We start from the raw sequence: 71,346 nt of genomic DNA, 5'->3' as shown, positions 1-71,346 counted from the left end.
ACCGCAAAACCCCCCATATCCCCAAAATCACCTGAAAAAATTCCCTGTGTACCCCATATCTCCATATCCAAAACCCCCCATAACCCCCAAATCACCCCCAAAACCCCCCATATCCCCTCAAACCCCCCGTATCACCCCCAAACTTACTATTACCCACCAAACCTCCTTTATATCCCCCAAACCACCCCAAAACCTCCCCATATCCCCTAAATCACCCACAAAACTTCACCATATGCCCCCCAACCCCCCCAAAACCCTCCGTATCTCCCCATACTCCACAAATCATCTCAAAACCTGCCCATTACACCCCAAAACGCCCCGTATCCTTCCAAAATCCCCCTATATCTCCCATATTTCACCAAACCCCCACATATTCCCCCAAATCTCCCTCCCATATCCCCCCTAAACTGCCCCTATATCCCACCAAAAGACTGCAAAACCCCCCCACATCCCCCCAAATCACCCCCCATATCCTCCCAACCCCCCATGTCCACCCAATTCACCCCTCATATCCCCCCACCCCCCATATCCTGCCAAATCACCCAAAACACTCAATATCCCCCCAAATCACCCCCAAATATCCCCGTACACCCCCCATTAACCCCATATCACCCCAAACCCCCCCATAACCCCCATATCCCTTTAACCCCCCATATCACTCCCAAACTTACTATACCCCCAAACCTCCTCTATATCCCCCAAACTACCCCAAAATGCCCCCATATAACCTAAATCACCCCCAAAACCTCTCCATATCCCCCCAACCCCCCATATTCCCCCAAACCTCTCCAAACCCCTCCATATCTTCCCAAATCATCACAAATCGCTTCAAAACCTCCCCATATCACCCCAAACCCCCCATATCCTTACAAAATACCTCTTATATCCCCCATATCCCCCCAAAGGCCCCCATATCCCCCCAAATCACTCCCCCATATCCCCCAACCCCCCCATATCCAACCAAATCACCTCCCAAACCCCCCATATCCCCCCAAGTCACCCCCATATCCCCTCAAACCCCCCATGTCCCCCAAAATCACCCCAAAACTTCCTCATATACCCCCATATCACCCTAAAACCCCCATAACCTCCCAAATCACGCCAAAACACCCCCATATCCCCTGTATCCTCCATATTACCCCAAAACCTCCCATATGTCACCAAATCACCCCAAAGCCCCCATATCTCCTAAATCACCCGCAAATCACCTCCCATATCCCCCAACCCCCCCATATCCCCCCAAATCCTCCCCAAACCCTCCATATCTCCCCAAATCCTCCCAAATCACCTCACAACCTCCCCGTATCACCCCAAAACCCCCCATAACCTTCCAAAATACTCCTTATATACCCCATATCCCCCCAACCCCCCCATATCCCTCCTTATCACCCCCCCATATCCCCACCAAACCCCCCCATATACCACCAAATCACCCCCCAAAAAACCCAATATCCCCCCAAATCACCCAAGTTTCAGCAGCTCCAAGCTCATGTACGCTGAATTCCTGTGACAGGAAATTTTAGCTTTAGTCTGTCTGAGGTTTTGAAGAGCAGGCAGGTCCATAGCCTGGGTGTGTCTAGTGGAAATAAAAATGAACGTTTGCATCTCTGCACTTTTGTAAGCAAAAGTCTCCTTCCTGATTAAATAAGGCCCATCCCATTTTCTTTCACTACTGTGATCTGTTTTCAGATTAGCTTCTGGCAGGCAAGAAGAACACATTGGATGTTGGGAAGCTCTTCTGAGAAAATGACAGCTGTGCCCTTCTGCTGGTATTATGCGTTTTGGGAGGCTGTGCCACCACTGCAGGCAGTGTGCTGAGCTGAGGGACCTTGGGGCTGACTTACTGCAGTGGTTCTTGTGTCGTGCCCCTTGTCAGGGCTCAGGGGAATCTCTCTTTTGGCTGCTGGGAGGGGGAAGACGACGAGACTGGCTGCCCTCAGAGCATGCACCAGCGCTGTCGCCCGTACCTGCGTGGGACTTCCCCGTTGGGAGTGAGTGTTAGGAAGTTACTAAGACTGAAGGTGTGGGCACCAGAAAAAGTGTGTGCTGCCTGGCCCTGAGTAAATTTAAGCTGCAAACTGGAAGAAAACTCTTTAATGCTTAGAAGATTTGGGTTCTGCAACAGCCTTCCAAGGGAAAGAAAGAAAGGAGGAAGCAACCAGCCAATCCCTGACTGCTTACTATGGAGCTCAGTAACGTTTTGATGGGCCTGGAGACCCCTCCAGTCTCTCCTTCCTCCAAATTAACTGCCTCTGCAACCATTGTCTTTCAAGGCATGCGTTCCCTCTTCACTTTTTAATTGATCTGATGTCTTCTTGTTTGAAACACTGAACTGTTGCTGTGGTGGTTTGACCTTGGTTAAATGCCAGGTACCCACCAAGTCGCTCTATCACTTCCCCCCAACCCTTCCCCCTTTTTTCTCAACACGGCAAAGAGGGGAAAGAAAATAAGATAGGGAAAAAAACAATCCTTGTGGGTAAAACAAAAGCAGTTTTAATGTAAGCAAAGTGAAGCAAAGGTCCGTGCGCGGAAGCAAAAAAAAAGAAAACAGATTTTTTCTCTACTTTCCCTGAAGAGGTGATGTTGGGCCTTCTCAGGAAGCAGAGCTCCAATACGCGTAATGGTTGCCTCGGAGGACCAAGGGTGACCCCACCCCCTTCCTCCTTTCTCCCAGCTTTATACTGAGCAGACGTCATATGGTCTGGAATATCCCTTTGGTCAGTTCGGGTCAGCTGTCCTGGTTGTGTCCCCTCCCAAGATCTTGCCCACCCCGTCCCACTGTGGGGGGGGAAATGTCAGAAAGAGCCTTGGTGCTGTGTAAGCACCACTCAGCAGTAGCCACACCACCAGTGTGCTATCAACACCCTGCCAGCTCCCAACATAAAACACAGCACCATGAGGGCTGCTACAGGGGAAAACCAATTCTGGCTCAGCCAGACCCGGTACAGTCTCCACCCCTTATTCCATACCATTTACGTCATGCCCAGGTCTCACATAACACTCATTTATTCATTCCGTAAGCTTTCTTCACTCCTCCAGATGTTCAGTGACTTGGCTCCTATCTGTCAAGATGGATGTTCAGGGTAGGAGCAGTATGTTTGACTGTTGGACTCCAGCACCGGCTAGGTTTGGGTCATCATCGCACGTATCTGGTTCACTCTTCGTCGTTCCTACTTCCTCCATCACTTCCTGCAACATACAACTCAACCCACAGATTATTTCCCCCCCAAGGTTAAATCTCCTTGAGGCACACACTGAGTAGCCCCATTCTCCCGCATTACCCACCAAGTACATCCAGGTCCCTGAGCAAAAACAATCCCACGAGTGGGCTTGCCTTTTCCCAAGGGAGGAGCAATCCATACTGCCTTCCCCAGCCATTTCCCTGTGTGTACTACAGGGACCTTATCTCCTCCCACAGTATGAAGGGGTTTTGTTTGGGCAGGACCAGGACGGTTAACAGATCCTCTGGTGTTAATTAGCCAAGTGACTTCTGCTAAATTTATATCCCAGTGTTTCCATCCCCCATTGTCCAATGCTCTCAACATAGTCTTCAACAGTCCATTGTATCTTTCAATCTTTCCAGATGCTTGTGGGTAATAAGGGATGTGATACACCCACTCAATGCCGTGTTTCTTTGCCCAGGAGTTTATGAGATTATTTCGAAAATGGGTTCCATTGTCTGATTCGATTCTTTCAGGAGTACCATGTCACCATAAAATTTGCCTTTCAAGACCTAAGATGGTATTTCGGGCAGTGGCATGATTTACAGGGTACGTCTCAAGCCAACCAGTAGTTGCTTCCACCATGGTGAGTATGTAGCGCTTGCCTTGGCGTGTTCGTGGCAATGGTCCAATATAGTCAATTTGCCAGGCCTCACCATATCGAAAACTCAGCCATCGCCCTCTGTTCCAGGGAGACTTTACTCGTGTGGCTCGCTTGATTGCAGCACATGTTTCGCATTCATGAGTGACCTGTGAGATGGCCTCCATGGTCAGGTCCACCCCTCGATCACGAGCCCATCTGTATGTTGCATCTTTCCCAAGATACCCGGATGTTTCATGGGCCCATCGAGCTACAAATAGCTCACCCTTGCACTCCCAGTCCAGGTCCAGCTGAGCTACTTCAATTTTAGCAGCCTTGACTACTTGCTCATTGTTTTGATGTTCTTCGGTGGCACGGCTTTTGGGCACGTGGGCATCTACATGACGTACCTTTAGAGCCACGTTTTCCACTCGGGCAGCGATGTCCTGCCACAGTGCAGCAGCCCAGATGGGTTTACCTCTGCGCTGCCAATTGGTCTTCTTCCACTCCTGTAGCCACCCCCACAGGGCATTAGCCACCATCCAGGAGTCAGTGTAGAGGTACAGTACTGGCCACTTTTCTCATTCAGCAATCTTTAGGGCTAGTTGGATCGCTTTTACTTCTGCAAACTGACTTGACTCGCCCTCTCCTTCAGTGGCCTCAATGACTTGTCTTGTGGGGCTCCACACAGCAGCTTTCCACTTTCGATGGTTTCCTACCACACGACAGGATCCATCAGTAAGCAGAGCATACCACCTTTCATCTTCTGGTAACTCGTTATATGGTGGTGCTTCTTGGGCACGAGCCACCTCCTCAGGCAATGCTCCAAAATCTCTACCTTCTGGCCAGTCCATGATCTCTTCCAGGATTCCTGGACGGTTGGGTTTTCCCAGTCGAGCTCGTTGCGTGATTAACACTATCCATTTACTCCAGGTAGCACTGGTTGCATGGTGTGTAGAAGGGATGTTTCCTTTGAACATCCAATGTAGTACAGGCAATCGCGGTCCCAAGAGGAGCCGTGCTTCTGTACCAACAACTTCGGAAGCGGCTCGAATCCCCTCATATGCTGCCAGTATCTCCTTTTCAGTTGGAGTGTAGTGGGCTTCTGATCCTCGATATCCCCGGCTCCAAAATCCTAATGGTCGACCTCAAGTTTCACCTGGTATCTTCTGCCAGAGGCTCCATGCGAGGCCATGCTCCCCAGTTGATGTGTAAAGTACATTTTGCACAGTTGGTCCTGTCCGAACAGGCCCAAGAGCTACTGCCCGAGCTATCTCCTGTTTGATGTGCTCAAAGGCTTGTTGTTGCTCAAGACCCCACTCAAAATTGTTCTTCTTTCGGGTTACTTGATAGAGAGGGATCACCAGCTGACTGTAACCTGGAATGTGCATCCTCCAAAATCCCACAAGTCCTAAGAAAGCTTGTGTTTCCTTCTTGTTGGTCGGTGGAGACATAGCTGCTATCTTGTTGACAACATCCATAGGCACATGGCGGCGTCCATCTTGCCATTTTATTCCCAAGAACTGAATCTCCTGTGCTGGTCCCTTGACCATGCTTTTCTTTATGGCAAACCCAGGTCTCAGAAGAATCTCAATTACTTTTTGTCCTTTCTTGAACACTTCTTCTGCCTTGTTGCCCCACACAATGATGTCATCGATGTACTGTAGCTATTCAGGGGCATCACCCTTTTCCAGTGCAGTTTGAATTAGTCCATGACAGATAGTGGGGCTGTGCTTCCACCCCTGGGGTAGTCGATGCCAGGTATATTGGACACCCCTCCACGTGAAAGCAAACTGTGGCCTGCACTCTTCTGCCAAAGGAATTGAAAAGAATGCACTGGCAATGTCGATTGTGGCGTACCACTTGGCTGCCTTTGACTCCAGTTCATATTGGTGCTCTAACATATCTGGTACAGCAGCACTCAGTGGTGGCGTCACTTCGTTCAGGCCACGATAGTCTACTGTCAACCTCCACCCTCCATCAGACTTTCAAACCGGCCATATTGGGCTATTAAAAGGCGAATGTGTATTACTGATGACACCTTGGGTCTCCAGTTGATGGATCAGTTCTTCGATGGGAGCCAGAGAGTCTCGGTTCGTGCGATACTGCCGTAGGTGCATGTTCCTCATAGCAATTGGCACCTGTTGTTCTTCAACTCGCAACAGTCCTACAACAAAAGGATCTTCTGAGAGGCCAGGCAGATTAGACAACTGTTTGACCTTCTCTGTGTTCACACTGGCCACACCAAAAGCCCATCGGTATCCTTTTGGGTCTTTGAAATACCCCCTCTTGAGGCAGTCAATGCCCAAGATACAAGGGGCTTCTGGGCCATTTACAATGGGATGTTTTTCCCACTTGTCCCCGGTCAAGCTAACCTCGGCCTCCAGTACTGACAGTTCTTGACATCCGCCTGTCACGCCTGAGATCCAGATAGGTTCTGCCCCTCTATAACTTGATGGCATTAATGTACACTGTGCCCCGGTGTCGATTAAAGCCTGGTACTTCTGTGGATTTGATGTGCCAGGCCATCGAATCCACACTGTCCAATACACCCGCTCATCCCTTTCCTCCTCCTGGCTGGAGGCAGGGGCCCTCTATTCCTGTCCTTGGTCGGAGTATTCACTGTCTGACCCTTGCTGTGCCAGGCCGGAAACTCCTTCATCAGGGCCAAGGGAGGTGATCTCAGTCTTCCTGTATCTGGGAGATCGCTGGTTACTTTCTTGCAGGGGTCTTTCCTCGCAATTCATGTACACGAGCTTCCACCTTGAAGGTGGGTTGACCATCCCACTTCCTCATGTCCTCCCCCTGGTCACGCAGGAAGAACCAAAGTTCGCCATGTGTCATGCGCCTAGGTTTCCCTTTCCCTCTGACTGGGGTGGAAGAGAACCGATTTCTTGGGGTGTTCCTGACATATAAGGCACTCGCCCGTAGAGATGAGGAGGTACCAAGACTCTCTTCAAAGTTCTGAAGCCAGGAAGAGACTGCCTCCACAGTTGGTGTATATCTTAGTCCTTCTCCCATATCCATTTCTGGATAGTACATCGCAGCCAAGCTGGCAGAATATGAGGATGGTGCACCTTTAATCACCTTCCTCCACATGGCCCGTGTGCACAGGACATCCTCTGGATTTTTAGGGGCTTCATCATTATCTGGATCACTATAGATGACTTCCAGCACTGCTAATTCTCTCAGGTACTGGACACCTTCATCCGCAGTAGCCCACTTCCCTGGGGAGTTGTCCGTAAGATCTTCCTTGAAAGGATATCTTGCTTTAACACTTGAAAGGAGCCGTCTCCACAGACTGCAAATTCCTGTCTCTTTTCCAATTCCCCTTTCAATTCCTCGATCTCTAGCAAGGGAACCCAGCTGTTGGGCTTCCTTACCTTCCAGCTGCTGAGCATCAGCCCCATTATCCCAGCATCGAAGCAGCCAGGCAGCAATCCGCTCACCCGGCTGGCGGCGATAGTCTTTCCGCAGATCTCGCAGTTCTGATGATGTCAGGGACCGGGTAGTTTCTGCCTCCTGTTTGAGTTCTGTAATTCCCTTTTCTGACCCCTTTGCTGAAGGACCCGCTTCTTCCTCCTCTTTCTCGTCCCTTATTAATCGAGGGTATGGACCTGTTGTTCTCCTTGTCCACTGTTTCTTTTTTACTACTGGGGCAATCTCTGCTGTTATTGTTTTTGTTTGAGTCCCCATCTCCACCACAGTCCTTTGAGAGCACTGAACTGCAGCTCGATAAGCACAGGCCAGGCCCCAGTACAGCGCTAGGAGTTGCTGATTTTCATCGGGATAGACAAGGCACCCTTCTATCAGGTGTTGTGTCAATTTTGCAGGGTTGCTTGCCCGTTCAGGGGTAAGATCTCAGGCTACAGGAGGTGATAACCGCCCTAGGAATCTGCCCAAATCCTTCCACGCCCCCTGCCACCCACGGACAGGCCGCCTCAGGGCACATTTTGGTATTCTCTCACCCAAAATTTGCTTTCTCTTACACCAAAAACCTAACAAGCTCCACACAGCCCACACTAGGTAAATAGCATTAATGAACACTATCAAAGAGCTAACATAAGGATTAATAAGTACTTCAGGAGCTTGCAGAATAAAACCACTCATGATGTTCCCAATTTCTTCCAGCATGTTCCCGAGCTTAACAAAATAAAGATAAGCAGAGCAATAAACAAACCCGTGACCAGCACAAGAGCTTGTCGCTTACTAACTGCTATAGCTATAGCACAATTAATATAAAACTGCCGTTGTCCTGCCTCACGTTGGGTGCCAAAAAAGACTGTGGTGGTTTGACCTTGGCTAAATGCCAGGTACCCACCAAGTCGCTCTATCACTTCCCCCCCCTTTCCCCTTTTTTTTCTCAATAGGGCAAAGAAGGGAAAGAAAATAAGATAGGAAAACAAAACAACCCTTGTGGGTAAAACAACAGCAGTTTTAATATAAGCAAAGCGAAGCAAAGGTCCGCGCGCGGAAGCAAAAAAAAGAAAACAGATTTATTCTCTACTTCCCATTAACAGGTGATGTCGGGCCTTCTCAGGAAGCAGGGCTCCAATACGCGTAGTGGTTGCCTCGGAGGACCAAGGGTGACCACCCCCTTCCTCCTTTCTCCCAGCTTTATACTGAGCAGATGTCATATGGTCTGGAATATCCCTTTGGTCAGTTCGGGTCAGCTGTCCTGGTTGTGTCCCCTCCCAAGATCTTGCCCACCCCGTCCCACTGCGGGAGGGAAATGTCGGAAAGAGCCTTGGTGCTGTGTAAGCACTACTCAGCAGTAGCCACACCACCAGTGTGCTATCAACACCCTGCCAGCTCCCAACATAAAACACAGCACCATGAGGGCTGCTACAGGGGAAAACCAATTCTGGCTCAGCCAGACCCAGTACACCCGATCATGGGGCTCATGGTCCCATGGTCCTCCATGTGCGGATGCCCAGGCGTTCGCGCTGGTCATGCCGGCCCACACGTCTTCCTCACCCGATTTAGCTTCGGGCGGATGTCGTGGTTTCATCGGGGACCCTTCATCTCCTTCAGAATGTACTCCTCCATGGCAACAGGGTGCCAAGGCCAGGAAGTAGTGGTGGTGCAACAGCAGTGTTGAGACAGATGCAGTCCAACACAGTCCCTTACACATGTGAGAAAACATATTTCACTGTGGGAGACATCGGTCTGTCAGCCTTGCACAGCCTCTGAATCAACAGCTAGGCTTTGATGAGAAACAGGCCTTGGGAGAAAGATAAGAAACTGCTGAGTTGTGCCAAGGTGGCAGGGAAAAACAACGGACAGCTGCAACACTGAGCTGTGGGAAAGTGCTGAGCTGTGAGAAGTTACCGCTGCGTGAACAGCACGTGAATGAGAGGGTGATTGGTCTGCACAGCGCGTGTTAGAGTGGCCTTATGCTGATAGGAGAAAAGGTTGATAGCTGTCTAATTGCTGATTTGCTAATTATGAAGTAAGAGCTTTGGTGAGAGCATAAGTATGTACTATTAGAAAAATAAACGGCTTTGCCTGATATAACTCTCATAGAGTTGTGCAAGTCCGATATCCTCCCACAACACTTCACTGCCATTTTTTGGTAAAATATCCCTGATAATTAAAAAAACCCAAGAACATTACAATACACAAAAAATTAAAGGCCACATCTACCCCTGAGAAACATCAATCAGAATTATTTGTTTTTTAAAAAAAGCCTATCTACAGTGCTTCCCCATTCCCTCTTTATGGAAGTTACATATATACTATCCAAGTCCTTACAGGTTTTCAATAGTAAAATACATGTGTACTTCACAGTTCAAAAAGAACAATTTCATTAATACAGGATATAAATTCTAGATAAGGCAAGAGAAATTCTGATGCAGTTACACACTTTCAGATCTTCATTAACCAAAACCAAACATTGGGTTGAACTTGATGGAATTTTGAGAGCAATATAACAATCTTGGTTTTCATTTTTCAGAAAAGAGGTATTTTGCCTTCTATACAACACTTTTTTTTTTTTTTTTTTTTTTTTTAATATAGCTCTTCTGGTGTACAGGGTTTACACAGTGCCACTCTTCCCAAACTATTTTGAAAAGCATGAGGAAATACTCATTTCTGTCTTCCTCACAAATAAACTAATTCAAAACCAACTCACCTCTCCACCCTTACAAAGCCGAATTACTTCTTTGTAAGGCTCTTCGTGTTAAAAACAAGAACCATGTCACTACCCCCAATTCATACCATGGATGCGCATTACTGTTCCTCATTTCTGAACACACACAAACATCCAGGCTCTTCTGCAGGCAAAGCACACTCACTCCTCCCTTCTTCCACTGAGAGAATGATAAAAAATGGTGCCACCCCCCCATCCCCCAGTGACTGAGAAGAGCCGGGCGGGGGCAGGAACCCAGCCCCACCCCGCTCCCCCGCGCAGATGTGAGCCCCCGCAGCATGGTGGGCTGGGTGGAGTGCTCTTCTCAGCGGGGCAGCGCAGGGCTGCTTCCCTCTCTCCGCTCTTCAGCAGCCCTGCTAGGCTAGGGGGAGAAGGGGAAACACACTTATCAGGTCAGCAGCTGCCCATTGGCTGCCATCTTGGCGGACCCCTCCGGGAAGCGTATTCGCCAGTTCCTTGTCTCTCTGCCATGTGAGGCGGCCTCATAGCATTGGCCAATCGGCGTAGCAGGGTGTCTGGCATGCAGATCCGGTGTTCTCAGCCAGACAATGGAAACGTGGGCTCGCGCAGCTGCTGGCGGCTCTGCAGTGGCCATCTTGTGGCAGGTGGCACTGCTGCAGGGCGGGGGTGAGGGAGTGGAGGGCGTGCTGCCGCCAACGCCCCGGTTGGTGCCGACCCTGTCCCACCTCACCGGGAGATGAAATGTGCCCAAGGCCTCTCCACACTGCGGGCTCTGCTCTGACTCCATGTTCTTCACTAAGGTGTGGCCCTGGCCAGGTGTTGGGTGCCTCGAGCAGTAATTCCCACCCTGGGTGTGCAGAGGTGTCTGGGCAGGGCTCTGCCTGGTGGCTTGTCCCTGAGGGGGGTTGGGGCTGTGTGTGAGAGGGCTGAGGTGCCCTGCAGAGGTTGCTGCATTTATCAGCTTCCCTCTTCTCCCTGGGCTTCCACTTTCCCTGGATCACACTTCCCATTTGTTAACATGTGAGCAGAGGTGCAAAACCTTTTTTCTGATCTGGCTTCCCAGTGTGGTAAAATGTGGAATTCAAATATTCTCAGTACTTGTAAGTCTAGGCGATGGAAGCCCATTTGCTTGTGGTGTTACAAGAAAAGGCGATCCCCTTCACAGCTCTACAGGTGGAGAAATTAAGAGGGAAGTGGCACGAAGCAAAGTGTTCACAGCACCTAATCCTGTAAATAAAACCCTGGGTATTATACACAAATAGTAAGAATACTGAGATGATTCAGAACGATGTCCAAACCCACCAACAAAGGAGTCACTTTAGCTTGCTTGCAGAACAGTTTTAAGGACACTGTTTGATTTTAATTCTGCCTTTTTTTGGTTTGTGTATCTCAGAGAAGTGGAAAGGTTTCTATCTCCCTGCTGGATCCACTCAGAGCCCGGTCCTGGAGGTAGCCTTGTAAGGAGTAACCTTACTTCAAAAGCCAGGTATGGTAACAGTTACATAGCCGAACAATTAGAAGACTTATCTCGTATTGTGAAAATGGCAGGTTAAGTCCCACTTCAATCTGCATCTCTAAAACCTGCAGTGTCTGGTTGGGGTTTTTTTGCTTTCTTTTTAAATGGTGCTGCTTCCTACATGTGACCTTCCTACTTCCACGACATAAACATGAACATCAGGAAACACTTTGTCACTGTGACAAAGTCACCTAATGTGACCAGCACTGGCACAGGTTGCCCAGAGAGGTTGTGCAGTCACCATTCTTGGAGATAGTCAGAAGCCAGCTGGACATGGTCCTGGGCAACTGGCTCTAGGTGGTCCTGCTTGTGACCTCTGGAGGTTCCTGCCAACCTCAACCATTCTGTGATTCTGTGAAAAAAAACATGACACCACCTCATAACCTACAGTTTAGCTTTCCTTATGGGTGGACATGGGAGTCCTTGGTTTGTCTCACTTCAGAAGAATTCCTGTGTTTTATATTGAACATAAATAGTTGTTGCCTAACCTGTATCTTGGTGGTTAGGAACTTTCCTGTGAGTGGAAAGATTGGGCAGGAATCATGTCCTGAGGATAAGAAAATTAAATCTGGGTTTTCAATGTCCCAAAGACAGCTTTAGTCATGGAACTGCTGTAGAACAAATGGCACTACTTAGTGCTACAGTTCTAAGAAAGCGATCACTTTCACTACTTTTTTTGGTAGATTTGATCTGTAGGTGAAGGCTGCTTCCAGATACAGTGCTTCAAAGATGAATGCTGATATCTGTTTCTGGATCGTGGTCAGGCACATAAATGCTGAGCTGTAAAAGCTCTGTCAAGGCTGAAGCAGTTCTAGGTAGGTGCAGAAGTTTAATTTTACATGCCTGAAGTCTTAAGACCAAAGTGTACTGCTGACATTCAGGTGCTCCCAAAGTTAGCACAGGAGAGGGGAGTTGCAACTCTGAATTTTGATGCCTAAATTGTATTAAAATGTCAATTCTGATACCTAAGTTCTCATTTAGATTTCTTGTATCTTGCACTTGATGCAGTGAACTGTGATTTCAAACAAGATGATACCTTCAAGGAGGGGGGAGGTAGATTAATCCACATTCGTCTGAGGAGGCTTAAAGCTCTTGTTGGCCAAAGAGGATCTTAAGGAGTCTTCTTGTTTCTCTACTGCCTAACATTACGTGATGTATATGCTAAACAGCTCTGATATACATGCTTGGAAGCACAGCCTACTTTTGTAACGGCGCATTCTTTAAGGAATAAACCTAATAAACCACAATTTAGAAAAACAAGATGCTATTGACAAAAAATTAAGACAGATCTTTCCATTAGAAGCTGAAGTTTTATTACAGGATAACAGTACGTAAAGCACATCTAAAATCGATGTGTTCAATGCACTTAATAAAGGTAATGTAATATTAAAGGTACAGTTTCTAAGTACAATATAACAACATGCATATTAGAATGAAAATTGGGGTATTTAAAAGACAGCATTAAATCTCTTATTTTTACAGTCATATTTACAAAATGAATCAAAATACTTTTTTCGAGACTGAGTAAAATAACCAACTGGAATATAAGCAGGCTATCGTAAGAGTGAGTTGGAAAGGTCCATGAAAGTGAAAAGTTAAGTGATTGGGTAAAGATCATTAGCAAAGGTTTAGTACAACACCACTTCAGTATTCCTCTTGATGGCTTACATTTTATTGTAGCTAGAAAGGGAATTTATACATACTGTACACATAACAGACAGCATATATTTACATGTACAGTATAATTGCTTTTAAACTTGTGTGTATTTACAGAAATTTGAGCATATCACTCAAGGAAGTTTTTGAAGTCTATGTGCTTAATCTTCAAACTGATGTGTATTTGCAATCAGCATTGATTCTGGTCTCGTTACATTGAAAATTTAGTAAACAGGGAGAATATATGTTAACCAAATGGTTTTGCATAAATATATCAAAGTATTAAAACAACAGGGAGAACATGTTCCTGGCATTATGTATAGGTTAGTATGTACAAATTTAAGAGCGAGTCCTTTTCTCTTTGAAAATATCAAAAGGTGACTTAAATCAAGAAGGGAAAATAAAATTGTCATGGCTTATATTTAAATAAGATTGTAGCTTCAAGAGGTTTTTATAATTGTCCTGATAGTGTTTGCAATTAAACATTCCACTTATGAAAATATACCCACATTGCAGTAAAGTTTGCATTTATTTTTAGGACAACAGTATGTTTGCTGTTTAAAAAAAAAATGTTTTTATATATATATTCCTTGGATTGAGGGTATAAAAGCAGTGCATGGAAGCCAAGAACCATGGCTTTAAAATTCACTACCTTCTATTATCAAAAAGTGCAGTACACAGAAACATCATATTTAATAAATTGTTCAAAAATCTTTGCTAAAGATCTTAAAAATTCAGTAATGCTACAGACAAATTCTAATAAATATTTAAAAGGTTAATTACCTCCTTAGTTAGATATTTGATATCCATCAGTTTCTAAGAATTAATGTGAAAACAATATCTAGAATGAAAGAAACAGGGGATAGGAATACTTTTAAGGGTACACGACTATGTAAATTAAGGTATACATGAAAAACAAAAACAAAACCCCCGAAAAAATGTTGAAAATTCCACTTCTTAATTAACTTTAGTTGCTAATGGCTGTCGTTGGATATGTATGAATGATTTATAAAGCATATCCAAGGACGGAATTTAGCCATCCATCTATCACGGAAGATTTACAGAAAATTCCTATTTCGAGTAAGTGGAGTTAAGCGTGTAGGCGTGGCCTAGTAACATCCGCAGTTTGAGTGTGTACAGATCCTATTTGAAGTGAAGAGGGAGGAAGGCACCCAGCAGAATAACATCTATAAATATCAGATGCAATGACAGGATAGAACTCTCCCAACAAGCCAAAAAACTACCTCCCTTTCAGACAGACAGCATATTGTAATTACTTTATACTGGCAGATTAGATGGTTTTCTTCTTTCTGATACAATACAGGCAGACTGTTTTCATAACCAAAAGGATAACAAGCTGGACAGAACAGTTTTATTAACGTTAATAATGTTAAAAATGTAGAAAAAGATTTCTACATTTGATATCAAGATCTGTACGGTGAAGTAATTTTATCCTTATTAAATACACTATAGAATAAATTATATAAGTTATAATTTATATAATGACACTATGCTTTTAAAGAGAAAACCATGACCCAAATCTTGTACTCTGATACAGGTACTTGTTGGGCATATGTTGGTGTATATATATATACACACAAATCTATAGATATTTATATATAGTTATACTCAGTGAAATTAACAAGACTCAAAGGTGGTATTGTCTAGAAATAAAAGGGGTTTGTTTGCTTTTGTTCACTGTGAGAGATGAGAAACCAGGCCTGTGAGAAACTAAGAAAAACAGCCTGAGAAAGCAAAAGTTGAGGCTGATCTAAGGAATGCCTTAAACACTCACAATAGTGTGGAGGATAGTGTGGAGGTTGAAGCTGATAAGGCTGCCCGAATAACACAGGATGCAGCCGGAGGAGGGAGCCCTGTGGAGACAGGACAGCTCTGCTCTGGGACACCTGGACAAATTTCAAGGGCCAACTGTCCGGTGAATGAACTTTGCTTCATTATCCATGAAATGCATATTAAAGTTTACATCCCTTAATATGCTAACGAAGGCTAACATGATCATGCTAATTACATCATCCCATGAAACACCTTACCCCTCCCCGTACAGGGGATACGTAGGTATGTGGGTTGACCTAGGGGATGGACCCAAGGAAAGTGTGTATAAATCAAGGGGGGGAAAGAAAGGGGGGCGGCCTGGAGAATGCAGTGAAGCAAAGAAGACAGATGCCTCCTGGCGGGATCAGTGCAGAAACCCAGACCGGTGATCTGTATTTCCCCATTCCCTCTATCTCCCTCTTTTCCCTTTCCCATTAAGAAATGCAAGGCATATTCTATTGCTTGCCACAACTTGCTATATACTTAGCCAATTATCGTCTGTTCCATTAGTACCTTGTGGGTAGTTAATAAATGTTTGGACATGGAGACTTGTTGTCCGCTCCATTGGGGATTTGCAAATCTGAGTCACTTGTCTCCCTTGTCTGAGCGGGACATGACATCACTCCACTGACTGTGACAGGTGGGTCTGGACACCATGGTGGTGGCAGCTCATGCACACAGAGGGACTGTACATGATGAGAAGATGAGTGAGGTGTTGTGGGTAGGTAGTAAATGCTGGCAAGGGGCTGTCTTCATAGAGACATGAGGTGTGGATTTGATCGTGAGCAGGATGGGGCTGAGGCACCTTTTGGGGGGCAAGTTGTGAAACTGGAAGTGGAAGGCACAAGGCTGGAGGCTGTCTTGAGGGATTTTGTGAAATCACAAGTGCCTGAAGTGGGGGGAAGGGCTGTGCTGAAAGACAGCATGAAGTGGCAGGTAAGACTGTGGGGCGTGAAGTTACATCAGAAGAGCTCCTGCCATCAGAACGGGCATTATGTATTGAAGGCAGCACAAGCAGAGGTTGTGGGGGTCCCAGCGTTGTCACTCCCCCACACACAGACCCCCAGTTGCCACACACACCGTGTGCTTGCTGTCCCCACCATCCCCTGCAGGGGTTTGGGGGGGGGTCCCACCGATGCCGACCCCACATCCCTGCACCCCCAACCCCTCGAGGACACCTCCCAATGCCCCCCACAAGCCTTCCCCTCAGATTTGGGGAGCCTATTGTCACCCATGTGCCCCCCACCCTCATGGAAGGAGACCACACTGGGCTGACAAAAAAAGCCACCAGCCGCCTCCACTTGTGCCTCAACAGCATCGACCGGGATGGGGGACACAGGGACACCCCAGGGGGGACACAGGGACATGGAGACACTTCCCCCATACTCCCATGGGTCTTCTGGAGGGCTCCAAATTGATACCCTGGGGACGGGAGGGAACATGGGGACCCCAAGTTGGCTCTTGGGGACAGCCCCATCTATGACACATCCCCCACGTTGATACCCCATGACCTTGAGGGGACACAGGAGACCCCAAACTGGCTCTTGGGGACATCTCCATCTGTTGCGGATGAAAGTATTAACACGGTTATGATTTAACAGGAAATCTAGATTTATTAATAACTAACAGCACTTGATCATTACAAAAGAATTCAGAAAATGTTATAAAAACAGCCACTTATCTACAGATTCTAAGATGACAAGATTCACAATAACTTACTTTATGATATCTTAATTTATACATATGTACATGCGCATAGACAAACACAAAATGTATAAACACACACAGAGACAAAAGTATCCGGATCCAGTAGAATGAAGTATGTACCCACACACCAGTAAGCAGAGAAAGAGTGGGTGAAAGAGAAGCTAGCTCAAAGGAAAATTTCCCTCCTCTCGAGTTTAGAGTAAATACCCACAATGCCTCGGCATTCCTCAACCAGCGATAATTGAGACTCGAGCAGGTTGACTTCGCCCTGGCCTTCCGTCAGCTGTGGCAGCACACAACACCGTAAGGGTTTGGTACCTGAGAGGCGTCCCAGCTTAGGGGAGATGCTGGTCACAGGCCCGCTGCGATCCAGGAGAGCTCAGAGGGTCTCCCTTGGGGTCGCCATTTATAGGGTCCAAGATAATTGACTTTTATCAGATACTTTTTGCTCACGCCCAGCTCAAACAACAAAGTATTCTGGTGCCTTCCAGCAGTCGCACAAGAAGTTGACGAATGTGCAACTCTGTTATTGTTCCCATTTGACCCCATCCCAGGCACAGGTGTGCCAGGCCTTTGGGAGATGATGGGCTGTTATAACCGTTTGTGAGCAATTGGGAGGGCAGGAGCCAGGCTCGTTAAGGGGGCGCCTTAACTTTAGCAGTCTAAGGAAAGAGAACTGTATTCATTCCTAGATCCAGCAGTGCCACGTTGGATGACATTGAAGTTCTTTCATCCCTCAGTTTCCATCCTTTACCAGTGTTTTTTAAAAGTTATAATCACCTTCCTCTGCAAAAGAATGGTGAGTAATTTTTTTGTAAGCTCGGGATTAAGCTTTACCAAAAGATAATACAGACTTTACCGGGAGATCCTTCTATTCCTGACATGGTGGCTGCGTGTTCTAAGGTTGGGACAGTGGAACATAAGGTGGCTGCTCAGGTGGCAGCGCAAGTGGCCACCCTAGCTACTGCTATGAATATAAAAAATTCAGGGAAATGCTTTGGGTGCGGCAAAGAAGGGCACATGAAGGTAGCCTGTCCAAACAGAGCATCACCAGGTAAACAACCGGTGAACATCCTACCGGGAACTAATTGTAACAAATGTGGAAAACTGGGACATTTTGCAAGACAATATCGTTCCAAATTTCATGTTAACGGGCAGCCACTAGAGGGAAACCACAAAAAGAGTGCGAAAGGGCACGCGAAGACAACAAATCCCCTCCCGACAGCCGGCCAACTCCCCTCTGCGAACAGCTATCAGCCGCAACAACTGGCTCACCAGGGTTGGATGTATCCACTGCCGACACAGTAACTATAGTCACCAAAGACATTGTTAAGGTCCCTCTTGATGCGAGGGGTCCTATAGGACGAGGACTGAGTGCATTGCTACTAGGAAGATCAAGTAGCACGTTAAATGGACTGATTGTGCATGTAGGAGTTATTGATGCTGATTTTACAGGTCAAATCTGCGCACTGGTTTCAACCCCCTACCCACCAGTAACAATCCCAAAAGGTACTCGCCTGCTCAACTTATTCTTTTTCCGAGTTGTGTTTCAAAAGCAGAACAGTGACTGTGATGCGATGGAGGCTTCAGCTCTACGGGACCCCCTCAAGTTTGCTGGTCTCAGACTGTTTCATCATCCCGACAACATATGACGTGTGCGCTGTCAAATCACGGACAATCGCCTACCACAGTAAGGCTTGCGGGGCTCCTGGACACTGGAGCCGATGTGACTATTATTGCTGATTATCTGTGGCCACCCACCTGGCCAACAGAGAATGCGGGTTGCAGGGGTAGTGGGGCTGGGAGGATCCGTGTGAGCAAGGACGGCAGCCACGGCAGTTCTGATTACCAATCCTGAGGGCCAACAAGCATATGTCAAACCATATGTGACGGCAGCTCCCCTCAATTTATGGGGGAGGGATTGCTTGTCACAATGGGGGGTGAGAATTACCACGGATTTTTAATGGGGGTCACTGTGCTGCACGGTGTTAGACAGCCCACGCTTGTTTTAACTTGGTTAACGAATAACCCTGTCTGGGTGGATCAGTGGCCCCTACCAATTGAGAAGTTAAAAGCCCTGCAAGAATTGGTGGCAGAACAGCTAGCTGCTGGACACATTGAACCCTCTCAGAGCCCATGGAACACCCCAGTGTTTGTAATAAAAAAGAAATCAGGAAAATGGCGATTTTTGCATGACCTGCGGCAAGTCAATGCTGTCATGGCTACGATGGGGGCTCTACAACCAGGCATGCCTTCACCTGCCATGATCCCTCAAGATTGGGAAATCATTATCATGACCCTTAAGGACTGTTTTTTTACAATACCATTAACCTCTCAAGACAGAGAAAAATTTGCATTCTCTGTGCCTTCTGTCAATCATGCAGAACCCGCAAAAAGATATCGATGGAGAGTTCTGCCGCAGGGCATGAAAAATTCACCAGCAATTCGTCAATAGTTTGTGGCACAAGCTTTGTCACCTGTAAGGGAAAAATTCCCTACCAGTTATTGTTACCATTACATGGATGACATCCTGTTAGCATCAAACAACAAGGAGCAGTTGAATGACATGGAGAATTTAGCCAGGGATTCATTACAACAATATGGATTAGTTATTGCCCCTGAAAAAGTACAGAAAGTAGAACCCTGGAAATATCTAGGAATGACAGTTACAGGTAAGCAGGTAATGCCTCAACCTGTGAAACTTAACCTTGAAGTTAAAACCCTTAATGATGTACAGAAATTAATGGGATCCCTGAATTGGATCAGGCCCTATCTCGGACTGACCAATTCGCAACTGCAACCTTTATTGGAATTATTAAAAAATTCCAATGATCCAACAGAACCCAGAATATTAACTGAGGAAGCATCAAATGTAATTCACATGGTGGAATGATCTATACACGAGAAATTTGTTTCTCGAATAGACCTGTCTCAATTGGTACAACTCTTTGTACTAATTGACAGAACTGTGCCATTTGGTGCTTTAGTGCAGTGGAATTCTGAGTGGGATGACCCATTACATATTTTGGAATGGATGTTTCTGTCATTCCGACCACGAAAAACTGTTCCTGGACTGTTTGAGCTTATTGCTGATGTAATCATAAAAGCCAGAAAACGATGTACAGAACTAACAGGGCGTGACCCAGCTACGATTGTTTTACCTGTTCAAAATTGGTATTTTGAAGGCGTCTGGCGAATAATTATGAGCTGCAAGCAGCCATGACAGGCTTTCAGGGACAGATATCATGTTGCCTGCCATCACACCCACTTCTGAAATTTGCTCGAGAAGTACCATTTGGTCAGAAAAATTTAAGCCACCCAGAACCAGTGAACGGCCTTACTGTTTTTACAGATGGCTCAGGAAAAACAGGTAAAGCAGCAGTAGTATGGTATGAAAACAACAACTGGAACAACAAAGTAGTATATCAAAATGGTTCTCCACAAGTAGTAGAGCTGCGTGCAATGGCTGTTGTTTTTTCTATTTTTTCTACTCCTGTAAATATTGTAACTGACTCAGCATGTGTAGCTAACTTAGTTTCTCGACTAGACAAAGTAGTTTTGACCATGTCAGACAATCAATTATTATTTGATGTACTTTTAGAACTCTGGAAAAGTATTCAACTACGGACAGAACCCTATTTTATCATGCACATCCGTGGTCATACCACATTACCAGGATTTTATACAGAAGGCAATGCCAGAGCGGATGTTCTTGTTTCTGCTATGACTCTGAGTACTGTTCCTAACATAAAGCAACAAGCTGTGTTATCACATCAATTTTTTCACCAAGGATATTGAGCTTTACGACGGCAGTTCAGCTTGTCTCATATGGAAGCTCGGTCCATTGTAGCTGCCTGCCCTGATTGCCAAGGAACTCACACACCAGTGTATTTTGGTACTAATTCCAGAGGTATGCAGGCTTTACACATCTGGCAGACTGATGTTACTCATATAAATGAATTTGGCAGACAGAAATATGTTCATGTTTCTATTGATACTTATTCTCATGCCTTAGTAGCAACAGTACATAATGAAGAAACAGGAAAAGATGTAATTTGAGATTTCCAAAAGGCTTTTTCTATGCTTGGGGTGCCACACCAAATTAAAATGGACAATGGCCCAGCATATGTTTCACAAAAAAGTTCAAACATTTTTTAATTTAACTCATGTTACAGGAATTCCCCATTCCCCAACAGGACAAGCAATTGTTGAGCATGCACATGGCACACTGAAGCGGCAGCTTCAAAAACAAAAAGGGGGAATGATTGGGGAACCACCACAGGCATGTTTAGATAAAGCAGTTTATGTTCTTAACTTTCTCCATTATGGGGATAATTCTTCTCTACCTCCTCTTTTTCAACATTTCTCTTCTCTTTTTTCAAAACAGGACTTGCAGAAGGGCGTCAAAGTGCATGTTAGGGATCTAATTACTGGCCAGTGGAGTGGACCATGTGAGCTATTAACCTGGGGCAGGGGTTATGCTTGTGTCTCTACAGATGCTGGCCCTCACTGGGTTCCTGCTCGGTGTGTTTGGCCTGTGCTGGAACCTGCATCAGGGTGAAGGATGGGTAGTTCCAGAACCCAAGCAGAATGTCTGGGTAACTTTGGCAAACATGACACATCAAGAAACCTTGTGCCTCTCTACTGCGAACCCGGAAAATCCATTCTCCACGTGTTTGGTGGGATTGCCAGTAGACACATGGCCAATCCCACAAACCCTTCAGCCCTTCTCTCTTTGCAACTCTCCAAAAAATTTTATAGATAATTGGGATGGTGTATATAGTCACCTTCCACAGGTTACGCAAGAACCCCAAGAACTAGAGTTGCTAGACTCTGTCATAATGGATGCTTGTGTGTTCATCAGTTTAGCAGTTCTTGTCAGATAACATTGAATTCTGGAATCCAGGTCAGATCATAACAGCCTCCATATTGGCACCAGGAGTTGGTGTTGCAAATGCCCTAAGAACTTTAAATAAGTTGGGGTGCTGGCTTAGCAAACAGACTAATGCTACCTCTTTAGCTTTAAGTGGCCTTTTAACTAATGTTGATAGTGTTAGACATGCTACTTTACAGAATAGAGCTGCTATTGACTTTTTGCTTCTAGCACAAGGACATGGATGTGAAGATTTTGATGGAATGTGTTGCATGATTTTGTCTGACCACTCAGAATCTATTTTCAAAAGCATACAGCAGCTAAAGGATGGTGTCAAGCGTTTAACAGAAGAGGATGGATTAGATTGGTTAACAAAGATGTTTAAAGGTTGGGGACTTTCTGGATGGTTGATATCTCTGGTCAAAACTGTGGGGGTATTGATCTTGATAATTGTGACCGTGCTTTTAATGTTGCCCTGTCTTGTCAGTCTTCTGCAAAGGGCCCTGCGGAAGACTGCTCTCGCAATATTTCTAGCACAAATACAAAAAGGGGGAATTGTCGGGGGAGGCAGAGGGTCTGCCTCTAGTCTAACTGAAGAAGAATTTAACCTTGACGAGATTCAAGTGTATCCATGAGAGGCCAGAAAGTCCCGAGAAGTGCCATGGAAACAAGATTAGAGAACTAAGATAAGAAGAACTGTCCTGACGATTCAGGTGAGAAACTATCACCCAATCGTGAACTGTTAGCTACTAAAGTAAACCAAACCTGTATGAACACCTACTTTGGAGAAGGTTATAAAAAGGTTTATTAGAACAATAAAGGTGCTTTTGCAGCCATTTTGGTCATTTCACACAAACTGATGTTTGTCATGTCCGTCTCTACTGCGACAGGGGACAACATTCCTTCCTAGGACCTTCTGTGAGGCCTGAGCTGATGGTGTGTTTGGATGGGTCTGGTACAGCAGCAATCAGGGTGGGCAACAGGACCCGGAACTGGGCAAGGGGAATGCCCTTTGGCTACTGTTGCAAGACCATCTACAGCAATCTCCATGTCACAACTCCAGCCATGACACTGAGCGGAACTTGTAAAGAAAAGTAGCTTTGTCACTGGTGTGAATCTTCCCCGGGGAGACTGAGTCAGCTGCGGGGCCAGTGAGGCCCGAAGCACACGGCCATGCCGCTGGGCAGCCAGCCAAGGCCAGCCCGCAAGGAGGGAGGTCTGGGCAAGGTGCTGCCAGGCCCCGGGGGAAGAAAACCCTCTGGGCCCAGCCCCTAGCTCTGCCCCTCGAGAAAAGGAGAGGAGGAAGCCGACAAATGAGCGTGGAGTCTCCCAGGGCAGAGATCAATGGTCAACTTTATTGCGCCGGTGGAGGGTGATCAGGGCCAGCACGCGGGGACGGTGTACGGCTGGTCCCACGTCTGTGTCCGCGCCGGCTGTAAGGGTTTTGGGCCCGACGTTCCACACGGGAGCAGTCCCTCATCCGCGTGGGCCCACGGCGGCTGGAGCGGCTGCCACTCTCAAGCGGTGGAGAGGGGCAGGAGGACCCCGATGGCAGGTGGCTGGCGGTGCGGGGGCTGCTGCTCTCCTGTACTGGGGAGCCGTGGGACATCCCCAGCGCTGCCTGGCCGACGGTGCTGCTCTCAGCACTTGGTGCTGGAGCGCAGCTCCTCTCCCGGCGTGTTCTGGGCCGGCTGTAGGGCGTCTGGGCCCGACGTTGCACCCGGGTGCGGCGTCGTGTGTGGTCGGGCCCAGATGACCTGGAGCTGCTGCTGCCCTCAAGCACTTGGGAGTTGTGGAATGGCCCCAATGCTGCCTGGCTACTGTTGCTGGGGCTGCTGCTCTCCGGTACTGGGGAGCCGTGGGACGTCCCCAGCGCTGGCTGGCCGACGGTGCTCCTCTCAGCACTTGGTCCTGGCACGCGGCTTCTCTCCCGGCGTGTTCTAGGCCGGCTGTAGGGCGTCTGAGCCCGACGTTGCACCTGGGTGCGGCGTCGTGTGTGGTCGGGCCCAGATGACATGGAGTTGCTGCTGCCCTCAAGCACTTGGGAGTCATGGGATGGCCCCAGTACCGCCTGGCTACCAATGCTGGAGCTGCTGCTCTCTGGTGCTGGCAAGCCGTGGGATGACTGGTAGCCACCAGTGCCAGAGACATCAATCTCTGAGCTGTCACTGGAGTCTGTAAGGGGAAGCAGAAAGGTCACGGGAACAGAAGCCACTGGTGGAGAGGCCAGAGAGGTAGCCACAGCCCTTCTGGAGCAGAGGGGCTCTGCCAAGTGCAGCCTAGGCACTTCCTGCCAGGCCTTGCCTGGGCCCTGGCCCCAGCCCAGGGGCATGAAGGTGCTTTGCCTCTTACCGGTGCCCTGGCCAGCACAGCTCTCACACTCCCAGCTGGTCCTGCTGATCCTCAAGTTGGAGCAGCGCCGGTGGGTGCCCTCGGCAGCGCAGGAACTGCACAGGAGCAGTTCCCAGGGCCTGGGGAAGCAAAAGGGTTCATGGTTGTGAGGACAAAGTGATGGCAGCACGGGATTGTGTGGCACAGCTCCTGTTCTCAGTCCTTCCGCTTCGAGCTCTTGGCGACACAGACATCCCGTGCAGAGCCCAGGGTGCTGCTTTTGCAACTTACCCCTCTTCCTCTGCCTGCTCCCTGCCTCCGGGACAAAGGCACTCTCGGGCATTGCAGCGGCTGTGCCTCTCAATTAGCGTTTCGTCTAGAGGCCCATTGTCCCATGATGGCAATCTGATGGAGAAAGGGAAATCGCTGAGCCCCTGCTGCCCTGGTATAAGGTCGGTGCAGGGCAGCCCTGCTCCTCCCCCCTGCCCGGTTTACAGCTCCTCCGTGAAGCTGAAGCCCAGGCAGTAAGGACAGTGGAGGGCCAGGACTGCAGGGGAAGCCCCTGGCATGGCACAGGGCTTGTAGCCTCCTGTCCTGTGAGCTGGGCGGGCAGGACACCAACCTCAAGGGGATTCGAATGCCCATGGTGAGCATGTCCAGGATAAAGTCATGCTCGTCTCTGCAGACGGGGCAGTTGAAATACCAGCGTACCGAGCCTGGCCCTGCAGCAGAAACAAAAGGAGCAGGAGGCCCTGGTGCTGCCCAGCACATGTCGTGTCCCGGGGCAGAGGGAACGGCTCCTACCTGGATGCAGCCCCGGTGGAACCAGGCGCTTTTGCAGGCGGGGCACACCATGATGTGGTAGGACTTTCTGTCCTCCACAGGCTCCAGGCAGATGAGGCAGTCAGTGTTCTTCTCCGGAGCCGCCTCCACCTCCTGCTCTGGGCGGTGCTCCCTGCAGAAGGACCTGGGGGGAAGAAGGGATGGGTGAGGTGAGAAGTGCTGGGTCCTTCCCCAGGTGGGGGCGAGGAGGGAAGAGGAGGTACCTGTTCGAAGAAAAGTACTGGGTGACGCATTCACCCTCCATGGCACAGGGCAGATGGAAGCTGCGGTCGCAGCCCTCCCGACAGCAGGTGATGGCGGCCCCGTTCTTACCACAGACGAAGCATTTCTAGAAAGAGCAGAACAGCCCCCCATCAGCGGCAGCCTCAGGGCCTCCCCAGCCAGCCCCACACCTCTGGACAGGGTGCAGGATGTGGCTGCTGCTTGGACCACAACCCACAGACCTGCCCGGCGCATGAGGCTCCTGGGCTGGAGCCTCTGTGAAGCTGCCTGGAGCAAGGCTTTTGTCCCAGAGCTGCTTGGAGGGGCTTGGCTTTCTTTCCTGGGCTCTGGGCTAAGCTCCCCCAAACCTCTCCTGACACAAATCTCCCTGATCTTGTCAGGTCCTCACCTTCTGTGCTGCCCGCTTGACTATGCGGGGAAAGTCCTCAGGGAGAATTGCCAGAAGCCCTGATTCCTCATCCTGCCAGTGAAAAAGCAGAGAAGTGAAAAAGAAGAGAAGAGAAGAGAGAAGGAGCTGATGAGGAGAGTGTGGCCGGGAGTGCCTTTCAGCGAGCTGGAGGGAGCCCTGGGGCACTCACCACGCAAAACAGCCCCGCAGAGATCCAGGTCAGCCTGTGCCTGGCCACAGAGCACACACACTGGAGGGGAGAGAGCAAATGCCGGCAGGATTGAGCACCTCTGCGGGGCCGGGAGAAGCGTCCCTGAGGGATTGTCCCCAGGGACCTGCTCTGTCCCTGAGGGGCTGAGGGGAAGAGCTGGGGGCTGTGGCGAGGAAGGGGCATTGCAGGCACTGCCTCCCCCTGCCACCATGCTCAGCCCCACGCTGACCGCCCTGACAGCTCCTCCTGTTGTGCTGTGGGAGGGAAACTTTGCTCTCACCCTCCTCCATCAAGTCGGGGGCCTCCTCCTCTTCCCACTCAGACATGGCGCACGAACCACAGCGAGCGTTGGGAGCGTCCCTGTCCCAGCAGCACTGGGGTGTCTCTCCAAGATGCTCCTCGGCTGACTCTGAAGGAGAAGCGGGGTGCATGTCAGCTCTCAGCACAGCCCCAGTGCCCCGAGGTGTGGCACCCCCCCTCTTCCCTTGGCAGCCCCCCGCAAGCCCCATCCCTCCCCTGCCCTCTCCTCACCTCCCAGGTCGCACTGACGCATGGCTTGAGCCCAGCAATCCTTTTTATAGGCTTGTCCCCGCGGGTCACAGCGGACATTGTGACATCAGCACCCCCATATATGGGCAGAGACACGTTTGGTGGGTCACAGTGGACACGGTGACATCGGCACCCCCATATATGGGCAGGGACACACTTGGTGGGTCACCATGGCAACAGTGACATCGGCACTCCCCAGGCAGGGACATCCTCAGCCTACTGCCACCCCCTCTGAGGTTGGTGGCACCCATGTCACTGGGGCGGCTGATCCTGCGGCAAGTGCAGAACCAAACACCTGGTCTCATGGGGGATCCTGGGCTCGCCCATCCCACCTGCTCCGAGGGGCACCCCCTGTGTCCCCATGCCCCATACTGTCCCCACATACCCATAACCCCCACAGTCCCCGTGCCCCATGCTGTTCCACTGCCCCACAGGTGATGACCTTCAGCACCAGCCCGGTGCCCACAGCCACCTCCCCTGGCACCACCACTCTCCCCAGTGTCCAGCCTGTGGTCATGATATAGAAATGTTAAGAAATTGAGCACATAACTAAAAGATGGTTAGCCACAGTAGGCCTAAGAGTTGTCTGTTTAACTAAGGCCTTTTGAGCTGTGGGAACAAGGCATTTTGAGCTGTGGGAACAAAGAAGCAAGCTCACATAAACAAAGATAGAGGCCCCAAGGACAGAGGATGTAGAACCATGGCGACAGAAGATAACGGGCATTTTATGACCCAACAGAATGGGTCTGGGCCCCTGGCACCAGAAGATAACGGACATTTATGACCCAAAAGAATGAGTCCAGACCCAAGGGTGCGCATCTCATTTCAGTTAAGGTGGATGACGGGGGATTTAGTCAGAAGGATCTGGTTTTCAGGGGACTGGTGATGTCGAAATTGGGGAAAGGGTGACGAGGAAGACTACTGGCCTTCCTCCTGAAGACCCCCGACAACCACCACCAGGAGACAACGTGCAGGCGCAAGAGTGACATAATTGTTTTAGAACTGCTGACACATCTTTTTGAACTAACCACACCTTTGTAGTAAATATGTATGTCTGTGTTGTGTAACCTCATGAATATGTATGAGATACCTGCATTTAAGTCATACACTAAGGGGCTTGGGTGTGCACGCTACGTGGAGGAATCCCCCGTGCATCCAGCGCTGCAACAAAGAATACCTGCTTTCTAATACTCTAACTTTGAGTCTTAGAGAGTTTTCTTCAACCAGTTTTTCCAGTATCAGTCAAACTGGTGTCAGTGGCACCCACGATCCCAGTGCCACTGTCACCGGCAGCATCCAGAAGTACAGTATGTTGTTCTTGTCCCCCACCAGTGACACCAAGGGGGACACTGGGACACCCATGACTGCCACCACCACAGCAACCCCTCTGCCACCGCCTCCAGTGCTGTCCCCCCCAAATCAGAGCCTCGGGACAGTCCACAACTGCCCCCCTTCTCCTTTGGCAAAGCCAACAGGATCCCCGGGCAGTGGCACAGTCCCCCCAGTCTGCTCAGTGACCGCTCTGGGACCCTGCTGCTGGGAACAGGGGGTGGCCTGGTGGTCCTCTGCTCTCCCTGTGTCACCCCCCACAGTGTCCCCAAGTGTCCTGGGATGTCTCTATGGGGCTGGGGAGTGTCCTGGGGGCCCCCCAGTGTCTCCCCCAGGTCTCCCAGTGTCCTGGGATGCCTCTATAAGGACAGGGGGTGGCCTGGGGGTTCCCCACTGTCCCCATGATCCCCCTGAAGTGTCCCCATGTGACTTAAGGGTCCCCATGTGTTCCTGGGACCCATATATGTGGGTGGGTGGGGTTGCCTGGTGGTCTCTCACAGTGTTCCCCTCCTGTGTCCCACTGTGTCCCAAGGACCCCTTTATGGGGACACAAAGAGTGGCCTGGGGATCCCCAAAGTGTCTGTGAGCATCCCCCAGTGTCCCCATGTGTGTCCCCCAGTGTCTTCCAGCATCCCCAAGTGTCCTGGGACCCCTCTATGAGGACAGGGGTAGCCTGGGGGAGTCCCTCCATGTCCCTGGGGTCACCCAGTGTCCCCATATGTTCCCCCCAGTGTCCCCCAGTGTCCTGAGACATTCTTCAGCGTCCTGAGATGTTGTCCCGATCCAATATCGGGGTGGGTTCTTAAACGATCCCAAGAGCGAGATTAAGACACAAACGAGGTCAGATGCTATATAACCTTGTGAACTTTATTTCCCGTAACAATTAGTAATTGCGATAGGACAGAGAGAAAAGGAAAGAGAAAGTCAGAATCCCTAAGCCAGAAAACAGTAGAGATGCAGCTAATTACCGCCACCACCAGGGATCCAGCGATGTTCCGTAGACTCGGCCTCGGTGCAGGTGGTGGTGCTCCAAGCTCCGCCGAGGTCCCAGCTCCAGGTAACAGTTGTTAGTGGCAGGTTGCAAAGACAGTGGCACCAAGAGAGGAGTACGCAGTCCTTTAGTCCCCACGATTTCCCCGAAGAGTCCGCCCATTTCCACGGAGCTCATTGTAATATGTGCCGCCCCGTGGTCCTCCGTACGCGCATGCCCAGGTGTTCATGGTGGCTGTGCTGGCGGGGGGGGGGTGTGTGTGTCAACCTGCGGTCCCTTCTCCCCGCACCCAGCTTGCGCGCAGGTACAGCTTGGCAGGCACTGCCAAGGCTGTCGTTGTTCTCACTTTGAGCAGATGTCGTGGTTTTGTCGGGGACTCTGTAGCGTACTCCTTTAGAACAACAGGATGCTGGGGGTGGGAAGTGGTGGTCGCGGAGCAGCAATGTTGAGACAATGTCTAACACAGATCCTTACAGATGTGTTCTTCAGCGTGCTGGGACCCCTCTGGTTGGGGGGTACAGGGGGTGACCTGGGTGCCCCCCAATGTCCCCGAGGGTCCCAGGACCCCCTTCACAGGCTGCTCACTCCCGGGGATCCCCTCTAACTATCTGCATGTGCTGTTAATAACCCAATGAACTCCCAGTGCCCCCAGTTCATCCCAGTGCCCCACAGCGCCCCACAGTGCAGCCCTGTCCCTCCATGTCCCCGGGGCTCTTAGAGACGCACCAGGGCTTGCACAAGTCCCAGGTATTGCACCAGCATTTGCACCAGCCCCAAATGTGGCACATGCTTTTGTACTAGCCTGAGCATCGCACAGGCCTTTGCACAAGCTGCAAACTTTGCACACATGTTTGCACACGCATTTGTACAACTCCAAAACGTTCATGAGCCTTTCCCCCAGCCCTCAGACTTGCACAAGCCTTTACACAAGCCCCAGCCTTTGCACACCCACTTGCAGAAGCCCCACTGTTATCCAACTCTTTGCCCCGCCCCCCCACTCAGGGGAGGGCAGTGGTTGGGGGTAGATGCAGAGTGGGACCAGTTCCACTTAAACCAGCAGCTCCCAGTTCCCTGCCCCTCTTCCTTCAGCTCCCAGTGCCCCTCCCCACTACCTCTGACCCCCCAATCCCATTACCCCCTCCGGACATGCCCCTTCACTTCACCCTACTCCAGCTCTCCCTTCACCACCAGCTCCAAACCACAGTACTGCTGCAGTGGGTCTTCTCCTGTCCCGCCCTCGCTGATCAGCAGCGGGGGTGGAATTTGGCAAATTTGGGATGGCGGGTGTCCCCCAAATCCCCTTGCCCCCCATATCCAACCCCTCCTCCTCCCAGATGCCTGGGTCCCTTAGGGCAGCGCTGTGTTCAACACCTGTCCCCTGCCTGCCCAGGATGGGAGTTTTGGGGTGCTGGGGGGAATGGGGTCCTCAGGAATGGGGGTGCTGGTGGTGTGGGTATCCCTAAGCAGGAGGCCCCTTTCCCCCACTTCCTGGGTGCCTGGGTCCTTCAGGGCAGCGCTGCGCCTGCAGCAACCTCCCCTCACTTAAGATGTAGTTTCAGCGTTCACCCAAGCGATGACAAAATCTCCTAATCGGTCATTATACGTGTACGAATCACCACACAACGCTTTAATTCTCATTTTGGGGACAAAGAGCCATCTTCTAGATTTTCACACATCTCTGAACTTCAGAGACCATTGCCTGCTAGTACTCTGCTCGTCACTAATACAATTACTTTTGTTTGTGTCTTCTGTGCTCTTTCCCTGAGGAAAAGAAGGGACCCACGTGTGGTGGGTTGATCTCACCAGATGCCCGGCAGCCAGAAAAAGCCCGACCCAGGGATGGAACAGCTGATTTCAGCGGCGGCCTTTGAAGCAAGGACAGAGGTGGTCAGGGCCGTGGGAAAGGAGGCAGGGAGGAGGGGTTGTGGAGAACACCAGGAGAATCACAGAATGACAGAATCATTCAGGTTGGAAAAACCCTTGGGATCATCAAGTCCAACCATCAGCCCGACTCTACAAAGTTCTCCCCTACACCACATCCCCCAACATCTCATCCAAATGACCCTTAAACACATCCAGGGATGGGGACTCCACCACCTCCCTGGGCAGCCTATTCCACTGTCTGATCACTCTTTCTGTGAAAAAGTTTTTCCTCATGTCCAGTCTGAACCTCTCCTGTTGCAGTTCAAAACCATTCCCTCTTGTTCTATCGCTAATTACCTGTGAGAAGAGACCAGCACCAACCTCTCTACAATGTCCTTTCAGGTAGTTGTAGAGAGTGATGAGGTCTCCCCTCACACTTCTCCTCCTCACGCTAAACAGTCCCAGCTCCTCCAATCGCTCCTCACAGGATTTATTCTCCAGGTCCTTCACCAGCTTCGTTGCCCTCCTCTGCACTTGCTCCAGCACCTCGAGATCTCTCTTGTATTGAGGTGCCCAAAACTGGACACAATACTCCAGGTGTGGCCTCACCAGTGCAGAGCACAGGGGGACTATCACCTCCCTACTCCTGCTGGTCACACTATTTCTAATACAAGCCAGGATGCCATTGGCTTTCTTGGCCACACAGGCACACTGCTGGCTCATGCTTGTCAATTAGAACCCCCAGATCCTTCTCTTCCAGACAGCTCCTGCCACACCTCTGAAGACTGTGGCCATGCAAGGGGTTATTTGTGGCCCAAGTGCAAGACCTGCCACTTGTCCTTGTTGAACCTCATCCCGTTAATGTTGGCCACCGATCCAATCTATCCAGGTCTCTCTGTAGAGCCTCCCTGTCCTCATGCAGATTGACACTCCCGCTTAACTTGGTGTCATCTGCAAACTTACTGATGATACACTCTATGTTCTTATCAAGATCATCAATAAAGATTTTGAACAGAAATGGCCCCAACACCGAGCCCTGAGGAACAAGACAGAGAAGTGAACAAGGCGCTAAACTTCTAAGTGTAACAACAAGAACAGACTTCATCTCTTTGTTACCAAGCAGAGATGGAGTCAAGAGGTATCATTCCCCAACGAAGTCCTGCCCAGATGCTCATGGACAGAGGATTTCTTCAAACAATCCCATTTATTGGGTATTTATTTAGGGTAAATCCCTCCTGCACCTCCAAGCTGGAGGATCATCACAACTGAGCGGATGCAGAGGCTGCACGGGAAGCGGGGAACTGACTCATGTTCAGCTTGTCATGGGGCAGAGGAGGAGGTGCAGCACATTCCCCATGAGGTGCTTCCTAGGGGTGCAGCAGCACCTTGCTGGCAGATCCCTCACGGTGCCCAGCTCTGGTGGAAGACTTGCCCGAGGGATGGTCTCAGGCACGCGAGCAGCAGGCTGTTGGTGATGTTGTTCTTGGAGCTGCTCAGGTTTTCACAGGTGCTGCCCCATCCCAAGGCTGGATGCAGCTCCATCAGAAAGGAGTTCTTGGGGAGGGCTTGGCAGGTGCAGTGGAGGTCCCCATTTTCTCTAGAGGCTTGTCTTGACCTGAGGTGTCACTGGGGTCTGCTTTGCCCTCCCAGTCATCCTCCATTCCTCATCCACACTGCTGGCTGCTGCTGTCAGAGTCAGCGCTGGTCGAGCCAGTAGAGCCTGAAGAGCTTGAGCAGGGTTTCAGAAGAGGCCCAAACCCACCAGGTCCAGCGGGCAGTGAGGAGCACACCTTCCAGAGTGAGGCCGTGCAGCTCCTGGCTCCTCTGCTCCATCTCCTCCAGCAGCCAGGTCATGCCTGCCTCTCCTGCTCCTCACGGTGTCGCAGGTGGTCTTGTGTGGCCGTGTCTATGTGGGGGATGCTGTTTTGCTGATTAGGGATACCAATTAAACTCAGACACCAGAGTGAAAAGAGTAAGCATATTTTACTGGGGATAACTAAATAATGTAACAGAATGATACAGAAAACATGCAGTAAGAAAAGGCAGAATAATACACCTAAAGCAACAAATAGGAAAATACAGGGTAATGCGTCAAATCATTACTACGCGGCAGAGAGAATAGTGATTAAGAAAGATCCATCACCACTTGCACCCATTACCATCATCCAGACCTGCAGGCGCTGGGCAGCCCCAATTACAGCGAGGATTTGCTGAGCTTTTCCCGGCAAGTGGGAAGTCCCACGCGGTGCGTCCACCTGTAGCTGAGGCATCCAAAGTCTCTGCAAGCAGGTCCAGCCTTATATACCAAAAATCAGCAAGGCAGAATAGCTGGCACCTTTGTTTTGAGCAGAAAATATCTGGTTTCATTCTCCTGTTGGATTCCACCCAAACCCTGGCCAGGGCTCGGTGGGCAAGAGCAAGTGAGTTTCCAACAAGGCCAAATACTTGGGTTCTCAGTCTTGAACAAGGCTGAGAAAGGAAAGCTGGATACATTCTCTCGGCCTTTCATCCTCACTATGTGGGAACCCAGACATAGGTCCTGCACAGACAGGCGACTGTGCAGGTCTCTGCTTGCCAAGAGTGCCTGAGCCTGGCACTCGCATCGGAGGGAGTCAGAGACACCGTCTGTGTGCAGTGTGATCAAGTAAACGATCTGCTCAGGCAGGTGATCGAATTGAAGGAGGAGGTAGAAAGGTTGAGATCAATCCAAGAGTGCAAAAATGAGATTGACTGGTGGAGCTACACTCTGAGTCAAAGACAACAGGTAGAGGCTCTACAAGAAATACTTGACTCCCTCCCCTCCTCTCACCAGGCAGAAGGAGGGCATGTGGAGGGCAGGGGGGAATGGAGTCAGGTCCTTCCTCGGAAAGGCAAGCAAAAACCTCCTCCACCCTCCTCACCTTCCCAGTTGTCATTATACAATAGGCATGAGGTGTTGGAACTAGACGGCCAGCCAAATGAAGATGGAAATGAGGACTCACTTGGTGAGTCATCTACTGCTTGTCCCTCAGCCCCAAGACTTATGACTTCTTCAAGTAAGAAGGAAAGGAGGGTAATTGTAGTGGGTGATTCTGTTCTGAGGGGTACAGAGGGGCCCATATGTTGACCAGACCCATACCTTAGAGAAGACTGCTGCCTCCCTGGGGCTCAGGTCAGAGATATTAAAAGGAAAATCACTAGTCTGGTGCGGCCCTCTGATTACTACCCCTTATTGGTTATCCAGGCAGGTAACAATGAGGTGGTAGAAAGAAGTCTTAAGTCACTCAAAAAGGACTTCAAAGCACTGGGGTGGCTAGTTGAAGGCTCGGGAGCTCAGGTCGTGTTTTCGTCAATCCCTCAAGTGTAAGGGAAAACCACTGATAGAGGGTGGAAAACATATCTGATTAACACGTGACTCAGAGACTGGTGCCACCATCGGAATTTTGGGTTTGACCATGGCGAGGTTTATAAGGCACCTGGTCTGCTGGCGACAAATGAGCAGCTGTCTCTGAGGGGGAAAAGGATTCTGGGGCAAGAGTTAGCAGGGCTTATTGACAGGGCTTTAAACTAGATATGAGGGGGGACGGGGAGATAACTGGGCATGTTAGGAACAAGCTCAAGGGAAGCGTGCCAAAGCTTGAAGGCTGGTGGACTGGTGAGGGCTCTCCCTCTGCCACTTCATTTGAGAGAAGGGAAAGATGTTTAGGAACCGTGGAAGCACTTGAGAAGGGTCTGGTAGGGAATGGGGCCCATGCTCACAAGAGGGTATTGGATTCACTAGCTCTTCTCAAGTGCATCTATACCAATGCACCAGTATGAGCAACAAACAGGGGGAGCTTGAGGCCATGATGCAGCACGAGAACTATGACATAGTAGCTATAACAGAAACGTGGTGGGATGCCTCACATGACTGGAGTGCTGCAATTGATGGCTACAAGTTCTTCAGAAGGGATAGACAGGGAAGGAGAGGTGGTGGAGTGGCCCTGTATGTAAGAGAATGCTATGACAGCTCAGAAATCAAGTATAGTGATAACGGGGTTGAGAGTGTTTGGATTAGGTTAAGGGCCAATAGAGCAGATCTTGCTGTGGGAGTCTGCTATAGACCCCCCAACCAAAGCAGTGAGGTGAAAAAGCTTTCTACAAACAGTTGGGAGAAATCTCGTGGTCACTTGCCGTTGTTCTTGTGGGGGACTTAACCTCCCGGATATCTGCTGGGATCACAATACAGCAGAGAGGGAACAATCCAGGAGGTTCCGGGAATGTGTGGAGGATAACTTCCTCATACAGCTGGTGAGTGAGCCGACCAGGGGAGGTGCCCTCCTGGACCTGCTTCTTGTGAACAGGGAAGAGCTTGTGGGGGAGGTAAAGGTTGGAGGCCATGTAGGGTGCAGTGATCATGAGATGATCAAATTTTTGATCCTTCGAGAAACAAAGAGAGGAGTTAGTAAAACTGCCACCTTAGACTTCTGGAGGGCTAACTTTGACCTGTTCAAGAGACTGATTAACAGAATTGCTTGGGAGGCTGCCTTGAAGGAAATGGGAGTCCAGGAAGGCTGGACATACTTCAAGAGCGAAGTCTTAAAGGACAGGAGCAGGCTGTTCCCGTGTGCCGAAAAACAAGCAGGCGGGGAAGGAGACCAGCCTGGCTAAACAGGGACCTTTGGCTGGATCTCAAGAACAAAAGGAGAATCTATCGCCTTTGGAAGAGAGGCCAGGTCTCTCATGAAGACTGTAAAAATGTAGTGAAGTTATGCAGGGAGAACATTAGGAGAGCCAAAGCGCAGCTAGAGCTCAGCTTGGCTACAGCTGTTAAGGATAACAAAAAATCTTTCTATAAATTTGTCAACAGCAAGAGGAGGATTCGAGAAAATCTCCCTCCCCTACTGGATGCAGAGGGAAACATGGTAACTAAGGATGAGGAAAAGGCTGAGGTGCTCAGCGCCTACTTTGCCTCAGTCTTTAGCAGTGGAACTGGCTGTTCCCTGGACACCCAGCCTCATGAGCTGGGAGATGGGGAGGGGAAGCAGAATGAGGTCAGCACCGTTGAAGAGGAGGTGGTCAGAGACCTGCTACACCATTTGGATGCACACAAGTCTGTGGGACTGGATGGGTTACACCCAAAGGTGCTGAGGGAGTTGGCAGATGTGCTCGCCAAGCCGCTGTCCATGATTTATCTGAAGTCATGGCTAACTGGGGAGGTCCCATTGGACTGGAGGGTGGCAAATGTGACACCCATCTACAAGAAAGGCAGGAAGGAGGATCCAGGAAACTATAGAGCTGTCAGTCTGACCTCGGTGCCAGGGAAGGCCATGGAGCAGGTCACCTTGAGTGCCATTAAAAGTCATATAATGGACAACCAGGGGATCAGGCCTAGACAGCATGGGTTTATGAAAGGCAGGTCCTGCCTGACAAACCTGGTCTCCTTCTATGACAGGGCGACCCGCTTATTGGATGTGAATGTTGTCTACCTTGACATCAGTAAGGCCTTTGACACCGTTTCCCACAGCATTCTCCTGGCGAAACTGACTGCTTGCGGCTTGGATGGGCGCACGCTTTGCTGGGTAAAAAACTGGTTCGATGGCCGGGCCCAAAGAGTGGTGTTGAACGGAGTTAAATCCAGTTGGCGGCTGGTCACGAGTGGTGTCCCCCAGGGCTCGGTTTTGGGGCCACTCCTCTTTAATATCTTTATTGATGATCTAGATGAGGGGATTGAGTGCACCCTCAGTAAGTTTGCAGATGACACCAAGTTGGGTGGGAGTGTTGATCTGCTTGAGGGTAGGGAGGCTCTGCAGAGAGACCTGGACAGGCTGGATTCATGGGCTAAGGCCAACTGTATGAGTTTCAATAAGGCCAGATTGCAGGTGCTGCACTTCAGCCACAACAACCCCCAGCAGCGTTACAGGCTTGGGGAGGAGTGGCTGGAGAGCTGCCAGTCAGAGAGGGACCTGGGGGTGTGGATTGACAGCTGGCTGATCATGAGTCAGCAGTGTACCCAGGTGGCCAAGAAGGCCAATGGTATCCTGGCTTGTGTCAGAAATAGTGTGGCCAGCAGGGACAGGGAAGTGATCTTGCCCCTGTACTCGGCACTGGTGAGGCCGCACCTCGATTACTGTGTCCAGTTCAATTTTGGGCCCCTCACTACAAAAAGGACATTGAATCACTTGAGCGTGTCCAAAGAAGCGCAATGAAGCTGGTGAAGGGTCTGGAGCACATGTCGTACAAGGAGGTTGTTTAGTCTGGAGAAGAGGAGGCTGAGGGGAGTCCTCATCGCTCTCTACAGCTACCTGAAAGGAGGCTGCAGAGAGCTGGGGATGAGTCTCTTTAACCAAGGAACAAGCGATAGGACATGAGGGAACGGCCTCTAATTGCGCCGGGGAAGGTCTAGACGGGATATTAGGAAACTTTTCTTTACAGAACGGGTTGTTAGGAGTTGGAACGGATTGCCCAGGGAGGTGGTGGAGTCCCCATCCCTGGAGGTGTTTAAGAGTAAGGTTGACTTAGCGCTTAGGGATATGCTGTAGTTGGGAACTGTCAGTGTTAGGTCAATGGTTGGACTGGATGATCTTCAAGGTCTTTTCCAACCTAGACGATTCTGTGATTCTGTGATAACTACAAATAGACCTTTTTCCCAAGTTGTATACCTTTTTTCAGCATCTTTAAAGATACGAGAATAAAAACCAATGGGCCTAACAGGACCCTCTGGACCCTTTTGCCACAAATGGATGGACAGTCCAGTCTTGGCCAACCCCCATTCAATTTCAACTGGATCTGTTGGGTGAATTGGACCCAGGGCTTGACAGGCAGTCGCTTCAAACACCAACAGCTGTAAAGCCTCGTTATGGACTGGAGTCCATTCCCACCAAGCTCTCTTTCACAATAAATCATACAACGGCCTAGCAATAATTGAAAATTCAGGAATGTGATTCCTCCAAAACACAAGCAACCCTAGTGCATGCTGTAAGTCTTTCTTTGACTCTGGCATCTTGATCTGATCGAGAGAGGAGAGAGTATCCGGTGGGATACACGTCATGCCTTCCTCCCACCAGATTCCTAAAAATTTTACCTCGCTTGAAGGCATTTGTGTTTTCTTAGGTGGAATTGTCAGCCCTATACTTTCTAGATGCGTGATGATGTCCTTCTGAGTTTCTCTAACTTCTTCTACCTGACTCCTTCCTATGAGTACATCATCTATGTATTGATAAATCTTCACCTCTGCTTTTCTGGGGATTGTTTCCAGCTCTTGCGCTAGAGCATGGTGAGCTAGTGTGGTAGAGTGCTTGTATCCTTGAGGGAGTAGTGTAAAGGTGTACTGCTGTCCTTCCCAGGTGAAGGCAAAGCGATCCTGGTCCTCAGGCTGTAAAGGGACCATAAAAAACATATCTTTGACATCAATTGTTGCCATGACAGGGTGGGATTGTTCCTGAATGGTTGCTATCAATTCAGCAATGTTTGGTACAGCAGCTGTTAGTGAACCTGTGTTGGCATTGAGCCTCCTATAGTCTATTGTCAATCTCCATTTGCCATTTGGTTTTTTGGACCAGCCATGCTGGAGAGTTGAAGGGGGAGTGAGTGGGGACCACAACCCCTTGTTTTCTCAGTTCTTCCAGAACTGGTGTAATTCCCTCCCTTGCTCCTAGAGACAATGGGTAGGGTTTAACATTGATCACTTTAGAGGGAGGTAGGGTAGGTGCCGCTTGCAATAAACGCACCTCTGTGCCCAATGTTTCAGTCAATTGCCTGATCTGGGGAACACCAAAAGACCATGAGTTTCCCTGGGTGTCCCGCCACTCCCTACCCTTTAAAACATCTATACCTAAAAGATTCATCTGAAAAGATCCTATGGCCACCATGGTGTTGACAGGGTTTTCCTCTCCTGGTAACCATAGTGTCACCAGAGTCATAGGTACTGACTGTGTTTTTCCCAAGGCATTTAAAACAATTAGGTTTCTAGATGGAATTGAGATTCCACATTGTTCTGCTTCGGTCCGCGTTAGCACAGTGATTTCTACCCCAGTATCAATCAGAAATGTTACCAGTCTTTTCTTTGGTCCTACAGCAACAGTAATCAATAAATCCCCTTTTGTGTTGCAGGTGAGTTGTCTTACAAACATCCATCCTCCACCTCCCCCCTCACCTTTGGGGGGCGGAGGGTCTAGTTTCCCGCCACCTACTTTTCCCCAGTCAGCTCCTCCCAAGGTCTATCAAGGGTGGAGCATTAGGGGTTGGTCTGAAAGTGACCCTTTGTCCTGACCATTTCTGCACAAGTTGTTCTAATTTTTGAGTCGGGAGTCCACCCATCAAGTCCCGGGGAATGCCTTTCTGAAGCCCTAGCTGCCACAGTGCCTGTCGAGTTAGGGGCCTCTCTCTCCCAGAATTGTGACCTCGGGGTGACTCCGAGCCTTGGCCCTTCCTCATGGATGATTGTGGCCCACTAATTTGCTCTGCAACCCATATGAACCTGGTTTCGGTTCTTTGGGACGATCCACCAACAGGGCCATATTTTCTCCCAAAATTAATCAATTCCTGGGCTACCTCTCCCCATGTCCATACTTTCCTCCCAGGCCGTCGATGGTCAGGGGTCACTATCCCCTCCAGAGCGGCCATCATTCTTTCTGCATTGGGAGTGTTCTGAATCTTCCCTTGTAGTTGAATGCCAGTGGGTTTCACGGAGTCAGGAAGTGCTCGTATCAGGGGAGTCATCCTCTCTGAGTCCACAGGCATCATCATCGGGGAGCCCTGGTTGGGCTTGAGCTCTCGATCATACATCATCTGGAAACAGGCTGCCTTCTGCACACTTTCCACTAACTGATCCACTGTACCTGTTATGGCAAGGGGATCCCCCCTCTCCAAGGGGTTCAGCCCTCCCGCCCAGTACGCAGCTCTCTGAGTCAATGACCACGGGGATCGGCAGTCACCGGTAGTTAGAAACACACCCAGACCCCAAAATCCTTCTGTTTCTTTCTCTGACAACAAAATTCCCTCCTGACAAGGACACTCTCCACACATACTCTGTCTCCGATTCTTTTGCAGTCCTTGCAAAATCTTGTCTCAGCTTTGCCAATTTGGTTGCTGTAAATGGGTCCTCTTTGGTGATAACGTGAGGGCAGTTATCGCTATCGTCCTCGTACACATACTCTGTTTTAACCAGTGGATACATATGGGGAAGGCTTTCTACGGTTTCTTTTGCCTTCTGCAAATCTCCTTGGACATAAATCTGCCGTATCCCCTGTCACGTCCCGCTCAGACGAGGGGGACAAGTGACTCAGATTCGCAAATCCCCAATGGAGCGGACAACAAGTCTCCAAGTCTAAACATTTATTAACTACTCACAATGTACTAATTGAACACACGATAGTTGGCTAAGTATATAGCAAGTTGTGGCAAGCAATAGAATATGCCTTGCATTGCTTAATAGGAAAGGGAAAAGAGGGAGATAGAGGGAATGGGGAAATACAGATCACCGGTCTGGGTTTCTGCGCTGCTCCTGCCGACGAGGGTTCCGGGAGGCACGGGACACATCTGTCTTTTTTGCTGGCATCTGTCTTCTTCGCTTCCCTGCACTCTCTCTCCCCAGGCCGCACCCCCCCCGCCTTCTTGATTTATACCCACTTTCCTTGGGTCCATCCCCTAGGTCGACCCACATACCTACGTATCCCATGTACAGGGAGGGGTGAGGTGTTTCATGGGATGATGTAATTAGCATGATCATGTTAGCCCTCATTAGCATATTGAGGGGTGTTAACTTTAATATGCATTTTGTGGATAATGAAGCAAAGGTCATTCACCGGACAGATGGCCCTTGAAGTTTTGGCCAGGTGCACCAGAGCAGAGCCGTCCTGTCTTCATAGGGCTCCCTCCTCCAGCCCCATATTGTGTTATTCGGGCAGCCTTATCAGCTTCGACCTCCACAGAATGCACCCTGTGACTCATAGTTTTGTCTTGCGAGTGTTTGAGGCATTTCTTTGATCAGCCTCAACTTTTGCTTTCTCAGGCTGTTTTTCTTAGTTTCTCGCAGGCCTGGTTTCTCGTCTCTCACATCCCCTTCTCCAAAAGCTTCACTTCTGCCTCCGCCAGTGTATCCGTTTCCCTCAAAAGTTGCTCCCTCAACTCATCTTTAATATTATATTTTGATTCCTTTCCTCCTCTAGCAATTCTTTGGTTTCCTTCAATTGTTTCTGCAAGGTCTGGATGACCCTCTGCAGAGAGTCTATTACAGTATCAGCTTGACAAGGCTTCTGCTTTCTCTCTGCCACCACAGCTGCCAGACTCACTCCTAACACTGCACAAATTATAGCTTTTCCTTTCCCCCTCCTAACCTTAGCTTCCTGCTGCAATACCCTTATCCTATCCACCACCCTCTGCAGTTGAAACCAGTGTTTTTTCACCCAGTCTTGTCCCTGAACTGAGGGGCGAGACCAGTGTGCCTCCAAAAGATCATCTAATTTACCTATGCCTTCAACCCGTGAGGACATCATCACAAGCATCGGCTGCCTTCTGGGCAGCTATTCTTTTTCCTTTTCTTAATGCAAAAGGGGATTATCATCCTGAGAGGGTCACACCTTAATGTCAAATTCCCCCTTTTCTCTCCCAGGAATCCAGACCTGAATCTAACACAAAAGCAACTCAAAGGGGTTTTCATCCTGAGAGGGTCACACCTTAATGTCAAAATTCCCCTGCTCATGCTCATTCTCAAGTGGTCACACCTTATTCAAACACAAATGCTCACTCTTCCTCCTGTTCACTCTCAGGAAGTCACACCTTAATGTAACACAAAGGGGGTTATTTCATCCTGAGAGGTTTGCATCCAGCACAGCAAGGTAGTACAGCACTCTCGTCTGTAGGGATCTTGTCCGTGACACCAATTTAAAATGTCCCGATCCGATATTGGGGAGGGTTCTTAAATGATCCCAAGAGCGAGATTAAGACACAAACCAGGTCAGATGCTGTACAACCTTGTAAACTTTATTGTACACATAGCTGGTAATAGCAGTAGGACAGAGAGAAAAGAAAGGAAAAAAGTCAGAATCCCTAAGCAATCAAGTGGTAGAGATGCAGCAAGACTAATTACCACCACCACAAATCCAGCGACATCCTGTTGGCTTGATGCAGGTGATGGTGTTCCAAGCTCCAAGCTCTGCCAAAGTCTCAGCTCCAAGGAAGGATGAGATGACAGGGGTGAATAGCGTGCTCATGAAAAAGGAGTGCCCCGCCCTTTTATTGTCCCAGTTCCCACGATCTCTCCGAAGAGTCCACCAATTTCCAGGGAGCTCATTGTAATACGTGCCGCCCCATGGTCCCATGCCAGCCTGCACGTCTTCCTCATCCCGATTTAACTTCGGGCGGATGTGGTGGTCCGTTGGGGACAATTTGTCTTCTTCAGAGCATATTCCTCTGTCAGCAGGATGCCGAGGCCAGGAAATGGGGGTGGTGTGACAACAATGTTTGAGACGGATAACACAGTCCCTTACACCTGGCAGCTGGAGAGAAGGTTCTCCCCACTGATCCCTGGCCCTTTTTGGGTGGACATCACTGTCCCCATCTCATCTTCCAGTTTTTGGTGAAACCTGCCTCATCCTTTCTCCTGATCCTGGATCTGATCTTTTGTCCCTGCTCTGGAGCCCCTGCCAGCAGCTGGGAGATGCTTGTCCCGATAGAATGGACCCATTTTCCCCTCCATCTCATACTGGATATTGCAGCAGCTGAAATGAAAAATTAATCCTGAAGGTGCCTGTGGGAAAGGACCCTCCAGGGGCTTATTTGGGTCACAGCCAAGGATTTGCCCGGTGGTTTCAGCAGTCCTGAGACCCTCCCAAAGAGCAACATCTCCCGGGGTGAGTAGTGTTTTTGTCTTTGGGTTCAGGGCTTGGAGTTTTGGGGGCTTTGCCTGCATGTAGAATGGGGAAATGCTTTGAAATCTCTATTTTTTAATAGCTTGGCAGCCAACAGGTTCTAATATTGCTTGTAAAATCCAGGTCTCCCCTGATCACCCTCAGGCAGGGGGAGGACTGGTGGGATGAGTGTGTGGGGCATGGGAATGGAGATGGAAATTCCAGATTTCTGGAGTTTTCTGCACTGGTGGGGATTGCAGCTGCTTGCCTCTGCAAGGGTGCTCTGCTTTTGCGTGCAAGCAGCACCCCTTTCCACAGCACCCCCTTCTGCAGCCCTGGAGGTGACCTGAGGGGGGCCCCAGCAGCTCATTTAACATGAGGTAGAAACGGGGAGAAAATCCTCCAAAATACAGTAATAGTAATAATAATAACAAAAAAAAAAAAAAAAAAAAGCCAAAGCAGCAGAACGGGGAGACTTAGCACTGCCACAGCTTTCTCACATGTGGATTCACAGGTGTGTAGCAAAGGCTCAACCAGAGCCATCTCAATAACTTTGCAAAAAATCCTTTTAAAAACATTTCCATAGAAATGAATGCTTACAAAAATTATTTTCTTAATTTCCTGCCTCTCTTTCTAATGTCACTATCCAAGGATGTGTGCAGCCTGCAGGGGAGCAGGGTGGGAGGGAGCACGCCATGTCTCATCTTAGATAATGCTCTTGGGTTTGTTTGGATCAAGTTGCCTTGGCTATAAAGGTCTCTGATGTGCCCAGGAGGAAAAACTACCCTGGGGAAAGGGGAGAAAAACCTGCTGCCCGAGCCAACAGTGGCAAAATAATTGGGGTTTGAGTGCTCGGTCACCGACAGCCACTTTTTGGGGCTGATAAAGCATCTTTTTCACCTGCCTTTAGGTCAAAGAAATGCAGCTGTGCCGTTGCTGGGGGGCAGTGGCGGGGGGATGTGACTGGTGGGTATGCTGAGCTGGGCAGGGGCAGCACCCAGCCCCGGTGGGTGCTTGGCCCCAAAAGGCAGTGTAGCAGCCGTGAAGGAGGCGGCAGCGGCCGCAGCAGCCTGGGACGAGGGGGACAAGTGGGTCCCACCCCATGAGCTCACATCTGCGGGTGGCCTCTTGCCCGGTTGGAGCTCTGGGTGCCCGTTCCCTCAGGCGAGGGCGAGGGCAGCACCGCCGGACCGTGCCTGCAGGTAATTTCATTCGCTGTTCTGTGCATTAATCAAATAATTTTACAGGCAAGAAAGAAGGGGGATGGAAAACCAGTGTTGCATTTCCCCTCCGCTCTTTCTCTAACCACCCCTGCAATATTTTTTCTGCACCCCAACGGCTATTTACTGCTGCCTTGCAAACTGAGATGCAAAGCTATGCTACTTCATGAAACAAAAGCCAGAAGGGCTACGGAGACTTGAGCGCTGCCTTGTTTCCCCTCGGCTGCTGCCCCATCTCCCCTCCTGTGGCTCTCAGCCACGTGTGTCCATCTCTGCGTGCTGAGTGGATGCCGCTGGCCATGCCAAGGGGCTGAGCTGACACCAGACACATGGTTTGCAGTCAAGCTACCGTCACAGCCAGCACCAAGCCTGGCAGAGGGATTTGCCGAGCAGCAGCATGTAGAGAAAGGCTGGAAAAGAGACTACTCTTACCTCCAGATTACTGCAAAGAGAAAAGACTTCTGGCTTAATTTTAATTTTTTTTTTTTTTTAATATTTATTTGGAGCAACCCAAGAAGAGGGTTTTTTTTTCTTGTGCTGCTGCAGGAGAGGAGAGAAAGAGTAGCTGGAACATCCCACCACCATCGCACCTTGCCACTCACCCATCCCACCTGCCAAATCCCCAAGGCCGCTTGGATCTTGGGCTTCAGGGAGATGACAGAGCCCTGGAAAGGCACCGTCGGCTGCCTCAGCATGGCCATATTCTTTGCCATGACCATCAGCATCATCTCCTGGCAGGTGCTGGAGCACTCCCCGGCGGGAGGAGTGGGTGCTGCGGGGCTGCGCTGGCGGGATGCTGTGGCAGCGCCAGCGGGGGGGCCTGCTGCTGCAGGCACTGCCGACAGGGCGGACGGTGCCGGAGATTGTGGTGGGCAGTGTGCCGGCTGCAGAACCCTCGCCAGCATGTGACCGCTGCTGAACCCTGCTGCGCCCTGACGTGATGCTGAAGGTAACAGTGACCCCTGTGCCTGTCTCTGAACTGTGGCGTTTGGGGTCAAACGAGCCAAAGCAGGGAGGATCTGGCCTGACCACTCCATTTCCCAGCACAGTTACGGGGTTGCACCATGGCCAGGGGCACCCCATCTTCCAAAGTCTCCAGTAACTGGAGGGTCCCAGGTGGGAAAAGGCCCTTTGGAAGGTTCGTGCCCTGATGCTGAGCTCCCAAACCACCGAGGGGCTGTGGCTGCCTCCTCCTGATGCCGCATTGGTAACCCCAGGGTAGGAGAACTGTATTTATATAGAGACTGAATAAATAACTGTGTAAGGTCACAATGTTGGTGAGAAATGCGAGGAGCTCAAAGGTCTCTTCCAGCCACAGACACAATGTGTCAGCTCTCTTGGGATGGGATTAAGCTATGTCGGCTGCTGCAAAAATTTATGGGGGTTTTTTTGTATCCTTCCCAGTCTTGTCCCTCAGTTAAATAAAAACAGACTCTGAAGATGAGCCTTAGGGAGAGAAAGGAAAAAACCTCATCAGACCGTGGTGACATGTTGTGGTGAGCCACTGGGACAGGCACCGAGTGGGATGGGATCCTGCAGGATGGGGAATTTTCCGCTTTAGCTGTAAATCGCCTGTTGACATCGTTGTGGGCTGGTGGAAGGTGTTGCCTGAAGACAACCGCTGTGCGTGGGGCTGGTTTTCCTGCTGATATCAATCTGGGGTGGTTGAGAGGATGAGAAAAACAGAATAAGTTTTTCTCACTTTAAAAAAACCCAAAACAACAAAAACCCAAACAAAAAAACCCCAAACCCCCCAAAAAACAAAACCAAACATTAGAAATTATGATCCAGTGAAATTTAAGAGTTAAGAATAGGCTTTTTTTCCCCCCTTCTTTCCCAGCTGGTGTAACTAGTTCAGCTGACACCTGGTACAGCTATTCTGAGCCTCCAGGGTTTCCACTTTAATAATTTACATCTCCTCTCGCCACCCCTTAATGAGACTTAACCTCTCTCTGCCCCCCCGGGCTCCAGAAGCACTGCCTGAGCCGTGGGGTCAGGGTTGGGGTGAATAAAACTTGGTTGGGTTGAGCTGGGAGATCATTGGGTCGCCCTCTCCCCGTCCCAGCATCCCTCTGCAGCCCCAAATACCCAGGATTTTGGGGAAGCCTGTCCTCACATGTGAAGTCATGTGGGATGCTAAATCCTGCTGATCCCCTGCTTTGGCAGAAAGGGGAAATTTTTAGAGTCTTTGAAGCAGAAATTGATGGTTTCTGAAAGGAGGAGGGCCAAGGATGGGGGTGTCCCCCGGGACCAGCAGCTTTCGGAGATGGCTCATTGTTCAGCTGCTCCGTCAGCCCTATGAGAAGTGCCCCAAATACCCCCACTGATCTGCTCTTGCTGAGGGAAGCACTTTTTATCATCAGCCCTCAGGGAAGAGGGAGACTTTGTCTTGAGGGAGAGCAGAAAACCCACAAGTTACCCCGGGGACACTGTAGGGCCATCAGATGAGCGCTCAGGATGGGGTTAAAATCTCCCTGTGTGCACGCAGCTGGGGAGAGCTGCTAGTTCAGGCTGTAAACTCATCCCAGAAACACTGAAGAAAGTAGTTAGGAGAGGTTTCTTCCTTTTCTTTTTTTCTTTTTTTTTGAAAAAAAAACCCAACAAACGGATTTTTTCTAAGCTGGGTTTGTGAAAGCGCTGTCACTGCAATTTAAAGCTGCTGCCTTGAATTTTCCACCTCCACCATCACTCCTGTCCTGCAGCGACAGACACCTGCAAAGCCTCTTCTCTTAAACAGTTTTCAGCATCTTTTCACCAGCAACTCAAAACCCTGTTAATTTTTGATAATCGTGGTTGGGAGCAGAAATGTAACCAGGTGGGGTCTCTGATGCACAGGGTGTTGTGTGCGGGTGTTACCAGGTTACTAGGCTGCTTCACAGCAATTTTATTTTATTTAAGTTCACCTATCTAAAACTGGCAGCCTTTGGGGAAGATGTCCTGTGGGTTTTTTATTTTAAAGGAAACCATAATTTTTAAGCTATAGTTTTTCTTCCTGCAGTGGGATGTTTATATTCCTCCACATGACTGCATGTTGAAAGCAGACCCGTGAGGGGAAAAGGAAGAAAACTTGTTGTCTTTGGCTTTAATTAGCCTTTAATTAGCAAATTAAGGCGTGGTTTTGTTCTTTGAGGTAAATAAAGCATGTATCTTGCACTTCCGATTCTTGTTGCAATTTTTTTTTCTCTTCCTACTCTTACATCATTTGGTGACTTTCATCAACTGCAGGCTGAGGAATCAAGCAGTTAGGCAGAATTTCAGCATGTTTTGGTACCTGGAAGCCTAGCTCCTGTTCTTGCAGAGCAAAAACTTAAATCCAAGTATCTTCTCCTGGGTTAGATGTGGAAAGCAGAGTGAGCACCCGCTGCTTTTTGCATAAAACACCTAAATCTCATGGGGTTGGGGTTTTTCTTCCTGGGAAAAGACCTGTCCCATGACTGCTCTGACAACACTGGAGTAACACGCAGGGGTTTTGCCTCTCTAAGTGCAGCTACTCGTGTGTTCATCCTCACCCCGAGGCGCTTCCCCCCGACCTGAGGATGCTCTCTTGGCTGCAGGATTGCATCTCCATGGCCAACATCTCCTGGTACGGAGGGGTGAGCATCTGCGCCCAGCGCTGGCCGCTCAACGGCGCCAAGAGCCCCGCGCAGTCCTTCATTAGCAGCAACTTCAGCAAAAACCCCGCTGGCTAAAGGCCTGTTCTGGAGAGATACTTTTTACAGTCAACAGGTAATCACGTCCTTCCCTGTCCAGGTCCTCCCTGCAGGCCATGTCCCCCGGGCCACCCGCATCGCAAGGAGGTTGGTGCTTTAGGTTTGGGGGACCATGTGGCCAGGGCTGAGGGGGTGGCTGGGCTACCCCTGCTGGCCTCGTGGGTTTTGGTGAGCGTGTTCCCACCAGGGTCGGTGTTGCCATATGAGAAGCAGTAGCAAGACGATGACTACAGCCCAGAGTGTGGCTGTGCTGCCGTCAAGGTGGGCCACCCAACTGTGGTCCTCATGAGAGCAAGCCAGAAGGAAAGCTTTGAATAGGGGATTTGGGGAGGAGGAGGAGGATTGGGGTTGCCAAAGTCAGCAGGGCAGGCGCAGCGCATGGGAGTGGTATGGGGGAGTGCTGATTTCCCTCCAACGGAGATGCCGAGTTGTTGGAGAAACCCATATCTGACCACAGCGATGGCCAAGACAGACAGGCGTCGGAGCATTTTGTGTCCTGCAAGCCATCTAAAGACATTGGGTTTGTGCTTGTTTCCCCCAGAGCCAGTCACCTCCCATTCTTTGTCCAGATGAGCCCGCTGCACTCGGACTGGAGCCACGTGGGGCTGAAGGGGCTTATTCCCTCCGTGCTGCACAACAGCTTCTTAGGCTACAACTTCTTCATCCCCGATGCAGTAGGTAATAATTTCTTTTCTGCCTTTTCCCCTATTTCTGGCTTTGCTGCAGAGGGTTTTGCAGCAGTTGCTCAGGCAAGAGGAGCTCGGGAGGTGTGTTTGCACCACCTGGCTTAGTTGGGCTGTAGGAAGGCTCGAAGCACTTTGTTCCCGGTACCCAATTTTCTGCTGCGCTGACTTCGATTGTTGAATGTTACTAGGGAATCGGCTGAGGAACTGAAAACAAAAAAACATGTTGTAAATTTTAATAGGCAGCCCCAGAAGCAGGCAGGTCTCTGGGGATTCGCAGAGAGCTGCCTCGACTGCAGGCGGTGGGCAGCCTGCCACCTCCCGCGGCTTTGCTGGAGCTAAAACCCACCCAGCAAAGGCAAGGAGGGAACACACAGCCAAGAAACTGCACACCCAGGCTCCAGGGTGGGAACTAGATGTTCCTAAAACACCAGCAGCCCTGCTCCAAGTTTGCATTTCTGCTCAAAAGCACAATGGCTTGAGAAATCCTGAAATAAAAATGTTATAAAAGTTTAGAAACAATCCTTTGACTGGGGCCAAGCAGCTCGTTTTTCCTCTCTTCTTGGAGGTGACCAGGTTATTTGTGTTTAAAACATGCCCCAAACAGGCAGAGGCTGCAGGTGAAATGTCAGACTGCAAAGACAGCCCTGAAAAAGGGGGTTGTTGGGCAATTTTTCAATTTGGCCTCTATTTTTAGCTGGTTTTCTTTAGAAAACAAGGCTGAGGCAATCACAGCATACCGGTTCCCTTCCCAAAGAGACGCTGAACCCACTGGTCGTGGCATTTGGTGCTGGGGTTGTGGCCCATCGGGTTGGGTCACCGCAGCTCGGGGCCACTCCAAATGGGAAAAGCCTCTGGAACAAATGGGGCTTTGGCTGGTCTGGGTGAGCCCTTGGCATTGGGGTTCTTGTGCCATCTCTGGGGGAAGCTGGGCCAGATTTTGAGCAGTGGCTCCTAAGGACGCTTCAGCCCCAAGGGCTTCGTTTTCCTTTCCCTGTCCCATCCCATCCTCTCCTGTCCTTCCCAAGCCCCTCTCTGGTATTTCAGAGGGGAACTAGAATCCCCTTCCACTACATGTTTCTGATTAATTAGTTAGCAATAATCTGCTTCTCCACCACTTTTCACTATGAATTTGAAGGGATGCAAATTACAGGAGTATTTTCCCATGATGTTTCATCTTTGTACATCAAAGTGGCAGGAAAATCCAGCATTTTCCCAATGTTTTGCTTTGCATGAGACAAATCCCTTTTTACAACGTTCTGCTAAAATTCAGAAACTCCTGAGACATCCTCCCCAGCACATCTGGTCTTAAAAGGGCCAGGGGTAGATGTCTGATCCACATTTGCTGATGACACTCAAGGAATAAAAACACAGGTGGGGAGGATTCAGCTCCTCTGGCAATGGGGTGAGGTGTCCTGCCCGCACAGAGTGCAGGTCATGTGGGACTCATCCCACCATGAGATGCCCCCAGGCAGCTTCACTCAGCTCCTTGTCCCCGGCAGGAGGGAGCCTGGCCGGTGACATCCCAGAGGACCCGGAGCTGTACATGCAGTGGCTGCAGATCGTGATGTTCCTCCCCGTGATGGCCTTCGGCACGCCGCCCTGGCTCTGCTGCAACGCCTGTGTATGTGCCCCCATTCCCCACAGAGGAGGACACTGTCCCTCGTATGACAAACACTTCCAAAAGCCATTAAGGTCCCTACTGGGGAAAGCTGAGGCTAAAAATCATTGTCCTCTTCTTGCTACCCCCAAAATCCTGCGCTCTGCCCCAGTACCCAGATCGCTGTATGCGTTCAGCAGTATTTTTGCTGCAAAATTAACGTGAGTTTTTTGTGGCTTTAAACTTCATGGCTCTGTGCAACCATGGGGCTGGTATATGCAATGCCTGTAGAAGTGACAATAATCGTCATGTGTGTCTCCTTCCCTTTTGCTGCTGGAGTTGTTTAATTATAGTTTGATCAAATAGTTAATGTCTACAGTAGGGCGAAACCTGCAGATTCACATTCAAGATCTGTTTAAACAGTTGGGGGCACTTTTCCCAGGGATGTCCCCTTTAGGGCAATAAAAGGGGAGAGCGTGTCTTAAGACTGGGGACACAGGGGGAAACGTCATTAAATGTCTTTGCCAGCAACAAAAGAGTTTGTTGCTTTCGTTAGACACGAACACCCCGGCGGATACCACCTGCCAGCGGCTGTCCCTGGCTTTTGCACCTAAATGGGAATAAATCCCCTGAATCAGCCCTGTTTGCACCTTGTTAGCTGTCATTACTTGATCAGGACATTGCAATTTGGTAATCTCTCTTCCCAAGGGAATATATATATTTTTTTCTTCTGCTTGCTTTGCTGTTTATTGGATGAAGGACTTGTCATGGGTTTCTTTTTCTTCCCCCACCCTGCAGGTACTGAACCTCACCCGGCAATGCATACAGAGGCACCGGGATTTCGTTGTGCCACTTCTAAAATACAGTGAGGAATGGCTCAGTTCCAGGTACCCTATCTTCTGGCTGGCGTGGTGGCTCAGCCCCATGGATCCAACCGCTTTCACCGTAAAGGATGAATTTCTCATTGGAGATGAGGTAGGAAATGCGGGGACTGAATGTGCCCCCCAAGGGTAACTGGGGGTAATAAGGTGACCCCTGTGCTCGCCCGTCCACCCCTCTGCATCCTGCGCTCATACAGAGGTGGTGTGAAACCAAAGGGCTGAGGGGACCCTGCTGGCTCCACCAGGTTTGCCATTTATTCAAAATGAAGGGTCTATGAGACTTGTTTGTTTGTTTGCTTAATATCAGGGTATTTTTCAGTCCTTTCTGCCAGAAGACACCTCCTGACGATCAGCACTGTTCCTTTCCCCCCTCTTTTTGGGCTGCTAATCCCATTACGTGGAGCTCCAGCCCACAATAACCAAGGAGCAGCACAACATGCGCTCCTTGGTCCTCTCAGGGAGCTCCTCACACCACATTTTGGGGTCTTTCAATACAAATCAAATGCAACCCAGAACAGATGGGGACCATTGGAACACAGACCCCGAGGCCCAAATTCAGGCTCACATCAATGTCCCAGCTGAGCTCACCCATCCACACATTGCTTATGGGACTTACTCACTGGAATCCGTATTTGCGCCCCCCCCCCCCGCCCTGCCCCTGCAACTGCACTGAGGATTTGTTCAGCACAGGTGAGTGCTGCGAATGGAGCCCATCAGATCTGAGCCCATCAGATTTAGAAGGCCACAGCAAGTTAGGTGCATGCTATCAAGCTCTCTGTGGCACGTTTAAGATGGATGGATGTTTTTATCCCTTTTTCTAGTAGAGATTTAAACATGGCTGGCATCTGCTTCCCCAGAGTTTTCCCCTGCTTGTTCAGATTTCAGTAGTTTCATGCTGCAAATATTCCTTGCAGGTCTGGTGTTTTCACACTTTGGGCGTGGCTTGTAGCGGGGAGTTTCTCCCTGCAGATGTGTCCTCCTCATCCTACTGCGGCTCGCAAAGTCATTTAGCACACAGAAGGCATGATTGATGTGATGGATGGTCCTTTAGATCTAAAAGGTCTTGGAAAGGCAAGTCAGGCCTTCTGAAGAAGACTTCTCTTAAAGAAAGCTCTGCCTCATCCTTCCAATTTTGTAAGGAGACATTTTATTTCATGCGGTGGCGTCACTTCATCTTTGTCCCTCCTGCTCTGCCTGGGTGCAGGATCAACAGCTCAAGATTTTGGCAGTTTCTACAGGTTTTTCTTTTCGTTAAAAGCATAATCCTCAGATCATCCTATTGCACCCATTTTGCAGAAACGTGTCAGTCTGTCTTTACAGGGGGATGCTGCTAATCATGGGGACATCGTCTCCCTGGAAAAAGAAATCTCAAACCCAAAAGCAAAGCTCAATAGGAGTTTGTTTCTTGATTTAAGAGAAAAGCAGCTTGTGCTGCAGAGTTCTCTTTTCAGGCCCTGCCTGCAGCCTCCAACAGACATTGCAATACCTGATTTCCAAGCTTGACTTTCTGGCAACAAATCCTGTGGATTCAATTCAGAGTTGTGTTTTTCAAAGGAAAATTACTTTCGAAGGAGATTACTTTCGAAGAAGCAGCAGAAAGGCATTCTAGCAGAGAGCTCAGATAATCCAGTGGGAAGGTTTTAAAACACAAATCCTTGGCACAGATGACTTTGAGACCAGTGCTGTGCAAGCACAGAGGGAGCCAAGGCATTTCTGCTGTCCCCGTGGGCTGTAGAGCATTAGTTATACCTGTGAGCAAGCTAAAGCCTAGTTCCTGCCCCCAAAAGCTCTCGAACTGAGAATCCCTGATGCCGTTGAATCAGCCAGGGCAGAAATGTGGCCTGCGTTAGTGAGGTGAGATGCCCAGTAAAATACCGCAAACTTGTGGAGAAAACAAAAGGTGGGAGCAGCTTTAGCCTTCTCTTCCAGGAGGTGCAAAGCTCTGGCTTGGCTGAAAGCTCCTAAACTATGGTAAAATGTGGTGTCTGCTCCATAAACTTGTCAAGGCCAAGCATTTCTGATAAAACATGATGTGAATCTGGCAAAAAGCTCACCTGATTTTTTTAATTACTTGTTGCTTTTTTTTTTTTCCAAAAGAGCATGAGCCTGTGGCAGGAGAGCCCAGACAGGGGATGTTTTAACTTCCAAGCTGGTTTTTGGAAGCTGTAAGAATAGAAATGCACTCCAAAACTGGCTTTGGTGCAATTTGGAGTGTCGTTAATAATAAACTATGGAAAATACACAGGGTAGTTCTGTCCCGGTGTGGTCTGAGGCAGGACTAAGCATTAGGACGCTGGGATAAAGCTTTGGGGCATCATCCCTCAGTGCAAGCAGTGGCTGTGGGGTGCTGATCAACACGGCTTTGTGCTATGGCTGAAGCCCTTCCGCTTCTGAGTTGCACCCCAAGCTTTTCTGGGGGTAACTCTGGGCTGGAAGGGATAGCCCTGCTTTGAAATCTGACTTTCAAGCTGGGATTTGTACACTCATTTCTTCCAGATCTCGTTCACCCGGATCTCTTGGCAGCGCACGTTCAACCTGAATCAGGCTGAATGATGTATCTGTCAAATTAGCAGGAGTGCTCAATAATCTCTTCTGTCAAATGTTTGCTGACTACAGAGGGAGACAAATACCTGCTCCCTTTGAGCAGACAGGACAGTGATGCCTTTGGGTTTCTGCGAGTGCTTTTGGGATGCTGTGGTGTGGGACTGCAGTGGTCAGGGTGGTTTTGATCCCTGACCAAAGGTCTCGAAACTGTATTTAACACTGCACAGCCATATTCCAGCACTGCTTGTGAGCCAATTTCCACTACTGGGGAAGGGAATTGGACCTGACTGCTGCTGAATCCTTCCAACAGAGCATGTTGAAATGTAACAGCAGTTGCACTGATTTGGCAAAAAAAAAAAAAAATACTGGTGTGTGCTGGTTTGTAGCTGTGATGCAGCATCGCTGCTTGTCAGTGCCATCTGCCTGGCGAAAGCGGATGCTGCAAGAGGCCGGGAAGCCAGGTCTTGCTGTCAAATATATTTATAAAGGCCAGGAGGGTCCAAAAGTGCCCCCCAAAGTGTGCCAACACTGTGATGTCTCCCTGGGATGATGGTGCCATGCAGTTCAAGGAGCGTCACGAAGTGGTGCAGGGATGAGTTGACCAGGACCTCCAAAAATGGGATTTAAGGACTGATCCATAAATTTCATACCCAGTTTTCACTATTTAGGAAAAACAGATTTCTGATGTTTTTTTTTCTGTTCAGGTTTTCCAAATTATGAGCTGGATTGACTCGAGGGGCTGCTGCAGGCAGGGATGATCCCAGTCCCATGTAACCAAAGGCCAGTGCATCATCTTTTCTCATCATCTTTGTGGTTGCTTGCTTCTCCCTTCGGCCTCATGGTTTGCTGGGTGCAGGTAGCAGCATGTCCTGGCTAATCCTCCGTGCACTAAATTTCTCTTTTTTCTTTTTTTCACCACAGGTCCTGGTTGCCCCAATAACAGAAAAAGGGCAAACATGGCAAGATATCTACCTAACTGGAGAAGGGCACCTATGGATGGACATCAACACTGTCCGCATCTTTGACGGAGGCACCGTGCTCAGGAATTACTCTGCCAGCCTTGCAGAGGTCCCAGTTCTTGTAAAGACCTCCTAAACCCCCAGACTGCCACAGCTCTGGGACAGTTGACCTCTTTCAGAGCAACACTGGCCAAATGTGGTCACTCTGCCTTGAGACTACTTCAGCCTCTTTGCACTTTTCCAAGAACCCCTTTTTAAATTATTATTTCCACAGAAAATGTTTGAGTCATTTATTATTTACTGTTATTCTAAGAAGGCGGAAGTGCAGCTGTGGCACAAACATCCCTCCACACAAAATGCTGACCTCTATCATTCCAGGGCTGTCCCAGTGAAATGTGTGTGTGTGTGTTTAGGTGGGCACACCAGCATTTCCTGGTCCCTGGCATCACGCTCAAAGGTGCTTCCCCAGCCAGAGAGTGGATTTTCCAGAACAGGAGACAAAGGAACATCAGCTTATACCAGCAGGGAGGTTTTGCAGTTAAAGAAATAAGTATAGACAAGGAAAACACACCATGACAACTTTATTCATGTGTATGGGCATCCCACTTGCACAGCGGTACCTGCTTCTCACATCTGATGCAGGGAAGTCCTGGGTAGCAAGAGCCTGACTTTGAGGCTAATTGGAAAATTAGGTGAATGAGGCTGGGGACACCGGGGCCCCAGGGCCTCTCCATCCATGTTGGGGCCCTGACCTGCCCCCGGGAGGTACCCAGGTCCCCCTGGGGGCGCAGGACAGCCCCACAGTGGCCTGATGTTGCTCTGGTGCTGTCACTCGCTGCCGCCATCTCCAGAACCGCCAAGCACAGGGATTTGCCTGGGGGGGCCCTGCCACCCTGGCCCCAAGTAGCCCCCCTGGCCCCGAGCAGCCCCATTCCTCTCGGCACTGGAGGGTGCTGAGCTGGGCGGTCCCATGAGCCCAAGGCCAAGGAAATGGCTACTGTTGCTCATGGCACATAGTCTGGCACCCACACAGAGACATGTGGCGCAGTGTCACGTGCATTATAGGGACACCTCTGTGAGATCACAGCCCCACAGTGGGGACACCTCTGTGAGGTCACAGCCCCGTGGGCGGGGACACCTCTGTGAGGTCACAGCCCCGCGGCCCCGCATCACGCCCACATGTCACTGGCCCCCAGTATAACAAAGAGCCACCCAGGGCAGAAGCGCCACAGCTTCAGGCACACTGCTGCACACCGGCTGGGGCTGCCACCGTGACGAGGCCAGGAACTGCTTTCCTGCCTTCCCAGCTCCTGCCTGCACGTGTCCCAGAGCTCAGTCACTGCCCTGCCCCAAGGAGGGCAGCGGTTTGACCAGGTGTTTGAGAAGCGAGAAAAAGTAGAGGAGCCTTAGGTGCAAGGTATCTTGTTTGGACTTTTAGTCAGCCCTGACGTGCACAGGCTGTTGGACTAGATGGGCATTGTATGCCCTTGCCAACGGCATGATTTGATTTAATTTGATTCGATTCTGTTTGATTTGATTCGATTCAATTCGATTTGATTCTGGATCTGCCTGGCAACAGAGACTTGAGAAAAACTCCCTGAAGGTTTTGGCCTGCATGCGGCCAAGGCACATAAGCGCCCCTGATCATCAGCTCTCCTCTCTGCATAGATGCTCCAGTCCAGTCCCTTTGACATAACTGTGGCCTTGTGTTGGACTCTCCAGTATGTCCACGTCTCTCCTGTACTGGGCAGCCCAGCGCTGGGCACAGTACACTTGCCAAATGGGGTTTTTTTTTCCAACTTTGGTTCCCAAGAGCCCTGTGATGTCACCAGAGAGTCACTGTGACTCTGTTACATCACCCCCGTGGAGGCGTGGCGCAGCCCCGAAGGGCCACAGTGCAGGAGGTCACAGCTGTCTGCAGGTGGGGGGACCGGACCGGACCCCCATCCTGTGGGCTCGCTGCTGAGGGCGCATAGAGGATCTGCCAGAGGGGGACATCAGTCCCGACCTGCCGCACCCTCACCCTTGTGCCACCATCACGGCGAGGCCAGGAACCACTTTCCTGCCTTTCCAGCTCCTGCCTGCTCATGGCCGAGAGGTCACTGCCCTGCCCACAGAGCAGGAGCACACAGAGATGCCCCCAGTGTCACTCATCTGCCCCAGGACAGTCCCTGGTGTTGGTGGCACCACCGGCACAGCCCCCGGGCAGAGCAGACGCCTCTTCAGCAGTTCCTGCAGGTCACAAGTTTTGTCTGTCTCTCGTTTGCAGTGCGAGATAGCATTGGAGGAGGAGAAGGACTTGGCAGAACAGGGCGCATCGTCCCCTGCTGCAAACACCAGCCAGGCACCCCAGGCTGTGCTGCTGGATGCCCCTGAGGACCCAAACGGCTTCGTCGTCCTGGAGAGCACCGGCTACGCGCCCTGCAGGAGCTCGTGCAGGCACTGCTTCTGTTTGTCCTGCATAGAGGAATGGGCCCGCAACCAAATCATCTGCCCCAACTGCGGCCATGTCTTCCACCACATCTTCCCCCAGCTGAGCCACAAAGTGCATGACATCACACCTGGCAACAGTCCAGGGAGATCTCGCCGTCACCCTGCACAGAGGAGGAGGCAGCGGCGACGTGGCTCTTATGGCAGAGACCATGGTAGTGACCATGCCAGGGCACCCGACAGGAGCCAAAGTAGGTCCCAGAGGTGGCACCACCATGGCCACAGACAGACCCAGCACGCCCAGGGCTACGACTCCTCCAGAAACAGGAACCGAGTTCACTGGGCGCACCCATGGGGCCCCCGCAGACAACAGCAGTGGAGGGAGGACAGGGAGCACCCCCGTGCCTGGGACAGCCACCGGAGCAGGTCCCCCAGGCAAGGCCAGGAAGTCCCCATGGCGCACTCGGGCACCATGGCCCATGATTCCTCAGCAAGGTGGAGGTGGAGGAGCAGGAGCAGGAGCAGGAGTAGGAGAAGGGACCCTCAGGGCCAAGCTCCAAGCTGCAGCGGCTTCTCCAGGAGTACCCGTTCCCGACGCAGGTCCCGCAGCACCCGGGGCCGAGAGCAGCGGGAGCGTCGAAGAATGGACTGGGAAGGGGGCCAAGCTCTGAGCCACAACCAGCAAATGGCAGCTTATTCTGGGAGAAGAGCCCAACGTCAGCAGGGAGGCCGTGACTACTACAGACAATGGCAAGTGGTAAGGAGCCGGTCCCGGCGCAGGTCCCACAGCACTGCCGGGCACAGGGGCTGGTAGCACACCCTGGCAAGAAGGGACACACAGCGCTGACCCCCTGACCAACAACTGCTGGGGGAACACAACGAGCCCGGGGACACAGAAGGCCCTCGAGGGGGTGGTTGTGCGACATGTGGACGGTGGCAGTGGCACAGTCACCCCACTGCTCCTGCTGAGGAATGCCACCCGTGGCACAAAGCCCTCCCGTCATCCCCTCCCAGGGCAAATCATGGCCTATGCTTGAGCAGGGGCAGCGGGAGCAAGGTGCCCAGGGCCGCAGCCAGCCAGGCGTGGGTCAGCTTTCAGGACGGAACCTGCAGAACTCCTCTGGGCAACCTGTTTCAGGACTTCACCTCGCTCCAAATAAACACAAGTTTTGCACCGCACTTGATGGGGCCTTGAGCTGAGCAGGTCTGTGTTGCGGGAGGATATCAGACCTGCACAACTCTATGAGAGTTATAACAAGCAAAGCCATTTATTTTTCCAATAGTACATACTTATGCTCTCACCAAAGCTCTTACTTCATAATCAGCAAATCAGCAATTAGACAGTTATCAACCTTTTCTCCTATCAGCATCAGACCACTCTAACATGCACTGTGCAGACCAATCACCTGCTCATTCACACGCTGTTCATGTGGCGGTAACTTCTCACAGTTCAGCACTTTCCCACAGCTCAGTGTTGCAGCTGTCTGTTGTTTTTCCTTGCCACCTTGGCACAACTCAGCAGTTTCTTATCTTTCTCCCAAGGCCTGTTTCTCATCAAAGCCTAGCTGTTGATTCAGAGGCTGTGCAGGGCTGACAGGCCGATGCCTCCCACAGGTCTAGGGAAGGGCCTGTAGCGGGCTCACAGCACCCCCCAGCCTGGCCCTGCTGCAGCCTAGCGAGCTGCCTCCTCAGGAAATGGCTGCCTGAGGGACACTCACCCCGGAGGACGGTGCGCCATTACAGTTCACTTTGGAGCTGTTGTTCTGCTCACACCGCCACAAATCTCAACTGGGACAAAGCCTGACAGGAGTTGCAGTCCCCGGGCTGCCGTGCCCCGCTGGCTGCAGCTGGCATAAAACTACAACTCCCAGCATGGCCTGCGCACTGCGGTGGTCCCTGGGAGCGGTGGCTGAGGGTGCACGGTGCACCCTGGTCCATGTAGTTGCAGTGTCGCAGCGGGCGGGCGGCAGCGGCGGAGGGAGACTCCATTTCCCAGCGGGCCTGGTGGCGGCAAGGGGGAAGTCGGTCAGCACCAAGATGACAGTCAATAAGGAGCTGCTGGAGCTGGACCTGTACAGCCTGTTGGGGGTCAGTGAGAAGGCAGCGGAGAAGGAGGTTAGGGCCACAGGCCGGGAACCCTCACGGGGCCGCTGAGTGGCTCGGACCAGGGCCTCTCTCTTCCCTCCCCTGCCCGCCCCTCGGTACCGGGGTCTGTCGGCGAGGGCAGAAGGCGTCTCAGTCGTGGGGCTGCGTTTGCTGCTCTGCAGGTATTGAGTTGAGTGGTTGCTCCACATGCTGTTTTAATAGGACATCGCTGCCGCAGGCTGCTGCGTGCTCGGCTGGGGCTGTTAATAAGTGGGAAAGTCCCTTTTTTCTGATGTTGGCTTTGCTGCGTGCAACTTACCCTTCCATTTTCTCCTCTTGAGCCTGGGAGGTGGGACCTGGCTTTGGAGGAGGATGAAATCAGTTGGAGCGAGCTGCAAAATGTATCTCGGACAATATTTCTCTTTGTTTGTTTATGTGCCTTCAAAAGGAAAGCTCGTGTGTTTACCAAAAATCCAGTTGTTAGAGGTTGGTCTAGGTACTGCACGTTTCCATAAGTCCTCTTGTTAATTTTGTGAGTTGGAAATGACGTTTCCCTTTTTAATTTAATTATAAGTCAATAATAAACACAAGATTTGAGTAACTGAGCTGGGAAAGTGACTTTTTCAGGGAAACTAAGGTGCTGAGTACCGTTGCTGCCACCATAATATGGACCCCCAGGACCCTTGGGGTGACACGGGTGACCAGACCCAGCTGGGTCTGGCGTGAGTGCTCGTTCAGGGGCTTTCCTACCCTCTAAGGCTCGGCTCATGCTGACTCCAAAGGGCAGTTTACTGCCACAGAAAAGGGATGTTTCCACTGTGACTCCTCAGCTTGCAGCCCCGCTGCTGTTTGTTCTGGAGGTAGCACATCACCAAAGCGCTGAGGAGTTCAGGAGAAAGATGTTGGGCCAACTGCAACATTTCAGTGCCGTCCTGAAGGCCCTGGGCTGTGCCCCGGCCACCCACCACCTAGGACCGGGTACGATATGCGAGCCCAGGATCCTCCATGAGACCTGGTGTATGGCTCTGCTCCTTGCCACAGGAGCAGCCGCCCCAATTGACGTGGGTGGAACTCACCTCAGAGGGGGTGACAGGAGGCTGAGGGCATCCCTGCCTGTATGTGGGCATGATGATGTCACCGTGGCCACTGTGGCCCGCCAATGATGTCCCTGCCCATATATGGGGGTGCTGATGTCACCATGGTCACGGTGACCCGCGGGGACAAGCCTATAAAAAGGATCGCTGGGCTCAGGCCGCGTGTCAGTGTGACCTGGGAGGTGAGGATAGGACAGGGGAGGGATGGGGCTTGTGGGAGGGGCTGCCGAGGGAGGAGGGGGGGTCCCACACCTCGGGGCGCTGGGGCTGTGCTGAGAGCTGGCCCGCGCCACGCTTCTCAGAGTCAGCCGAGGAGCATCTGGGAGAGACACCCTGCTGCTGCTGGGACAGGGACGCTCCCAACGCTTGCTGTGGACATGTCCATGTCTGAGAGAAAACAGGAGTCCCCCGACTCGATGGAGGAGGGTGAGAGCAAAGTTTCCCTCCCACAGCACAACAGGAGGGGCTGTCGGGGCGGTCAGCATCAGGCCGAGTGCAGTGGCAAGGGGAGGCAGTGCCTGCGATGCCCCTTCCTCACCATGGCCCCCAGCCCTTCCCCTCAGCCCCTCAGGGACGGAGCAGGCCCCTGGGGACAATCCCTCAGGGATGCTTCCCGCGGCCCCGCAGAGGTGCTCATTCCTGCCAGCATTTGCTCTCTCCCCTCCAGTGTGCGTGCTGTGCGGCCGGGCAGCGGCGGACCTGGATCTCTGTGGGCACAAAATCGATCTGGAAGTGATCTGTGCCCATCTGTTTTGCCTGGTGAGCGCCCCGGGGCTCCCTCCAGCTCGCCGACAGGCACTCCTGTCCATGCTCTCCTCATATCACAGAATCACAGAATCATTCAGGTTGGAAAAGACCCTTGGGATCATCGAGTCCAACCATCAGCCCGACTCTACAAAGTTCTCCCCTACACCACATCCCCCAACACCTCATCCAAACAACCCTTAAACACATCCAGGGATGGGGACTCCACCACCTCCCTGGGCAGCCTATTCCACTGTCTGATCACTCTTTCTGTGAAAAAGTTTTTCCTCATGTCCAGTCTGAATCTCCCCTGTTGCAGTTCAAAACCATTCCCTCTTGTTCTATCGCTAATCACCTGTGAGAAGATACCAGCACTAACTAATGTCCTTTCAGGTAGTTGTAGAGAGTGGTGAGGTCTCCCCTCACCCTTGTCCTCCTCACACTAAACAGTCCCAGCTCCTCCAATTGCTCCTCACAGGATTTATTTTCCAGGTCCTTCACCAGCTTCATTGCCCTCCTCTGCACTCGCTCCAGCACCTCGAGATCTCTCTCGTATCGAGGTGCCCAAAACTGGACACAAAACTCCAGGTGTGGCCTCACCAGTGCAGAGCACAGCGGGACTATCACCTTCCTACTCCTGCTGGTCACACTATTTCTAATACAAGCCACATACACACTGCTGGCTCATGTTCAGCTGCTTGTCAATTAGAACCCCCAGATCCTTCTCTTCCAGACAGCTCCAGCCACACCTCCCCAGGCCTGTAGCCATGCAGGGGGTTATTTGTGGCCAAAGTGCAGGACCTGGCACTTGTCCTTGTTGAAGCTCATCCCGTTAATGTTGTTCCACTGAACCAATCCATCCAGGTGTCTCTGTAGAGCCTCCATATCCTCATGCAGATCGACACTCCCGCTTAACTTAGTGCCATCAGTGAATTTACTGATGATACACTCTATGTCCTTATCAAGATCATCAATACAGATGTTGAATAGAAATGGTCCCAACACCGAGCCCTGAGGAACACCACTTGTGACCGGCCACCAGCTGGATTGAGCTCCACTGACTGTGGCAACTGAGGCACGGACTCTCGAAGAAATCCAGAAAGAGTTTATTGTTGCAACAGTACATACTTATGCTCTCGGATGCTGTTGGTAAAGCTCTTACTTCATAGTTAAGAAATCAGCAATTAGCTATCAACCTTTTCTCCTATCAGCATAAGACCATTCTAACACGCGCTGTGCAGACCAATCACTGTCTCGTTCATGCGCTGTTCTCGCGGTAGCAACTTCTCACAATTCAGTACTTTTCCACAGTTTGGTGTTGCAGCTGTCCGTTGTTTTTCCCTGCCACCTTGGCATAGCTCAACAGCCTCTTATCTTTCTTCCAAGGCCTGTTTTTCATCAAAGCCTAGCACTTTCTCACAGGCTGTGCAAGGCTGACAGGCCGATGCCTCCCACATCTCCCTTTTCTTTGTTTTGCAGCTGCACCTGCAAGACTTGTTTCAAGACTTTATCAATTAAGGGTTAAGCAAAGTTGAAAAAACACAGCATACTTAAAATAGTTTCACAGAAGGCTAGAAACAATACAGCAGTTACAGTTACTAGTTAAAAAGAGTAGGCGAAGTTCATTACGCATAATTAAGGGATATGACTAAATACTACAAAAGTAAACAGTAAGGAAAATACAGAATAGCACACTTACTTAATGGGGAACTAACATTCAGATCCGCAATTGCTGGGGAACCCTGGATGCAGTGAGAATTTACAGTGCCCTTCCTCACAAACTGGAAATCCTACGCAATGCATCCATCCGTAGGTGAGGCATCCAAAGTCACTGCAAGCAGGTCCAGCCTCTAAATCATCAGGCCAAAATAACTGGCAATTTTCTTTGAGCGGAAACATCTGATCTCATCCTCCTGTTGGGTTCCACACAGAGCCTGGCCACCACTCAGGGGGGAAAACCAAGGGAGTTTCTAATAAGGTTAAACACTTGAGTTCTTAATATTGCTAAACAAAGGAAGTTGAATACACACATTCTTACAGCATTTCATCCTTATTAATAACTACATTTCGTCTAAGCTACATCTTTCACTAGTGACTAGTAAGCCTATATATTTCATTACGGAATTGCAATTACTGTTAGCATTTTCTCTTAAAAGAGTTGGCAACTCTAGTGTGATTAAGGACAGAGATAGTGCATTTTGTCCTATTGCAGCAGCAAGCATTACCCATACATTCTGCTTAAATGATCAGTCTGCAAACTGTTGGCACAGGGGCATCCACAGCACCCACAGCTGGCTCCTGAGTGTCCACCAAAAGCTGCCTCTCACGCCTCAGGTATGGTCGCACACACCTTGCCGGTAACCACCGGGGACCGTGACCTGTGGAGACACAAGCATAACCTCTTCCCCAGGTTATTAAAGGATATGGTCCTTCCCAGTTACACTTTCCAGGTTTTTTGCTAACACTTGAGCCTTGCCCTGGACTTCTTGGTGATCTGGTATCTGCGATGAGAAGTGATGCAATATTGGTGGCACCTGTGAGGCAGGGGAAATGTTTAAAAAGTTCATGACATATAATGCCTTATTTAGGCTTCCGTGAAGTGTAGATTGATACCCTTCCTCTCCCCTTTTTTTCTTGTTGTAATAGACACTTTAACGTGCCATGCGTACGCTCCACAATGGCCTGTCCGGTCGGTGAGTGAGGAATGCCAGTCAGATGCTTGACTCCCCACTGTTGAAAGAAAGGAAAAAAAGAAACAGAAACATAAGCAGGTCCATTGTCTGTCTTAACCTGTCATGGCACGCGCAAGGAAGCAAATGCAGCTAAAATGTGTCTTCACACATTGCATGCTTTTTCACATGTATGGCAGGACACAGACACTGCTCCAGAAAAGGTATCAACAGACACATGTACACATTTTAACGTTCCAAATGCAGCGAAGTGAGTGACATCATATTGCCATAATTCTAAAGAGGCAAGTCCCCGAGGGTTGACACCACTAGCTGTTGAAGAGAGGGAGTCCTTCTGGCACTCAGGGCAAGTGGCAGTGATGTCTTTAGCCTGACGCCTTGATAAAGAAAACTGTTTTTGTATTGCTCTGGTGTTTTGGTGGAAAAATGCATGTGAAAGCCGAGCTTGATCAAAGACATTAGGTACCATTTGTGCTGCCAGAGTCAATGTATCTGCCCGTCGATTGCCTTCAACCAAAGGTCCAGGTAGTGCAGTATTCGCTTGAATATGTACAATAAAATAAGAAGTCTTGTGGTTATTTAATAATCGTAAAAGGGTGTACATTAATGTATATAGCAGTGGATTATTAACGTCCTTCAGACATGAATTCTCTATACGCTGTACAAGATTGGCAACATGAGCAGAATCAGTAACAATGTTAATTGGGGTATCCCAGCATTGAAATACACGGACTACTGCAGCTAGCTCAACCATCTGTGGTGATCCCAGGTATCAAGTAATGTCTGCCAAATTTGAGTATGTGGGTCTTGCCATACTATGAATGACTTTCCCGTTTTTCCAGATCCATCAGTAAACACAGTCAAGGCTTGCAACGGTACATCGCTGCACTTTGGCATGGCATATAATAAAAAATTTTGCTGTAATAATTTATGTGATGGGCTGTGTACTAAAAGCTGTCCGGGGTAGTCACAGATCGCTGTCTGGAATTCTAAAGACATTTGTATTAGCCACTGTAATATGTGCATAGTAACCAGAACAACGATACACACAGGCTCCTGACCAGCAAGTAATAGTAGGCGCTGCCTACCTTTCATGATCAGTTTGGCAAACATTTCTGGATGAGTAGTGACCGTCTTGTGCATTTGGTGTGGCAAAAAAATCCGTTCAGTAATAACAAGACGGTCACTAAGTGTTTCATCCCACTGAAACACAGAACATAGGGCTGCCCTGAAGGATTAAATAATATCAGTTGATATGGATGGCTGGGCACACATGGCGATGCTTGTCTTTCTGAGATGGCGTTAGCTACCCGGTGGAGATCTTGTTTCGCTTTCTCTGTAAGTACTGTGGGTGATGTCAGTGAAGGATCTCCTCACAAAATATCAAACAAGCTATGCAGATCATCATTAGTTAGACCCAACAATGGCCGTATCCAATTTATAGCTCCGAACAGTTTCTGCAAATCATTTAAAGCCTTAACATCAGTTTTAAGTTCAACCTGTTCTGGGGCAATGGTCTGTTCACAAATTCTCCACCACAGGTACTGCCACAGTGATGATCTCTGTACCTTTTCAGGTGCTATTTTTCACCCCATTTGAGATACTGAGTCTTTGGTTAAAGCAAGAGCCTTTTCCATGATCTGTGCTTCTGCTGCTATAAGGAGGTCATCCATATAATGATATATAACAGCCTGGGGGACCTGCATTCTAACAGGGCTCAAAGCCTTTGCAACAAACCACTGACACATTGTGGGGCTGTTTTTCATGCCTTGTGGCAAAACAACCCAGTGGTACCATCTTGCAGGTTCACTAACATTAATACTGAGAACAGAAAAGGCAAATTTGGGTGCATCATCTGGGTGCAAGGGAATAGTAAAAAACAATCTTTTAAATCAATTATTACAAGATGCCAGTTTCGGGGAATCATTGTTGGGGAGGGCATTGCTGGCTGTAACGTACACATATCCTCCATGGCATCGTTAATGCGTTGGAGATCTTGTAAAAGTCACCATTTATCACTTTTCTTTAAAATAACAAACACCGGGGAGTTCCAAGGACTGGTGGTAGGTACGATATGTCCTGCACTTAACTGTTCCTGAACTAAATCATTAAGGTGGTGCAACTTTTCCATTGGCAAGGGCCACTGACCCACCTGCACAGGTGATTGTGTTTTCCAGGTTAGTTTCAGGGTGGGTTTAGGGGTGGGTTGCGTTGCAGTGGCGATTAAGACAAATTTGATTCAATTTGAGTTCCCCATCGAGCCATACAGTCACGACCCCATGATGTAGTAGGGGTTTCTAATATAAATGGACGAATATTTGCTACCCAGTTTACTGGGCCCCTTACATGAATGAGATCTTTGCTTTGAAATGTTACAGCAATTCAAGACAACAATTAGCACAGAATTTCTGCATCCTGCTAGAGGAGATATTTCACCTATGACACTTAAAACACTTAGCCCGAACAAACAGGCAGCACCAGTGACCCAGCAGGCAGGCACTAGGGCGCTCTGTCAGAGAACTCCGCACTCCGCAGCTGCAGCTGGGATGCGTCTCACACATGCAGAACAATCACACAAAGAGGCCCCTCACACTTATTACTCACACAACATAAAATGACAAACACTACAAACATCAAAACACCATTAAGAATATATAAAGCCATTGCTTATTGATTATGTGGTGTTGGCAGACAAGGAACGCCGCATCCCCGTGTCAGCACCTGCTGTAAAAACTGCCGCTTTTGGCGTTGGGGGGGACAGGTGGGCCGAGAGCACGGTGCTGGACTCGGCCGCAGCCGGTTGCCCCGCAGCGGGGGGGGCTCGGGGAGGCTCCGGGCCTCCGCCGCCAACTCCGCGCTTGCAGGTGGGGGGGTGCGAATGCTGAGTAGAGAGATCCACACACCCGGTTTTCCAGATAGAATACTGTGCCGGCGTTAGTACCGTTTTTAAAAGTGCCAGCCAATCCCACGGGACCAACTGATACCCATGAGCGATTGCCTCCAGTATACCTGTTGTAAATGAGTTTTGAGGCCCGTCCTCATTAACGCTTTTCTGTCGTTCTTTAATAACAGAAAAATGCAGTCCTTCCCAACGTGGCTGATGTCCTGACTCATAAACTACAGGAGCAACAATCTTTCTCGCCATGTCCATATCCCCTTGCACCAAGGCTTCTTGCCTCACTTTTACCCACCGATCATCCCCAGCTAAGGGAGGACACAGGCCAGAGTCTCTTTTAGGATTTACAGCACCAGGGTCTGAAAGATTATCACAGTCTACAGGGTCAGCATATAAATCTTGCCCCCGAGGTTCAACATATGCGTCCTTGCCCTCTCACTTGTGATTTCACAAAATCCCTCAAGACAGCCTCCAGCCTTGTGCCTTCCACTTCCAGTTTCACAACTTGCCCCCCAAAGGGTGCCTCAGCCCCATCCTGCCCACCATCAAATCCACACCTCATGTCTCTATGAAGACAGCCCCTTGCCAGCATTTACTACCTACCCACAACACCTCACTCATCTTCTCACCATGTACAGTCCCTCTGTGTGCATGAGCTGCCACCACCATGGTGTCCAGACCCACCTGTCACAGTCAGTGGAGTGAAAATGGAGAAAACACCTTTCTCCTTTCCTGGTCGTGAGCACATCCTTCTAGGAAACTGTTTTGCAACAGGAGATACCAGCAACTCTTGATTTGGGCTGGTGAATTAAGTCCCTTCTGCTAGTCCTTTTGGACAGGGAGTCAAAAGGAGATGACTATGATGTTAGCCAAATTGCTGCCATGTGTGTCAGTGGATACAGAAACTGGCAGATCTGGCCCAAACAGCTTAGCAGGCTAGATACCTGCTGGTTCACCTTTAGCTGCTTCTGTCATTTGCTGTTCCTCTTCCTTTCCCAAAGACTGTAAGACTGTTTTTACTTTCTTACCCAATACTCTGTTTCCTATAGTGACTACTGTGAACCCTTATGAATCTGGCCAGGACTCCAGGCTACAGGGTGAGATGATATTTAAGTTAGAAGACTATTCTCATTTAGAGCAGTATTTAACCTCCTCATTAATTTGGGGATTTTCATTTCCACTGCATGGATCGCTGGCATTCTGCATCGGGAGATGCCTACCTTGCCTTGCTTGTTATTTGGCCATTCTAAATTTCAAGAAATGTCAGTGATCCAAAGTAATGGGCAGTGGATGAAACAATTGACACCCATAAGTCAGAAGCTAAAAATACGCAGTAGACTTCAGAGCAGTGATGAGTTGAACTGATGCATGAAATAGCATCTCCATTTGCTTTATTCTGTTTGATTTCATAGATTCAACTTTGGCTGCAGAAGCTTTAAGTTAAGAAAGACGAGGCTCTTCTTGACAGCAAGATTGCACAGAATCATAGGATGGTTTGGGTTGGAAGAGACCTTTAAAGATTATCTAGTCCAACCCTCCCTGTCATAGGTAGGGGCATCTTTCACTAGATCAGTTTGCTCAAAGCCCCATCCAACCTGGCCTTGAATACTCTGGGCAACCTGTTCCAGTGTCTCACTACCCTCATCATAAAAAATGTCTTCCTCGTGTCCAATCTAAATCTACTCTCTTCCAGTTTAAAACTGTTGTCCCTTGTCCTGTCACTACAGGCCCTGTTGAAAAACCTTTCTCTGTCTTTCTTATGAAATATTGAAAGGCCACAAGAAGGTCTTGAGGGGCCGTCTCTTCTTCAGGCTGAAGTCTCTCAACCTTTCTCCATAGGAGAGCTGTTCCAGCCCACTGATCATTTTCATGGCCCTCCTCTGGACCCGCTCTAACAGGTCCGTATCTGTCTTGTACTGAGGACCCCAGAGCTGGATGCAGTATTCCAGGTGGGGACTCACCAGAGTGGAGTAGAAGGGGAGAATCACCTCCCTTGACCTGCTGGCCATGCTTCTTTTGATGAACCCCAGGATATGACTGGCTTTCTGGGCTGCAAGCGCACATTGCCGGCTCATGTTCAATTTTTCATCCACCAGAATTCCCAAGTCCTTGTCTGCAGGGCTGCTCTCAATCCCTTCATCCTCCAGTCTGTACTGATAGTGGGGGTTGCCTCAACCCATGTGCAGGACCTTGCACATGGCCTTGTTGAACTTCATGAGGTTCTCATGGGCCCACTCCTTACACCTGTCAAGGTCCTTCTGGATGGCACATCCCTTCCTCAAGTGTATCAACTGCACCACTCAGCTGGGTGTCATCTGCAAATTTGCTGAGGGTGCACTCGATCCCACTGTCTATATAAATGATGAAGATATTAAATAGTATTGGTCCCAGCATGGACCCTTGAGGGACACCACTTGTTGCTGGTTTCCATTTGGACATTGAGCCATTGACTGCAACTCTTTGACGCAGCCTTTGTCTGCCCTAAGCAATTTTGTTCAAAATCTAAACGTCTATTTCAGACCTAATCCCATCCTAAAATCAGGTCTGAGGTAGATCGGGTGAATCAAATCCTGGAGAGTTGTATTTCTTTCCATAGGAAAGCCTAGAGTGATGAAGACTCAACTCAGCTGACTTCCACAGGCATAAAATAGCTGACTTGCTCCCTCAGTTCCCCCATTTGTAAAAGCATGAATTTTTTTTACTTATTCTGTAATTTGCTAACCTTTGTAAAAACGTGCAAGTTCTTGCAAGAGGCTTTATTCATTGGGTTGCCAGTGATGAAATTTCATGCAAGAGAGGACTTGAAGGGCCATCAAGAGGTAACCCAGGCCATCTCCTGTCTTTGTGAAAGCTCAATCATAACCACCAGGATAGAAGTGTGCCTGACTTGCCCTTTAAAAGACTATTGTGACAGGTAACTCTGCCAGCCCCAGAGCATGGCACCACTCTCCTTACTAATAGAAATCTCTCTGACTTTTTTAAAAAGATTTGTGGTTTATGTGTTTTGTTTTTGGGATACACAAAGATTTAAATGGATTGTTTTATTATTCACAATGCTATAAAGCCAAAGCCGTGAATCTAATGGGCCTCCACACTTGGGAAAACCCTAAATCATGGCTTACTGGAAGACTCTGGAAAGGGTTAACTGGACTAGCTCATTGCAAACGCTTGACCAGTTTAATATTCAGCTAATCCGTTGGCTGTTATTTCTACTGGAGAAATCCTGAAATACCTTCAGAATATCATCATCATTGACTGATGGCTATTTCTTTAACATATGTTTGCTCAAACTTTTCAGTCAGGAGAGAGTTATTTTCTCCTCCTTTGCCCCTTCCTTTCATGCCTTTTCTTCGTTAAGCCTCCACACCTCCCTCCTCCAGCCCCAAGAGCCCTTGCGGTGGGAGATTTCCTTGGAGAGGGTTAAAGAGTGCTACTTAAGCAGTTTTCTTCTCAGTCTTCTTTCTGCTGCTGGGTTGTGAATGCATCCTTCCGTGCACCCAGGCCAGGCCACACTACCCAGACAGCCCACCAAAGCAGTTCTCACACAGGCAGAAAATACCAAGATACACTTGTGATGCAAGAAATGAAATTAGACGGGATTATACAGTAAAAGACACCTCCTAAGCAAGTGTTGGAAGATTTCCAGAAGGTATTCTATGTTCTTTAAAGAGTCTGTGCTATAACATATTCCTACCAGGGAAGACAGGTGTTGGGGACATAAAATCATACAGCTCTTACAGAAAATGTTAGATCTCCAAACACAGAGGAGGTAAGTTTTCCAGGTTCTCGAGATCCTTTCTTATTTCTTTTCTTTTCTTTTCTTGTTCCCTTTCCTCTTTTCCTGATTTCCTTTCCTCTTTTGTTTCCCTTCTTGGACAAGTGTGAAAATACAAAAAGAAATTTTCACTGAAGTTATCAATTGTCTATGGCTATCTTTGGTTGGAAGCATGCAGAGCTAGTTCTGTAGCCCCAGATTAGGTTATTTTGTTGTTTTGTTTCCCATAAACCACCTGAGATTTTAGGGAAGCATTCCTCCTTAGGAGCAAGGAGATGGTGCAATTACCCATCCTTTTTGAAAGTTAACCTTCCACACTGTATTTACTTTATTTTGCAATTGATTGCATTATATCGCATACCTATAGTCTCTCCCTGAAAAGATACTTTTAGAAGTATTCCTCTGTGGGAATCTTCCCCTGAATTAGTCATTCTAGTCATTCTCTTGGAGTCAACAGAAAGAAAGAGGCATCTCCAGAAGGTAATTCATCACATCTTAGACACCTTAAGTACACACCTTAGGCTGGTCATGAGTTGCCCTGCAAAGGCAGAAAAAAGAGTGCACGACTGGCTCAGATATAGGTGCCTACATGACGTAAGGCAATGAGATGGAATGAGGCAGGTGAATATACTGTAAAATGCAGTTTGGTGATGGTGACGGGGGCCTTACCAAGAGGGACACACAGTAGAGCTGTCTTGTGGTGAGTGGGTCATATCTTTACAATTCTTTCAAAAATATACACCTTGTTTTAGCTCAGGAGTTTCCCATCTGCCGATATTCAGGAATATAGTTTTCCTTGATCATTTATCTCTTGGTCACTCCTTTCTGAACCACTGATTGCCTAAACATGACACCGAGACTGGAGGGGTTTGCTTCCAGTTCTGCCCTGGCCTAGATGGAGCCCAGCTGTTTCTCTTCCTCTGGCTACTGCCCAGCCATAAATATGCACACATTTTGTCCTTTGTTTTCTGTAGAAAACTATGTCAGTGCTAAGTGAAAAGAGGAGGGATGGAGAGGATCACAGCTTGGTAAGACTAGGTAGAAATTGATGTCACATTGTTCTTACTGATCTTTTCTTCTTGGAGATATATCAGAAAAGGAATTATCCATGTAAATTTTACTCCCCTTCTTGAATACCTTTTACCTACTGTTAGTACAACTGTAAGCACAGGAAAAGTCCCTAACTTTCCCAACTTCCTCTCTAGGCTTTACTTTGTGGCTTTGAGAGCAATTTTGGGTTTTCTCCATTTCTGTGTTTCCTGTGGATGCTTGACCAGTTTTTGCTTGCACAAGAGATTTTGCCGTAAATTTAAATAGGCACTAGATAATTTGAATTAACTGAATCATTCCACAGAAGTGCTCAGATGACCTTCACAAACAGGGAGAACTGCTTGTGTTTTTATTGGGCAGGACTTGCCATGGTCATTTTTAACAGCAGTTGCCTGGGAATGTTTTGATACTAGGATGAATCCCATACAGATAGTTTGTTTCTAAGAGGTGCCTATTTTTGGTGAAACTCTAAAGTAAAAACCAGCAAAAAAACCACTTCATAAACTTAATACTAATCCTGTCTATTTCTTAGTGTGCATGCACTTCTGATAAAGAATTCATTTTTAAGAATGAAAAAACCTGATGAATCATTTGTCTTTATTTTTCCATGTGCCCAGGCTGTGCATTGCATATCGCCACCCAACTGAGTAACATGGAGAATGCAAGCAGTGTGAAGGAATTCATTCTTCTGGGCCTCTCAGAGAACCAAGGAGCACAGAAAATACATTTTGTGATGTTTCTGTTCTTCTATATGATTACTGTGGCAGGGAATCTGCTCATTGTTATCACTGTAATTAGCAGTCAGTGTCTGAACTCCCCCATGTATTTCTTCCTCTGCTACCTGGCCTTTCTAGATATCTGTTACTCTTCCATCACAGCTCCCAAAATGATTGCTGACTTCCTTGCTGAAAATAAAACCATCTCCTTTGTGGGTTGCATAGCACAGCTGTTTG

The 71,346-nt window shown here is 49.5% G+C and overlaps 3 protein-coding genes across 3 annotated transcripts in view; 2 read left to right on the top strand and 1 right to left on the bottom strand.

Moving 5' to 3' along the window:
- Positions 1–37,697: 37,697 nt before the first annotated feature.
- Positions 37,698–39,361, bottom strand: LOC141927785 (uncharacterized). Its single transcript, XM_074835046.1, is given in 5 exon segments — positions 37,698–37,837; positions 38,000–38,077; positions 38,339–38,402; positions 38,467–39,181; positions 39,183–39,361. Coding segments are annotated over 5 exon segments (1,176 nt in total).
- Positions 39,362–47,185: 7,824 nt separating this feature from the next.
- LOC141927784 (SITS-binding protein-like) lies at positions 47,186–53,765 on the top strand. Its single transcript, XM_074835044.1, has 5 exons — positions 47,186–47,223; positions 47,504–47,640; positions 49,148–49,269; positions 50,044–50,220; positions 53,592–53,765. The coding sequence occupies exons 1-5, from the start codon at positions 47,186–47,188 to the stop codon at positions 53,763–53,765; spliced, it is 648 nt and encodes a 215-aa protein (XP_074691145.1).
- A 17,265-nt stretch (positions 53,766–71,030) lies between these two features.
- Positions 71,031–71,346, top strand: part of LOC141927783 (olfactory receptor 4S2-like) — a 943-nt gene continuing 627 nt past the window's right edge. Inside the window, 1 exon segment of the mRNA XM_074835043.1 lies at positions 71,031–71,346. This exon segment is cut by the window's right edge and continues 83 nt beyond it. Within this exon segment, the coding sequence (XP_074691144.1) occupies positions 71,046–71,346 (301 nt within the window). The 5' untranslated portion in view covers positions 71,031–71,045.

The sequence above is a fragment of the Strix aluco genome, chromosome 10 (assembly GCF_031877795.1).
Source record: "Strix aluco isolate bStrAlu1 chromosome 10, bStrAlu1.hap1, whole genome shotgun sequence".
Lineage (NCBI taxonomy): Eukaryota > Metazoa > Chordata > Aves > Strigiformes > Strigidae > Strix > Strix aluco.
The sequence above is the reverse complement of the archived record's forward strand: the minus strand, read 5'-3'. Positions and strand labels throughout refer to the sequence as shown.

Excerpts from the sequence above, each read along its gene's own strand:
- LOC141927784 (XM_074835044.1), top strand. The coding sequence starts at position 47,186 with ATGACTACAGCCCAGAGTGTGGCTGTGCTGCCGTCAAG. Across the intron at positions 47,224-47,503 it reads GTGGCTGTGCTGCCGTCAAG|AGCCAGTCACCTCCCATTCT; the intron begins GTGGGCCACCCA and ends TGTTTCCCCCAG. Across the intron at positions 47,641-49,147 it reads CTTCATCCCCGATGCAGTAG|GAGGGAGCCTGGCCGGTGAC; the intron begins GTAATAATTTCT and ends TGTCCCCGGCAG.